This window comes from Pangasianodon hypophthalmus, chromosome 28 (genome assembly GCF_027358585.1).
Source record: "Pangasianodon hypophthalmus isolate fPanHyp1 chromosome 28, fPanHyp1.pri, whole genome shotgun sequence".
Lineage (NCBI taxonomy): Eukaryota > Metazoa > Chordata > Actinopteri > Siluriformes > Pangasiidae > Pangasianodon > Pangasianodon hypophthalmus.
The window spans coordinates 14,017,053-14,089,141 of NC_069737.1; the positions used below are offsets into that span (position 1 = coordinate 14,017,053).

General features: G+C 38.9%; 3 protein-coding genes across 8 annotated transcripts in view; all 3 read right to left on the reverse strand.

Moving 5' to 3' along the window:
* Nucleotides 1–5,460: 5,460 nt before the first annotated feature.
* gria2a (glutamate receptor, ionotropic, AMPA 2a) lies at nucleotides 5,461–40,540 on the reverse strand. 5 transcript variants are annotated; one of them, XM_026947628.3, is made up of 16 exons: nucleotides 40,171–40,540; nucleotides 39,774–39,914; nucleotides 24,951–25,190; nucleotides 21,578–21,774; nucleotides 21,082–21,135; nucleotides 20,348–20,506; nucleotides 20,041–20,208; nucleotides 19,387–19,491; nucleotides 17,776–17,883; nucleotides 17,488–17,694; nucleotides 16,803–17,170; nucleotides 15,848–16,046; nucleotides 14,420–14,667; nucleotides 11,003–11,117; nucleotides 8,532–8,666; nucleotides 5,461–5,864 (listed from the first exon to the last, which is right to left on the reverse strand). In XM_026947628.3, exons 1-16 carry the CDS (start codon nucleotides 40,247–40,249, stop codon nucleotides 5,700–5,702), a joined length of 2,688 nt encoding a protein of 895 aa, XP_026803429.1. In that variant the 5' UTR covers nucleotides 40,250–40,540; the 3' UTR covers nucleotides 5,461–5,699. The 5 variants fall into 5 exon arrangements, with proteins under 5 accessions (XP_026803429.1, XP_053087015.1, XP_026803428.1 ...); XM_053231040.1 differs by lacking the exon at nucleotides 11,003–11,117 and adding an exon at nucleotides 12,223–12,337 and having other exon boundaries at nucleotides 8,451–8,666; nucleotides 40,171–40,539; XM_026947627.3 differs by lacking the exon at nucleotides 11,003–11,117 and adding an exon at nucleotides 12,223–12,337 and having other exon boundaries at nucleotides 40,171–40,538.
* Nucleotides 40,541–45,504: 4,964 nt separating this feature from the next.
* Nucleotides 45,505–67,564, reverse strand: glrba (glycine receptor, beta a). Of its 2 annotated transcripts, none has more exons than XM_026947597.3 (11): nucleotides 67,248–67,564; nucleotides 63,904–64,041; nucleotides 60,079–60,185; nucleotides 59,345–59,412; nucleotides 58,493–58,719; nucleotides 57,380–57,462; nucleotides 55,218–55,358; nucleotides 49,834–49,986; nucleotides 49,407–49,555; nucleotides 48,010–48,171; nucleotides 45,505–47,147 (listed from the first exon to the last, which is right to left on the reverse strand). In XM_026947597.3, exons 1-11 carry the CDS (start codon nucleotides 67,250–67,252, stop codon nucleotides 46,851–46,853), a joined length of 1,530 nt encoding a protein of 509 aa, XP_026803398.1. In that variant the 5' UTR covers nucleotides 67,253–67,564; the 3' UTR covers nucleotides 45,505–46,850. The 2 variants fall into 2 exon arrangements, with proteins under 2 accessions (XP_026803398.1, XP_026803399.1); XM_026947598.3 differs by having other exon boundaries at nucleotides 63,904–64,035; nucleotides 67,248–67,563.
* A 3,844-nt stretch (nucleotides 67,565–71,408) lies between these two features.
* Nucleotides 71,409–72,089, reverse strand: part of wdr19 (WD repeat domain 19) — a 20,300-nt gene continuing 19,619 nt past the window's right edge. The window contains exon 36 of the mRNA XM_026947716.3: nucleotides 71,409–72,089. This exon is cut by the window's right edge and continues 2,917 nt beyond it. The gene's annotated coding sequence lies outside the window, so the exon portion shown is untranslated.

A 72,089-nucleotide genomic window follows, 5' to 3' on the forward strand; every position in this document is an offset into this window, starting at 1 on the left:
TGTTTTACCATGAAATGTCTGAAAATCGCTCAAAGTGCTTCAAGTTAAAAAGACTAATCCAGTTCCGTGAGGATAACACAGATGTAATGAGTGGAAAAGAGCAAGAGTTTGTTTTATAAAATGTGAGAATGTGTGTGGCTCTGATTTAGCTGTTTGTATCTCAGCTACTGCTCTGTGGCAGTGATTACTGGGAGACGAGCCAATATTCAAACGCAGCTGCTTATATAAAACTAGCTAAATTAAGAGTCAAGGATAGAGGTGTACCTGTGAAGCATTTATCTCTGTTCCCATGAATGAAAGAATATAAATAAACCCTAAAGTGTTCATAGATAAAGGCGTGGCCTCTCTGGATGTCAGTCCTAAAGGATGAAGGTGTGGCCTGTTCCTGCCAGTTCCAGTGAAGGAAGGAGGAGTGGCCTCCGTGCCTGTCAGTCACAATGACGGAGGTGTATCCTCTGTGTCTGTCACTCCCATTGAACAAGACATGGCATCACTGCCCTTCACTCCTAATGAAGGGGGCGTGGCCTTTGCGCCTGTCAGACCCAGTGAAGGAGGTGTATTAGCCATTCGTGCTATGTCCTTGTCTCATTTAGGGTCAATGAAAAAGATAAGAGGTGTGGCCTCTGTCCCTGTTGGTCACAATGGGGAAGGTGTGTCCTATGCATCAGTCAGTTCCAGTGAAGGAGGCGTGGCCCCAGTGTCAGTCCATTCCAATGAAGGAGGTATGGCCCCTGTGTCAGTCAGTTCCAGTGAAGGAGGCGTGGCCTCTGTGTCTGTCAGACCTAGTGAAGGAGGCGTGGCCTCTGTGTTTTCAGTTCCAGTGAAGGAGAAGTGGACTCTGTGCGTCAGTCCCAGTGAAGGAGGCGTGGCCCCTGTGTCAGTCAATCCCAGTGAAGGAGGTGTGGCCATTGTGCTAGTCAATCCCACTGAAGGAGGTGTGGCCTATGTCAGTCATATTGAAGACGATGTGTTCATATGTATGTGAGTGTTTAAATGCCTTCAGCTGGCAGTTTCTCTCTCTCTCTCTCTCTCTCTCTCTCTCTGTCTCTCTCGCTCTCTGACCACCCCTCCCCAACCCCATCATTATTTCCATGGAGAAGAAAGACAACAACGACCGGCGGTTTCTTAGCCTCTGTTTATTCCAAAAGTCCAAAAAATAAAGCAGTCGGTTCACATTCCATTTAGAAAAATCTACTCCGCTTTCCTCTTCACTGAGACGCTTCGAATTAAAATCTACTGATGATCCAAGTCCATGTGTGTGTATATTTGTGTGTATATTTGTGGATTGCCATCTAAGAAGTTCTTTACAATCACCATTTCTCCAACTCAACTTGAACATCTGTTCATATTGTGTGTGTGTGTATGTGTGTGTTCATACAATTAGAGATCGGAGTTTTACACATGGATGGTCTCTGCTTTTATATACAATACAATATACATAGAAAACTAATGGATTGCAGTTACACAGCATGGCATAGAAAAAGGGTGCTCAGCATAGAGGTTCGATATCAATATTCATACATTTTCTGTGGTGATATTCTGTCATATTTCTCAGGATTCTCATTTTTCTACAGAAGTTCTACTTGTCTAAATTCATTTGCGTTATCACCACCGTCATCATCATCATCATCATCATCATCATTGCTTTAAAAAAAAAAAAAGAAAACAGATTAAACTAAAGGTTATCATGCGTTTCACAGTTAGGACTGCATATAGTAGTGCACATAATCGAATGTATAATATGCTTAAAAGAAAGAATTTAAATGAGATCTATAAAAGAGAAATAGCATGTTTTATTTAAGTCCTTTCGCTTTACCACGCAAACACTGTATAAATCTGCCAGGAATATTTTGGCACAAAACACTATTTGGCATTTAGAAATAGCTCATGGGAGTTTTACTTAGTCAAACTTCCTCCAAAGGCAGAAAGGATTGTGAATAGTTACAGCAGGGAACGAATGGAAATGGAGAAGAGGCAGGGTTTATTGCTCCATGAGTTTAAAAAAAAATGGCAGGAGTCAGTTCTTGATGCATTTTATTAACGTTTTAGCTAGCTAGAATTAGACCGTTAAGTCTTTTTTTCAGTTTAAACAGAAAAACAATGGAAAATATCAACATTTAGCTCAGATATGTTGATCAATTACAATGAAAATACTCTAAACAGCTGTAATTAAAATTGGACCACAAACTAAATTCAACAGTAAAGGAATATTTGCCTTTAATTACCTTATAAAGTTTTTTGTTCATTCATATTTATCTCTGATGATGGAAAAAGCTGAAGATATTCCAAGTGCACCACTAAACACTGAAAATCTGAAGATCAAGCCATTCTCCTGTCTACTGACTTATTTTTGCTGAATTTCTAATGACTTGGTGCCGTGACCCCGGATGGCACACTAACACGTCGCTGGTGTGTTACGTAATTATTTACGAACCGTACAACAAATGTTGGCTAGGTTCATTTCCTGGTACGATAGGAGAGATCCTGTTATTCTGTTACCTCACCGTGATAGCTTTTAGCTTCTAATACTGTTTACTCGCACACAAATGTTTACTAAAAGCTAGCAAGCTGTTACTACATGGACATTAGCTAGCTATATATCTAGCTGGCTGACATTTATCGACCTAACTGACTTCTTATTTAAATTAGAGTTAGTCAGCTAGCTAGGTAAGAATTGCCTCAGCTTGCTACTTTGCCTTAACATCAGGCCAACATATGTTTCATATGTTTGCTGCAGTTTTCTGCTAAATTTAAAAAAAAAAAAACTTTAATAACTCCAGCTAGCACCTCAAGGTAAGTGTATGTAACTATATGTCGTAGACTGGTTTATATTTCCTTCCAGGTACGCATATTAATTTTGGTTGTAATATGGAATTATAAATTAGTGACTAGTTTTTAGACTGCTTCAACAAAGTATATAAAATGTTTATTGATATCTTGATAATGAGTAACGCTATGTCGATAGTAGCAGCACCATGTTTTTGTAAAGTGGCCTAATTAGACTTTTGAAACGAAAAATTACGCATGTAATCAAAAAACATACATATACACATTTAGAATTATGAGTGTGAAATTTTGTATTATTCATAATTAAAACTCTTTTGGAGAAATTAAAGCGTTCATACTAGGTGCTTTGCCGTTAATGCTATGCTAGTACACCAGTCCACTAAAACGCCACGTTGCTGCCTTTCTGTAACATACACCTCCATGTTTAACAGACTTTTCTTTAGTCAAGAAACATCAAGATGGTGTAATGTTCAATTTTTTTTTTTAGTATTATTAAAAGTGTTCAGTTTTCTGACTCCCGCTTATTAAAAAAATACTCAAGGTGCTATAAATCCTTCCTGCTTGCAATTCAGTTTGGTTATCCCACATTAACCAGTCATAATCCCTAAGAAGAGGTTTGGAAGTTTAAAGCTCCTACGATCTTAAAAATTCTACCAGAGTATTATAATTAGGCTTACGATATTAATACGATGATATGCCATTCCAATTCATGTTATCACTGACCCTGCAAAAGAGAAAGTTTTGCATGTCAGGCTTTTTTTTATTATTTTTTTATATATATAATGTTGATGACAGAACTATAAAACTACACTTGCCTTGTCCAACAGAACAATCTCAAAAAAAACCAAAAACATTAACAAACTTTTTTTAAAGACAAATTAACATCACATTTCAACAACTCAAATTTTTTTTCCGAAGAAAATGCAACTAAAATGTTTTTTTCCCCAGTCAGCCATTGTAACATCAAAAGGACAAAAGTATAGATATTTACATAGTCAATATATATTTTCAATATATAATTCGTATGACAAACGATTCTGCTCAAACACTGCACCTACGTTAAATGAACTTGTTTGGCTTTGAAACATTTGAAACAATTTTGTAACATTATTTTACAATATGGATGCAGGCTCTTCGCCATTATTTCTTTTTTTTTTTCTTGAAAAATATAAAAAAAAAAATTTTTTTTTTTGATATTTCATATTAGAACCAAACAAAAGAAAGCCACGTTGGATGCAGATGATTCAAGTGTGCTTGTGTTTCTTGGAATCCGAGAAGCGAAAAACGTGTTCGTTGTGAAAAATGTCAATAGAAATTGAGTAAGAGAGAGCGTGAGCACAAATTATTGTGTCCTGATCATGTGTGTAGGACATCGTGCATGTGTAAACCAAACTTCTCATTTTGCATCTGTACATTTTTCTATGATGTGTATGTACAAGTGTCGTGTGTGTGTTTGTGTGTGTGTGTTTCTGTTTGTAAGTGCTTGTGATATAAATGTAGAAACGTATCGATAGGATGTGTATGCATGTAAGTAAATATATGTATATACCATATTTTCCAGACAAAAATCAATATATACATTGCTTCACTGTTGAATTGTTGAACGTAGAAGCCATTTTTATTCTACATAATGTTTGTGCTGACTCTAAAACACCTACTGCTATAGCATAGTTTAGTTTTTGTCTCGTTAGTGTAGCTGTAATTCTGTTTCCTGATCTTAATCCCTCTGTCAGGCTTGTCAGGCTCCTATAATTCATAATTTCTAGCTCATTTCTAACTGCACGTCCGAACACCACGTGATAGTTTACCAAAAGAAGAAGCACCAAATTACCGTAACTACTAAACTAGCACAGCTACCGTAAACACCCTAACAAATGGATAACTTCTGATATATGCTTTATACATCACATTTTTAATGCAAACTAGCTTAAGGATTTCAAGAAATAAACTATGTCTGAGTAGCTGAGGAATCTAGATAAATATCTAGATATTTAGATAAATTTTTGTCAGGTTGGCCACCGTGATGAGTCATTTATCAACTGGCCAGGCATCAAGGCGTACAGGTCTATAAGAGTTATCTCATTGGCCAGTGTTAATTTTGCAGAATAGCATTTCTTGTCTTTTACAGACAATGCTGGAAAGTAAGAGGAAAACAACTTGCATGAAAAAAATTCAAAACATTAGCTAACAGGGTTTTTTTTCCTAATCAGTTCTGTTCGATTCCAGAAATGTCTTTGTTGGAAATTAGCGCATTTGATTCAAAGAGTCGATTCCACTCAATTTTTCAGGCTGCACATCTTTACCAGTGGACTTTTGGTTCATGTGGAATTGATCCAGTGCTAATATTCCAGATACATAACCTATTGTCTTGAGCTCATTTGAACAAGGATGATGAACAACTGACAGTTTAGTTAGCAATGAATTTTGGAAAGCTAATTAACTGGATAATGAAGGTGATACCTGTACCTGAGTGTTTACTGTCAACTAGCTTGAAGATGCTTAAACATTGTTCACGCTCTTTTATTATTTTAAGTCACATTTTGATACACATTTTGCCAAAATTGATGTTGAACTTGTCGTTACATTGGCTGTGTTTGAACTTTAATAACCAAATGCATTGCTCAGTGTGGAATCGAACTGCACTGAATCAGAGAATCGACTCTTTTTGTCTAGGTTTTGTAACTCTTGTTTATAATCATAATAAAGGGTTGATTAGATGGGGCTAATGTGAAAACAGATGGTAAAATGATATCAAATAGTCCAGAAAATATGGTATATGTAAATATGTAGCCTATCTGTGTAATTTGAAGTAATTAGTTGCAAGTCAAGTGAATGTTAATGAATGCTTTGAGGAAAAGTATGTCTGAACATGTGTGTGTGTCTGTGTGTGTATGTGTTGGTGTGTAAGGCACTCAGGACAGCTCGCTCACGTTAAGAGGCATTGCCATGCCTGGTCTCATGTAGGGCACAGCGTGCACGGCTTTAGAGAAATCCGGAGTCAGCACTCTCCCATTCTCCCCAATACTGCCAGTTATAGACAGCCTGGCCTTAGTGCGCATGGCCTCGGTGAACGTCATCTAAACACACACACACACACACACACACACACACACATGTACATGCAAGCAAACAGGGATACGCATGTGCAAAAAGGAATATGCATGCTCAGAATTTAAAAAAAAAAAAAAAACGCACATGCATGACCAAGCACAAAAAAGGGGCGGGATTCAATTAAAAGATCAAAGCAAGGTCAAAAAAAGGGACAAGGAAGCACATTAAAGATGCATGGCACAGAACACACACACACACAAAGAAAGAGAGAGAGAAAAGAAACACAACAGCAGCCGTCAGTTTCATATTGTTCATCCTGTGTGAGATATTGCAGTATAGAGATGTGTGTGTACCAGATGGGGTGGAGAATGATTGACAGCTAATGGGTTTGTCTCGAGGCGCGATGGCACATCTAGATATTTATATCTCTATGCCAAGCCAAGGTGGCAGTCTAACACTAACTAACAGTAAGGACTGATACAATATACACTATTGGTTTCACCTTCTCCCTAATCATCTTCCCTTTCATTCAGCGTCTCATAATTATTATCCTTTCATCCATCCACAAATCTATTCTTATTTTCCATCTTATTACAGCTACAGAGTCACTTACTATCACCCTGTTCCTTATCAGCCATCCATCCAGCCATTCATTCATCCATCCATCCATTCATTCATTCATTCATTCATTCACTTACAATCATATATCATATATATCATATATCCATCATTCACCCATCCAACCAATAATTCACTCTCAAATCCATCCATCTTTCTATCCATTCATTCATTCATTCACTTTAAGATTCATTCATACATCCATGCATATAATCATATCTGCCCACTCATCCATTCACTCTCAAATCCATCCATCTATACATCCATCCAATCATATCCACCCATTCATTATCCATCCATTGTATCCATTATAAATATATAAACAGACATACTATACACAAACCTACATCAGTCTTTATCATCATATCCATCAATCCTTGCACCCTACCATTCTGAAATCTATCCAGTCATCCATCAATATAATCATTTCCACCCATGTGTCATCCACCTATTCATCTGTCCAACCATCCATTCTCCATCCTTCTATCCACTAATCAAACCATATATCAATTCATCCATCCATCTGTTCACTTTCAAATCCACCCATCCTTCCGTATATTCACTCTCAACTCCATCTATCCATCCATTTCATTCAACCATTCTGAAATCCATCCATCCATATATCCACTAATCTACCCACACATACCTCCAACCACTAATACATCTATCCATACATATCTACATGCATACATAAAATACAATTATATCCATCCATCCACTCATCTATTTATTCATATATCCATTCACATTAAAATGAATCCGTCTATGCACTCCTTTTCAAATCCAGAAATTCTTCCATCTATTCACATTCAACCCCATCTATCTATTAATTCATACAATCATATCCATCTGCTCATCTGTCCATCACCTCTGAATTCCATCCATCCAACCATCACCCATTATGCACTGTGCGCATTAGTGGTGGAACAGTATTAACAGTGTAATGGTACACTATATGGCCAAACGTATGTGGACACTCCTCCTAATTATTGAATTCAGGTGTTTCAGCCACACCCATTGCTAACAGATGCATAAAATCAAGCATGTAGTCATGCAGTCTCCATAGACAAACATTGGCAGTAGTGACTTTAAAAGTGTTACTGTCATAGAATGCCACAGGTCAGTTTATGAAATTTCTGCCCTGCTAGATCTGCTCTGGTCAACTATAAGTGCTGTTATAATCTAGGAGAAACAGCGTCTCTGCTGCAAAGTGGAAGGCCACGTGAACTCTCAGAGATCGGGGCCACCAAGTGCTGAAGCACGTTGGAATGGAAAGTCCACCAAGCTCATATAGGTGTGATAGTCAGGTGTCCATATACTTTTGGCCATATAGTGTATACTGTGAGAGGAAAGCTGAAAATCTGTTATCAGTTGGCTATACTGCCATTATACCTTCTGTCATTTCTTTAAAACAATAGCCTACTTTTTTTTAAAGAACAATACAAGGCAGACTCAGCCCATTTTAAAAACCAATCAAATATTTTATTACTTGCACGGCCACTGTTTATTAAAGTCTTTGAAAATGGGCCTATTAGCCACTGGCTTGCTAGCTAACATTATCTAGCTAGACAGCAGCATGGATAGCTTTATCTTTGTTACGTAGACAAACTGGAGCAGGAGGTGTCCATTTCAAAAATGGCTGATTGAACAAAAGTGTAGTTATCATGTTTATTTTGTTTTTTTTTTACTGCTAATGTGCATTTTTACATGGCTAAGACTCTAGGAGGTGCTCACAGTGATATAAGGAAAGAATTATTGCCAATTATTTTAGCATCCAGACACTTTTTCATACTGTTCCACCCATAGTATTTATATGACCTCACAAGATATCAGAACTATGTACAAACTGTATATATTGTCACGAATGAACAGCAATGAACGATGCGGCAACAATGAAGCGACGAGCAAACACGAACAAACGATGAAAGTAAAAAAATAAAGAAAATCTCTGCCGTTCCTACCCACTAGATCTTAACACTCTCCAGCCCATACACGTTGTACCCTTCCTTATAAGTGGCAAAATTCTGAGAATTCTGCGAGGAAGTGGGGGGATTTAGGGCTTGAGTCTTGGCAACCTTCATGCGCTTGGCCTCGGCACGCGACTTGTAGCAGAACTCCACCAGCGCCACCAGCATGGCCAGGCCGAGGCCGCCCACCAGGATGTAGAAGACCCCCGCCACGTTGCTCAAGCTCAGAGCGCTTGTCTTCTCCTGCATTGGAGGGTGCAAAGGGCAGAGGTCAGGGACGTGGAAGAGAAAAGGCTGTAGCATAGCAACATAGCATTGCATAATAGTACGGTGTATGCTAACTTTAGTCATTAAGATAATAAAATAGATTACAGAAGGTCTTGAGTAGAGATTAAAGGCTTTGAAGGGGTGTCTGGTCATATGTGTACGTGTGATTTGATAGTGTGTGTTTGTCTGTGAGTGTGTGTTGAAACATGTATTTTTGAGCACAACATAAAAAAGGACCCACGCAAGCAGTGTCGGTCCTAACCTTCTCAAGGGCCCTAAACAAAATAGGGTTCTTTACTTCCTAAAGATGTTCCACCCTTTTAGCTAGTCATAAACATGGAAGAAAACATTATCTACCATAAACCTCCACTCAAAGTCTAGTTAGCAAGCTATCTTTCACGGATACTTTAGCTGACTAGCTATTTTTAACAAGCTAATTACTACACCAACTAAACAGTAAACATTTATAGGGGTTTTATATTTGTTACAATGGTTTATGAGGGAGTCAAAAATGTTTGTCATCTTTTTCTGAGGTAAAGTTTTCTGTTGCCACTTGGATGCTAATATGTCTGTGTTATGCTAGCTCTGTATCTTCATGATACAAAACAATGAATATATATATTTTTTAATGTTTGATGTGACCAATCACAATTTTGGTTGTGTGTCTCAGAAAATGATTAGACCATATAAAACATTTCTGTATAATAAACTCCCCTTGTCTTATTCTGAGGTAAAATATTATATCTACCATATTCCTGCACTCACAGCTTAGTTTGCAAGTTAGCTATCACTAGTAATTTAGCTGACTAAACAAGCTAATACTAAATAGCGCTATTGTTAGCTAACAAGCTATTACTAAAATGACTAAGCAGCAAAACTTTACAGGGGTTTTATCTTTTATAACTGCATGTCATGGAAATGAAAATATTTCCTCTTTTTATCTCATTCTGAGGTAAAGAACTTCATCATATTCCTGCATTCATAGCTTAGTTAGCAAGTCAGCTATCACTGATCATTTAGCTGACTAAACAAGCTAATACTAAACAGCGCTATTATTAGCTAACAAGCTATTACTAAAATGACTAAGCAACAAAACTTTGGAGGGGTTTTATATGTTTTATATTTGCTTGTGAGGAATATTTACTCCTCTCATCTGATCTCAAACTGAGGTAAAGTTTTCTAGTGCTACATGGACGCTAATGTGTCTATGTTTTGCTAGCTCTGTATCTGTATGATGCAAAAATAATAATAAGCTTAGCTAAATGCTAAAAATTACATCATTATCAGTGGGGTCAGTACAGTTTGCTAACTCTATATCTATATCACGCAAAAAAAAAAAAAAAAAAAAAGTAATAATTTTTTTATTTGATATAGCCGAGATATCACAAATTTGCGCTTAAAACAAACTTAGCAAAATGCTAAATTTGTGCAAATCAAAATTTTCTATCAACAACAGTGGCCCGTATACAACTTGTGTAGTTTGTGTATAGGAAGGACCAACACTGAATGCAAGTACACAACAGGAAAAAACATAGAAAAGTGTGTGGTGAATACGTGTGTGTGTGTGTGTGTGTGTGTGTGCGAGAAAGACAGACAGGGACACTGTACACGGTAAATATACAAACAACATTTAGAGGTCCGAGGCAAGTATGCAATGCACAGAGAGGAAAGAAAGAAAGAAAAAACAGAAAGAAAAGAAAGACAAAGTGACGACACAGCACTTATAAATACAAAGGAGCAACACAGGGACACTCTGAAGCTTTACAGGTGTGTGTGAATGTGTGTGTGTGTGTGTGTGAATGTGTGTGTTTGTGTGTGGTACTATTATATAAAAGAAATTTTGTGAACATTAAATCACAGGCTACCTCTGTGTGTGTGTGTGTGTGTGTGTGTGTGTGTGTAATAATATTATATGACAGAAATTATGTGTACATTCAATTACAAGCTGTGTGTGTGTGTGTGTTGCATGCATTACTTTGTAATAAAACATGAAATCACATTTTTGTATTTATATTTTATTAAACAAGTCTCTGATTCATGCGTTGGTTAATCTGTACTGGGGACTAGTTCTGACACATTCTGTCACACACGCACACATACATTCCATCATCACTGGGGGAATGGTTTTAAACTACTCTCAAATACACACACACACACACACACACAGGAACAGGGTCTGGGCACATATTCAACTCACAATTACGCATTTGCACATTACTCTGTAGTGGGGCTAGGGGTGGTACACACACACTTGCACACTTGCACGCACGCACACACACACACGCCCACACACACTCCCTGCAGCGACTGACCTTACTTCCCGAGTCCTTGGCTCCACATTCCCCTTTATCGTACCACCATTTGTTTTTCATCTTGTCTAAGACGCCTTGCTCACTGAGTTTCAATACTGCAAGGTTTACTGGTGTTCTTCGCGTATAAGGGGAATAACATAAATAACATTACCAATGTTATTTTATGTTATTGTCATGAACATCAGAGCTCGCTAACAGCCCTGCGCGTAGCCAGCGATCGGCCGTCCGCGCTCCATTTGGCAGTCGGCGAGCGCGGTGTCGCCGTGCCAGATGTGCACGGACCCATCGCTGCGAGAAACCACCACCATCTGAACCCAAAACCCTCGTTCAGAAATGACACACATACACGCTTTACAATAAGAATAGCTAAATGTAAGTAAATACTACTAAATTTTCTGTTGTTTACTCTTAGATCCAAAAGTCTAAGTCCACTCCAAGAAATGCTAAAACTCAGTTATTGTTAAGAAGAACATTCTGTATTAATGGTATTTGAACATCACCTTCGGTAACTGTGGCAAGTTTACACCCACAATCAAAATTCCTGAAGCAAAAAGTTATTCATTTTTACTGTGCCATGTGTTTCTTCTAATCTTGTCTCCACCTCTGTCCTATCACTGGTTTGTTGCCCTATTGTGTTCACCTATTGTGTGTTACTTATACAGTCTATGTATTTTGCTGTTTCTTTATCATGCATATTTGTATCCAAGGCTCCTTTTGTTGTTTTGTTTCAACGTTCTGATTTTTCAACTCTTGCCTGTTTCGACCTTGATTATGATTATCCCTGATTGACGTTTCCCACCTATGACCACACCTATTATTGGATTCACCCTAATCAATCAGTATACACACCTGCAAAACATATATTTATAATCTTTTTATTTGTGTAAATAACCTTTTTTTTGCCAAACTATTGTTTAATTGTTGTTATCTTAATGATTCAGCCCTGACATTGCGCTTTATTGCTTTCAGTCAATAATTCAGTCAACTTTTTTTAATAGTTAGAAATAATGTAGAAATGCATTTTGTCAGAATACAACTTTTAAAATAAAGATTTCAGTAGTAGATTCAGACTTTTGAACCTATTATATGTGACATGTATATAATACATTGCTACTTATGAAATACTAATTACGGGTTTTGGGGAAATGGTGCTGCCTCCTCATTTTGCATGTTTACATTCTTGTTCTTTTTTACCCAGTGATCCCGAGCACGGCTCTGACCTTTGACTCCCCGCCTCCGCTGCCGCACTCTCCTTTGTCGTACCACCATTTGTTTTTCAATTTATCCAGAAGCCCCTGCTCGTTCAGTTTTAGCACCGCAAGGTTTACCGCGTTTCTTAAACAAATGATAAAACAAATTCGTCAGACAGCATGGTAGGGGGCGGGGCTGCAATGGGCCACGCCCCCCCAACAAGTCGCATAGAATGCAATTGGGTCACACAATCCATCCATCAATGAATCAGTCAATCATTCAGTCAATCCATCAATCAATCAATCAAAAATCATCATGTTAGCTTAGAGCAACCCGTTTAAAGTCAGGTTATAAGGTGGCCGAGCTTTTTTATAGTTTTTTTTTTTTTTTTTTTTAATACAAAGTCCAGGGCAGGAGGCTAAAATAGAGGAGGCTAAGCAATAGCGTCAATCACAAAATACGTCCGTTCATTCTGTATGCACGGGCTTGGACGTAAAAATGGGGGACATTTTAACTGGAAAAGCAGACAAATTAGGTTAGAGGTATCAGGGAGATTTGCATGCGTAGTTCAAACAGTGCATCATCACTTTGCATTCGCAGTCACATTACTGAGTGGCCTCTCAAAGTAGTGCTCATAACCGTTCAGAAATTGGTGCACCAAATCGCATGCATCGAACATTTACTGATTGGAAGTGGAACATCAGGGTTGTCATGACACAATCAGGTTGCAGGAAACACTCATTCAGTCAGTGTGGACAAACAAAAAGCTCAGCGAGGCAAATTTCACTGGCAAACGTACAACAATGGTTCAAACTCAGATATTGGATGATACATATTCAATCGCATTGATTCCTTTGTCATTTGCAAACATGAACTTTGGTTACAGACATGGCAATAGCAGAGAGAATATCAATATGGCGGCTGAATGATAAATTATTCGGAGCCGTTTGCCATCATTTGCCTCGTTGAAAGCCAGGTGAGTATTAGCACAACAGGTAAAACATGACTTCCTATCTGTCTTAACTGTTCTGTGGCATTCGACTTCATCTAGACTTACTTTTTTAATTTACCATATTTTCCAGACTATAAGATGCACTGTACTACAAGACGCACCCCCCCAAATCCTGTCCGTGTAGGAAACCTTCGCCACTGTGACCTCTGGCTTGTTCATTAGGGATGTAAACCGGCAAAACTACAAAGCTGCTTTGTGACAATGCCTACTGCTGCAGCAGCTCGTGAGTGTAGATTCTAGTGGAGTAGGATGACAATAATAACAACATAACCTCAAACAAAATTAAGTCAAAAAGGTTATCAATCTTGACTTATGCTGTAGGCTACTATCAAGTGAATTTTTAGAGTAACCTTGGAATAGACAGTTGAGAGTTGCCTTGTTGAAAGAAGACAAGCTAGCATGCTCATCGAGCGAGCATGGGGCAGCGTGATACCTGCCCCAATATCAATAATAACTCTCCGGCACTAAATGGGGGCGTGAGCGCTCTGCTTCATGTTTGCCCAACAACTAGAAAGGCAAGCAAATCAATGAAACATTGGCTTATATCTGTCACATAGCAACATTTTTTTAAGTCGGTAACTCAAAAGAGATCATTAATATTTCAGTAATCCGAACACAGGAACTGAATGTCTGAGACTATGACGCTGTGCTAAAAAAAAGTGTCTTATAATCTGGAAATTATTAGACCACGTTTATCTAACCACGTTGCTAATTCTAGTGACAAAATGCAAAAATTTTACTTGCTAAACCTAAATTTGACATGCCTGTAAAACTGGAGCTTCAGGATCCTGCTTGTTGCCATGGTTACATCCTGGTCTCCCTGGTTGCTAAGAAAGATCTCTGTAACTTCACATACTTGCATTGCATAGAGTTGCCTAGGTTTCCATCTCCTAAGCTGTTTCCTTGGTAACCCTTAATCCTGCATTACATCACCCTGACATGGAGTTGCCTAGGTTACTAACTCCTAAGCTGTTTCCTTGGCAACCATTAATCCTGCACTCTCTGTCTGTCACTCATCTAGTGGTTACCTAGGGTACTACCTCCTAAAGCGTTACTTATGTCTTCCTCTAACTTCCTCCCTGTAATACGCTGTTCCTGGTTGCCTAGGTTACCGTCCCTACGTTTGGCCTAGGTTACCTCCTGGGTCCGACCTACATCAGGGTAGGTGGGATACTATAACAACATGGGCCATATTGTTATACTACTCCACCCACCTTAAAGCAGATCCTTTGGGCGTGGCGATGCCGTAGCCCTTGGAGTCGAGATTGCCTCCGACCTTCATGGTGTCACACGGCTTGCGCTGCTCGATGTACTCATTCATGGTGGACTCCAGTAGGTAGGCGTATTTGCCCTTGGACTTGCGCACACGAAGCACGCCTTCCACCGTGTTCTTCACAAAGACAGAAGGCTCGGCGCTTTTCATGTACTGCCACATCTTTTCAAACAGGGCAATCTTTGATCTCTGAAGAGCACCAGGACAGAACAGGAAGAGTGTTTTCGTTAGAAGAAGAGAGGAAAAAACAGGATCCAGGCTGTATACACAGAATAACACCTGCACAACCCAATTTATCGGTCTTTGGCATAACACAGTATCTACATAAAATGTTTTTTTTTTTTTATATCAATAAAATTATTTTTAAAAATTATCACATAATTGCCTTAAACATGAAAAAATTAGTTAGCTATTAGTAGTATCTGCTTTGTATTTGATTTGTTGCCTGAATTAGTTTGTTATTGAACAGGCTTGCTAGCTTTACCTCAAGAGTTGTTCTTGAAGTATGTTAGCTAAACATAGCTAGCTATATAATAGCTCTGTGAAATAAAGTATTAATTATGACCATCTAGCATTACACAGAGCAGCTATCATTACAGTAGCTAAACATAAATAAGTAGCTAGTTATCAGCTTCATAAAATAAATAAGGAATTAATTATAGCTAGCTAGCATTACACGGGGGGCTGTCATTAGTGTAGCTAAACAATAATAAACAATAAAGTAGCTAGCAATGGCAACATAAATTAAGGTATTAAATTTAACCAGCTAGGTGGTTAGCGTTACGCTGAGTAGTTGTCACTGGAAAAGCTATAAAAATATATAGCTGCACAGTTATCTAACTACGCAGTTACTATCAATAGTTAAACATTATCTATAAACTAATACTCCAGATTGACATCAATTATCTTTTTTAACCATCAAAAAACTGGGTAAATGCTAATACTGGCATGCTAGCTTTACAGCAAGGGTTGTCCTTGAAGTATCTTAGCTAATCACAGCTAGCTAACTAATACTGTAGCTTCATAAAATAAGGTATTAATTATAGCTAGCTAGCATTACACAGGGGCTAGGTGATATGTTGAATAAAATAATGCATTAAGTAGCCTATAGCTAGTTGGGTAGATTCATACTGAGTAGTCACTGGAAAAGCTAAAAATACTGTAAATAGCTAGCTATGTAGTTAGCTACCTATCACTGCAGTAGTTACACATTACCATTATCTAACCTCAGTAGCAAGTGGGATTAACAGTGTAACATGGATATGGTTCTCAAAGGTCCTTTTTATTTGTTAAAAAAAGTCATCAGAGGAAACCACCTAGATCACCTGACCTATACAGCATAATATTATGCTCCGCCTCTTTGTCTCACCTTGAAGAACTCTTTGGTTGAACCAGCATCGAGGGTTCCGTAGGCAATTTCGGTCTGTTTGGCGAGATCCTCGGCGCTCTCGATGGGGGACACCATCCTCTCAACGGTGAGGAAAGCAGCCAGGTTGGCCGTGTAAGATGAGATGATGATGAGGGTGAAGAACCACCACACACCACCAACTATACGCCCAGATAGTGACCTACACGCAGCAAAAAACCATCACACACACATCCTGGCATCACACTGACTGCAGATACACAAAACCACTGGGGAAAACCAACTGGCATGTATTTAGATAGCAAGCTAGCTATTAAGTACATAGGTAAATACTCGTTTCTGATTGGCTGGCAGTTGTCTGTTCTTTTCTTCTATCTAAACTTGTATCTACGCTTTGCTCCTGAGGTTATAAACTTAATTATAACAACAATCGTATTTACTAGAATGTTAGCGAATTCAAATAACAAGATTATTTGCTATTTTTATATACTTCAGTTAGCAATAAGCTAAGCAGAAAAAAAATTAAATAGAAGAAAAGAAAGATAGTTGATGATGACATAATATTACAATTTATCATCTTAAGTTTATAGAAGGAAATGGGGAATATGCAGCCGAAACACGGTACCACTCCAAGAGGGTAGGAACCAGCAACCTTCTGCGCCTTGCGGTCCACCAGCGGGTGGAAATATATTCACGCAAGAAACCTCCGATCAAGGTCTTAAACCCCAAACCATCAATCGAATGTTTCTACTCCTGCATTAGCTCCCACTTTGGACCCTGCTTTTGTTTTAGATAAGCGAGATTGAAGGAAGATCGAAAGCAGGAGCAGCAGGAGTGCGAACACATAAGCACCACGGCTACACCAGGGTGAACCACCAACACACAAGGCTGCGTCAAAACCAAAACCACACCTCGTGCGCTAGCTAGCGCACTAGCTAGCATCGACACGCTCACCAACCTTGGCGAAATATCGCATCCCTGCTGCATAAAAGCGCCCAGTGAAAACCACAGACTATTAAAGATCCCAAATTCGTTATTGGACTCGCTGGGCCCGAGCTGGCCGTCCTCGAACTCCTCAGTGTGCCACTCGTACGGGCTAAAGCGGCTAACAAGGAAGAGTACAACGCTAACACCGATGTAGGCGAACACGATGCACATCCAGATCTCATAGGCCAGTGGGTCCAGGAAAGAGAAGACGCCCGGCTTGGATTTCTGCGGCTTCTTGATCATGATGGAGATGCCCAGGCTCATGAAGGGCTTGGAGAAGTCAATCACTTCTTCACGGACCAGCGTGATCGTCAGAGGCGCTACGGCTATGTCCGCTTTCTGACTCGAGACAAAGAAAGATGGCGGAACAGGTCAAAATGTCTTGAGTTTAAATGACACAATATGATTTTCACATTATAAATGCACATCAGATATGATTGCTAATGTAGGCTAATGTAGCTAACAATGAATGGAAGTCTACGCTTTCAGAAACAAAGGAATACAAACAATCTTTGGTACCGTTATTGTGTATTTTTACCTGAGGAAGCCCATGTAGCTAAGAGCTAATTAAAGGTACAAATGCAAGTCCTCCAGTTATTTAGCATGAATCACATATTTACTAAATTTTTGTACATGTTTACTTAAAAATATCTCACCCCATACACCAATTCGCCAACCATGCCGTTCCAGATCTTCGTATCTGCGTCTCTAGCGCCGTACTTCCCATCTCCCACGATCTTCAGCTGATACTTAAACCCACAATGCTTTGCAATCTCAGCCGCCAGGTCCACGCAGTATCCCTCATAGCGTTCATTATCGGTGAACAACTCTGCGTTCTTCTTTAACATCACATACGGTGCTTCCTACAAAGCAAAATCCATGGGAATAAGTACCGAACTCTCAAAGCTAAACGCTGCTTGTGTGAATATTCATGGTGGTCTTACCAAGATGGTCGTCACAATAACTGTCTTGTTCTCCATCCCAAAGGTGTCGTTGGGGAAAAGGTCGGATTTGGTGACCACCATTTTGTCCACCTCTTTCCAGTAGCCAATCTAGGGGGGAAAGCATACACTTGTGCACTAGAACGTGTATTCTCAGTAATGATATTCAAAAACAAAGCCGGTGTTTGGTCTATATTCTTTCTGGACAGTGTTTAATTTCACTGTAGTGGGGACATTTAGAACTGCAGGGCATGAATAAATGGTTTCTGAGCTCTGGATTTAAAAAAAAAAAACACTTAAAATAAAAGCCATGTCTTCCAGCCTTGGGCAAACTGTTCGAAGTTTGTCTCAGTTACTGTATTATTTTGTCCATTCTTTCATTCATTCATTCATTCATTCATTCATTATTTAGCCCATTTATCATTTTGTCTAAAACGCTTGTGGTGTGCTGTTATGGGAAATTTATCAACAATGAAGTATTTTCCAACCTGATTACTCTCCAAGCATGTCTTGAAGTGTTTTATCCCTCATATATCACAGAAATCTGCCAACAACTAAATTTTTTTTGCTTTATAAATGAACATATCATACTTTTTTATCCATTTATAGCTACGTTTAATGTTACGGAGTTAGTTAGTTCCCGTTATCACTTATGTTACAGCAGATATAAACATTCGTTCCATCACCAGCCTCTCCTGTAGTTAGTAAGCAGCTTGTCGTGTTACGAAGGAACTGTAAACGTAAACTCCTCCGTCCTGAAGACTTTCATGTGGGGGAAAACATCCTGATTGTAACAAAGCACCGACAGTGGAGACTCCTTACTCCTTAAATGTTAATTAAACGTCTCTTTACAAAACACGTCACTGTATCAACAAGTTTTCTTCGTTAAATAACAATATTTTTAATTTGTTTACTATTATTAGAATTAGATTATGTCCCTGTGTCCATCGTTACTGCAGAAGCGATAGCATATTAGAACGAGCGCATTAATTTATAGTGTCACGCAAGAATAACCCTAATTGTGCATGTCTGATTATTTACTAAAAGTAGCTAACTTAGTCGTGACGCATGCACTGTTTATAAAACATCTACCTGTATAAGGAGGATCAATTTCACTTAATTTCATACCATAACCTGCAGCAAAAAAAGGATATTTATTGGACCGTTGAGCTGAAGCGGCACCTCTCACCAAACACAGTCATGTAGGCTTCTTATTTTTGCCCAACACTTCCACCAGTGGCAGAAATAAAGTTTTTAATTAGTTCTGCAACTGAGTGTGACTATCTGTCCATGTGGCTGTGGAGCGAGAATATTTTTTCTTCCGTACTTTTTTAAAAGTGCTTATATCACAGTTTTGTGAGGCTGGCAGATTCGGGACCTGTTCATTTGGTCGTGTGGTCTTTTTTAGAGCATCTATTCTTGTCTTGACATCTTGTCTGGAGCGTATGATAAATAGTTGAATTAACATGGAATTAAGAGCGTAGCTGAATTCTCAGGTTTGACTGGTTTCCAAAAAAAGATTCTTCTAGAAGATTGATCTGCTTCTAGAATATTGATCTTACATGAACACTCTGAAAGTGTTTGTCTGGTGTATTTATCACGGACGTACTGTACCTTTACCGGCCCGCTGTTTTTCAGCTCCATGATGTTGACTGAGAAGTTCACTCTCTTGCCGTATTGGTCGAACTGGATGTTTCCTGTCAGTCCGTCCACTCTCACCTAAACACACAAAAAAACCTCACGCTGATATTAAAGGTGTCTAAAAAAGACGTCTTTGCATTTTAATGGGACGTTAATGTTAATGATGTTAATGGGATGTCTGGATTGTGGCCAAAGTGAAATATTTTAAGACGTCCTTTTAAGGACGTAGAAAAGATTAATGTTTCGGGTCACAAAGCATCAAATTGGAATGATATTTTTAGTTATATATTTTAACCACGTCAACTTAAAGGGCCAGTTTGTGATTTTTATAGAACAGCAACAAGCCTTTACCTTTTCCCTACAACTAAATTCACCACCTTAGTTTTAAGTGTGTATGCCTTGTGAACAGCTCATTTCGGGCTCATTTCTGGGCCGGAAACTAGCCATATCCACTGCACAGAAACATTGAAACCCTTTTTTTAACAAAACCAACCTTGAAATGATAAGATTGTTACAGGTCTAGAAGGAAAAAAAAAATTACAAACTGCACCTTTAAAACAGATATATAACAATAACAACATACATAGACATTAACTGTCAGTCAGTGATTATGATTATGATCTAAACCTGCTTAAGAGCACGTTCTATCTCCACCCCCTGAGCCCATGGTACTGCCGGATTGGCCAGGCAGTCCCCATTGTTGCCACGGCGACTGATGTCGATCCTTTGCTTGTGCAGGAAGCGGAAGGCTTCGGTCATCACCTGAACCGCATCGTACGTCAAAGCAGAGGTGTACTGCAGACAGATCACACACACACACGTTTGTCAAAACATCTGGATTTCTAACATCTGTAAATATAATGCCATTCACAGGTTGAGGTTAAAAAGGAACAGCTGCTCTGAAACCTGAAAACACACACACACACAGACTCACTCGGATCTTGCTGTCCGCCCCTGGGTACTCTTTCTCCTCCAGAGCCTCCCAGCGCTGGTCAAACTTAGCGACGAGAGGGTCGTCGAAATCTACGATCTGAAAGCCAGACACGTTTGCGCCTCCATACTGAATCTTTGATAGGTCTCCATCCAAAAAGCCCTGGACACACACAAACACAAAAACACACACAAAGCAAAAGTGAAAAAGGAAATGTACTTTTTTTTTTTTTGTCTCGTAGCTAACAGGTAAGGCAAACTTACAGGTAAGGCTACCAGTTTAGCGTCATGCATGTCTAAATCATCACACACTCGCCCCGAAAACACACAAAATGGATGCATGGCTGCATTTTTCTCCCAAATTGGGTCACCTGCCAATTCCCACCCACCAGCCAGCTTTCCCTTAACATACGACAGCTTCCAAAAGAAGAGGCTGACACGTGCTTCTGCAGAGGCACGTGAAGCCAGCCAACCACATCTTTTTTTTTTTTTCTAACTGCTGCTCATGCTCAGCGCAACACACTCCGAGAAAAGCGCTATCCGCCCTCTTCCACATACATGACCTTAACTTTAAAATGAAAGGGTTTCCTTATTACAACCAGCCAAATGTCCTTCAAGCTCAAAACTGTCAGATATTCCTAGGCTTGGTTTCCACAATGATATAAAAACATGCCCACACACACACACACACACACACACACATCCTTTAGGATATAATGCCAGAGAAGGCAGACTCACAAAATTAGCGATGATGTAATGATATCCTTTGACATGACGACCAATCGTGATGACCTGGAGAAAAAAAAAACAAACAAGCGAAATATAATATTCACAGAAGGGGAAAAAAGTGGGATATGATATACTACTGTAAATAAGCTACTGCTATAAATAAATATGATACAAGTCAAATCTTGACAGCGTAATCTATTTTCAAAAATGCGCATGGTGATTTGCAAAGTTCCGCCTACAGAGCAAGGAAAGTCGCTCGTGTCCTGAGACTGGTGGGTGCGTCGCGTAGGTGTGCCGGTTCTGATGTTAGAAATGTTCTACAGACAAAATGAAAGCTTTGCCAAGTCAGTGCCAAGGGAAACCCGAAATTAAAGGGAGGATGTGAGAAGAGTATTTTTAGAAAGCTACTTTTACTGCATGCATCACGCATCATGCTCCAGTTAAACACACCAACTTTAATACCTTTTTTTTGGGCCACATTGTAAAAACAAGCGCTGGTTCTCACCTGCTCCATGATGTCTTTGACCTTGTCCTGCTCGCAGTCCAGGATCACTCTCCTCTCTTTTTTATTCTCCAGGTCCTGGAAGAGCGAGCGATAGGCCTCGTCTTTTCTCTCGTCCTTCAGGTTGCCCACGTTTATAGCCGTCACCTGCCATTTCTTCTCAGCCGCTGTGTCCAGGACGGCCTGCAGAGTGGACAAGCCTGCAGAAGGAAAGACAAAAATCTATAACGATATAACAATATTTTCTTAAAAAAAAAAAAATTAACCGTAATGATTGACAGATACGTCTGTATGAGTGAGGGCAGGGCTTTGGGTAAACGCTACATCACACACCAAAACATCACCACACAAGGTTAGCAAGAAGAAGAAGAAGAACTCGCTGTTCGCTATAAACAGCACAAAGCATTATGGGTATTCTGTACCAACTAGAGCACTGTAGTGCATTTCACAAGTGCATGGGATGTTCTTCACATCACTTTTCGGCTGTGATTTCAGACATGAGCCTTGCTAACAATTTTGAGAACATTTAGCAAAACGTTTTCTGAATGTTAGGCTTTTAGGAACGTTTGGCTGCAAAGCGAACATTTCCATTTTTTCTTTCACCTAAACACTTAATTTTCACGTCCTACATTTCAAAAGGAAAATCAGTACTACTTTCTCCTCAGTACATTTCTTTATAATGATATAACATCTTTAGCATCTCACTAGCAACAGACGGCTTCATGGAGTCGATCTAAATCTAAATTCCTAACAAATGTAACTATTAACGTACATGACAGCAAGAATGATGCTTAAGACCCTTCACTGTAATCTATCTGCTGCTGTGTACACTTTGTATCTATTAGCGTTCAGCTAGTTTGCGTGGTCGGAGTTATCAACATGCTAGCTATCATCTGAGAGATTAGCTTTGAATAAAGCTAGGCTTAGCTAATGTTTTCCAACGTTGCTGAAAGAGGCAATAATTTAGCATCAGGAACTAAAATCAGAAATCTGAAATTGGGACTCTTTCTTGCAATTTTACGTTCATTCTTACTCTTTTCATCTTTTCCGTATGTTTTTTGACTCTATCTAACTGACGTGAACGCTATCTGACGCTGAGGCAACGATCGTCGCTTGGCTTTAGTCTTAATTACAGAAGCCGTTGTTTGACTACTTTGTTTAAAGCCATCTCAATTAGGCCTCGTCGTTGCTCAAACGTAGCCCCGAGCCCGACTCAATCAAAAGCACTGAGGTTCTAAATTACCAGCAATGAGCTTCTGCCTTCAGGAAACTGGCGCTGTGAAATACAGAGCCGAGCTAGAAAACCCCCCGGAGGATTCTCTCTCGCTCGCTCTCCATTTTTCATTTGTCATTTTCTCCTCTTGATCTCGCTCCGTCGTTCTCCCGCATCCGCTCCTTTGCCCACTCGATTACACCTCCTTCCAGTTTCTTGCTCCACCCCCCCCTCCATCCTCCCTCCATCCCCAACCTCCTGCACACTTTCTCTCTCTTTCTGTCTCTTTTTCAGATAAAAGACCACGGATGATTACACATCTAGGTCTCTCAGGGAAAGATTTATTCCTCCGAGTGGAAGCACACATTCAGCACCCTGGCCTTTAGCGTCATTTGCATCGTAGCATCGCTGTAGCTGTGTTCGTTATCAGAATGTTGTGAGTTCAAATCCCGAGAGGGCGCTTAAGCAAGATGATTTAACAGCTTAACTGCTCAGCTTTAGGCCTGTACATTCTGATATCTCAGGAAAAAAAACACTCTGTGTGCTTTTATAAAAAAATAATCAATAATTAGTGTTTTGTGGCCAGTTTGTGAGCAAACCTATACATCACGATACATATCGTGTGTCATAGAAATGCCTTCGAGAAACATAATATTGCAGATCTAGAAATGCTTCAAATGACAAACTGCACCTTTAAATTTTCTCGAAGGCTGCTACCGGTTTTCTAATAAAAGCTCTTCTATTAAACACCAGCATTCAGGATACGTTTATAGCGTTCCCTGCTTGTAATTTAGGTCACTCGCTAATTACCGGCTTGAGTCAGGTGCGCTTTAGTGTGTGAGCTGAGGAATAGATTAAACTGGAAGAGCAGGAAGGCAGTGAATGTATGACACATCCTTGTGCTTAGTGTAATATAAGACGTTACATAAGGATACTGCAGCATTTTGAATATGAATACTCATGCAATGGCTTGAGGGTTGACATTTGATTCTGTACGCTGACATACATCCTTTTAGAATGGGAACGTAGGCTAGGACACAACAGCCAATAGGATTCAAGATACACCCCAACCCCCAGCAAAATCAGGTGTATTCCACAAAATTATACGTAACTATATACAAATAAAGCATACAGTGCATCTATATTTAATATATAAAAATTGTTTAATTTTTGGTATTAGAGGAATAACACACTTCGGGATGTGATGTAACAGTAACGTAAACTCTGGTCCTTGTCGATCCTGATTCCGAAATGATTAATAAACTACTTAGTGATAATCAATCATGGATGTCACAGTATATTTTATTCAGCTCCTTTTCCGTTTCCTCGGTTTATATAGCGCAATGAAAAGCGCACACATACATGTTCGAATCATTCGTTCGAATCGTTCTTCATAACGTTAACGAGTTAATTTTACGTGAAGTGCATTAGCTAGCTATATTAGTTACCTCAGTAACATTGCGTCAGAATCCCTAGTTGTCGATAACCAATAGCGGCTGATCATCAAGAACGACATACTTTCACTCCGTAGACATTTTTTTCTTGCATAGCCATAAACTTCTTGCGCTGAGTTTTATGTTTATGTTTATTTGTGTTTAAGAAGTTTTACCAGATTGTTTGTTAGAAGATGCTGTAGTATCTGATATCAGATGATTAGAATAACGATACATTACACATATATTAGATAACAGGCTTAGCTCATTATATTTTACGTTGGAATGAATCACTAATGCTAACAGACCCTGTAATGACTGTTTTACACACTCACTCCTAATTACACAGCGTAATGACACAGAACATTATTACATTAGTAACACATTCAGCATTAGTCATCCATTACAGCAACGCTGTGACCTCAAGGACGATCATGCAGCTCTGATTGGCCCAGCTTGGCACTTCTCCATGGCAACAATAAATGTGATTGAGTAAGGATGACATGTAAAGATAAAGTGTGTGTATGTGTGTGTGTGTGTGAGAGAGAGAGAGAGAGAGAGAATGAAAGACAGAGATTAAGTGGTATCACTTTCTGTACAATATAAGCACTTCTAACCGCAGGAAGTGTCTCTGAGGAGTGAGGAATGAAGTGCTACAAATGAATAGGACAAGCAATTTGATACATTAATGCATATGTGTGTGTGTGTGTGTGTGTGTGTGTGTATGTACCTCTATCACTGTCATACAGATATGCAAACTTCTCCCACTTGTAATACTCCACCAGGCTGATCAGAGGGCCTCGGATGTCAGGCCTCATCTGCAGCACGAACTGGTTGAGGCCATCGGCGGGGAAACTCGGCGTGATGAAGGACACGTGCAGCGTCTCGCAGAAGGACGTGATGGTGTTCACGGACTTCTTATCATAGAAGCCGAAGATGGCGTAGACGCCCCGGGAAAACTGCGAACAAACTGATGAAGAAAAAAAAAATGGGGTTAACATTTACAGGTTTGCATTTTTTGCACTGGCTGCCAAAACATGTTTAGCTAGCTAAAGTTAGCAATCTAATGTTGGTTAATTAGTTAAAAGAGTGACAAAGAATAAATGAACTTGGTTTCATTTGATTGATCATTTAAATACACTAACATTTATAGAGGAACTCAAAGTAGCTAGTGGCTGCCGCCATTTTAAATTTCAGAGTAAAAGCACTAGGAAGAATTTAATGTGAAAATTATATAATCTCTTATGTAATGAGGAACGAGCCACTAAATGAAACCTATACCTGAAAGCCAAGAGCTATTTTTTTTTATTATTATTCATAGTTAGCTTTTTGTTCTGTTCAATAAATTGTAATCATTTATTTAGCTTTCTATGCTTTTGAAAATACTGATACTGATACTTTAAAAAAAAAGATTCATTAGAAGCACTAATTAATTAAACTATAAAGTACACTTTATTATTGGTCTGGTTATTTTATGTCATTATTGTATAACAATAAATTATGACATAAAATATAAAAATCATTTTGGGCCCAAATTTTCTTTCATGATGGTTTAGAAAGTCCTCTCTATAGGCTTCAGTTATTTTTTTATGAATCGCACCATTGACTGAGCCTGAGATCGGTATCTGTGTATTGAGCTTCAATCTACCCACTGAATCTCCAGTCTAGAAAATCTCCTGCTAGAAAACATGCGTCTAATTTTAGAGCACCACTGATTCGGCTCCAGGCGTCTGATCTGGGCTCGGTAGCTCTCAGTACACCAGTTCGGTGTGTGGGTTCAGCTGGATGAGCTGATCCCGGCTCTGTGCGAGCAGCTGCATGTATCGACTGGATTCATTAGGTTTTAAATAGTCCGGCCGTGTGGGCTAAACACAGGAGCCCTGAGCAGGCAAAAGCTCAATCGTCACCATTACAGAGAAAACGCTGACAGAAACACAGCAAGCTCTAATGCACAACAAGTTTCGGTAGATCTGAAATCATATAGGGAGAGATTAGTGTCAAAATCACGGACAATTAGAGTGTTTCACAAGAATAGCACAAAAATCTGCTTAAATCTTAAACATAGTTAAATAAAAACGTCTCACATATATATATATATATATATATATATATATATATAGGTATATATATATAGGTATATATATATATATATATATATGTGTGTGTGTGTGTGTGTGTGTTTGTGTATCTAGCTAACAAATGTTAATGATCTAACATCCTTAACGACCTAAACGGCACTAAAAAAAAAAACATTATGGGCAGAACACCCAAACCGTAATTAAAGTCAGAACGCTGGTGTTAGTTAATCTACCCTCCAAATCTTTGTTCACTATGGACATATCCGGAGGTAAGTTATGCATACATAGCGAGGTTAATATCAAAATTATCAAAATTGCATGCATTGTTAGTCAGACCTCAGACATAACTACAGAAACGCTGTATTTTATCATTAAGCATGATAAAATAGCCTACATCCCACCCATTCATGACCTTGATTTAGTACCTTGTCACTTCATTAAGTTACGTGCACTGTGTAACTGTGTGGAGTAAAAAAAAAAAACAAAGAGAAATAATATCATATGCTGGATCAAATGCTATTTTTAAGTGGTTAAATAATGAAAGTGGAAGCTAGTTATGTTGGATGTTGTTTACGTATTCTTGAAAACTTTTATGTCACAGTGTATTACATTTGACAGCTAAGAAAAAAACACTGTGTCCTTCTTCAGGATGCAATTTTTACGCTAATGTTTTTTGGGGGCTTAAAGGCAAGCACTTATTTTTAAAAATGGTGGTCTATACGCTCTGAAAATTCTCATCTCATACACTTCTACTCTAGAAAAAAAATCTAGTACTACACACTTGCGTAACCTGAATGTGGAGCTCAGAAAAGCAACTTAAGTGTGTGCGGAACCTGACTCTGAATACACATAACTTTCCCCACATAAGTTTTGGACTTTAAGTCACTGATTCTGAATACAGCCCTTAAAGAGGATGTTATCCTAATGCTTATGCAATGTGACATGTTCAACTAAGGCTTTAATTTGGTTTTACAACATTGCCATAAATGCCATAAATGATAAAAAAGTAGCATCTCCACCATATAAAAAAATGATCTTACTGGAAGCTTTATATATCAATACATTAAATATTAAACCATCTTGAATTTCAGACCTCTGGAATGTTATACATGGTGTATGAAGATTTGTATTTATTGTTCTTCCTCTCTCTATTTCTCTCTCTCTCTTTCGCTCTGTATGCAGAAAAAAAGTTTAAACCCAAGAGACAGTTAGACTGGTTACTAATCAATTTCTCCTTCTTATAATTTCATTAGCATGCAAGTCCAGCGTGCTGCTCGTCGCTACATCTGCATAATCAACACACGACCGCTGGCACTCTGACACGGCCTGCGCTGCTTCTTCAGACCCCAATTACACCCTGCAGTGGCTCAACAACAGCATATGAGGAGGCTCATCTGTGAAAATGGCTTTAGACTGGAATTATCATCAATTTGATCTAATCTGTGATAGATGGATTCAGCCTTGAAATTCTTCAAAACCTTTTAATGCCCATGAACAGATTCTTATTGAAAGTATCCGAGGCTGGCCTTCATCTGTAGCCAGAAAGCCACCCTTACATAACTTAATAAACTAAATATAAGCTATGAAATCCTGAGATTGAGACTGTTGCTTAAAAGTAATAACATTTCTGAAACACAATATGAGGTATTTTCCATCAGCCTGTACTAGTATGCGTAAAACTGTTCACTGTTTTCTGCTTCCTGGTTTCTAGTTCTCCTAGATCTCCTTTCCACCAATTGGGAACCAGCAAGACTTTTTAGGAAGCTACATATCCACTCGTTTAAGAGCTTTACAGCCTCAGGAGCACTTTGCTTGCACAGCTGATGATGGTCCTTTGTCCAAAACATGTTTCTCTGAAAACTTTGTGTACTACACTTAATTTTTACTATAGAAACGAATTTTGGGGTTTCACACCAATGGGGGTGAATACTTATGCTGTTACAACTTTTTTCTTTGTACATAATTTTGCAAACTATATTGATTTCCCCCTGATTTTTGTGTCCATTCTTGGCATAAAATCTCAATTAAATCCATTTCAGTTGCAGGTCGTAACACTACAAAATGTGGTAAAGCTCAGGAGGGGGTGATTACTTTTATTATATATATATATATATATATATATATATATATATATACATGTAGCTGCATAAATATAATGCAAAACAAAGAAGAACTTTGTGTGCTCCTTGTGTATCAGATCTTTCCACGTTTTGCCTGAATACCTAACTTACAATTATGATAATGATGACAATGTCTGCTGGTGCTTCGAGTCCTGCTGTGGACTCTGTGCATAAAAAAAAATTCTGAATAGACTCAGCATGAACATCCTGTTAGCCCTGGATCCCTGTTGTTACAAAAAGATGCACTGACCCATAAATATAAAGTGACGGGCAGATTTGCACATGATTCTGGGACAGCATGCTAATGGCTGAAATGATAATGACTCTTCATTCTTAGTCCCATTCATTCACTGCATGTCTTGACATGATAACGATAAATATAAACAAATGATAAATATAAATAAAAATTAGACTTATTTTAATTAATTTATTTAGGATTTAGGAACATTTTATTAGTTTTAAAACAATCATATGATTATTACTTTTATTTTTTGATATATTTACTAATTGGTGGATAATTTTGCTTCTTTTGTAGAAATAAATCCTTGAAATAAGCAAAATTATTCATCGTGTTTAAGAATAAGCTCAACAATAATATAATCACTTCAAAATACAAAATATTAGATCGAATCATCTATTTTATTATCTACATTAATCTTGTTAAGATTCCTTTTTACAGTCTGGAAAGACAATACATGAACAAGTGCTTTTTTTTTTTTTTTTTTAATTTAATGCCCTAAATTTAACAAAAAGCTAAAATGTAGTGTTATCCAAATATAGCTCACCAATAATATTGAATAATGTTTAATTAATTGAGAAAGCCAAAAATATTGTGATTGCAACTTAAATATGATTAATCATTCATTTAAAAGGTCACAGTAAGATAATGTTACAAAATGTACCATGAAAAAGCTAGCTAGATAAATAATTTGAGAAAATGTCCCACAACAGAGCTAGCTAGCTGGATAATATTACAAAATGTCCCACGCTAAAGCTAGCTAGTTTGATAACAGCTACATAATGGTAGAAAATGTCCCAGAATTAAGCTAGCTAGATAGACAATGTTAGACAATGTCCCACAACACGTATAGCTAGCAAGATATAGTTAGAAAATGCCTTAAAACAGCTAGCTAGCTAAATAATTTGAGAAAATATTCTACAACACAGCTGAGTAGATAATGTTACAAAATGTCTAGATGGTAAGATAATGTGATAAAAAGTTCCACAACATGGCTAGCTACCTGGGTAATGTTACAAACTGTCCCACAATAAAGTTAGGCTGATAATAGCTAGACAATGTTAGAAAATGTCCCACAGCAAAGTTAGCTAGTTTGATTGTTATGAAATGTATCTAGCTAGCTTTGTTGTGGTAATGTTAGAAAATGTCCCACAAGAAATCTATCTAGTAGTTTGATAATGTTTGAGAATTTCCCAGAATTAAGCTAGCTAAGTATATAATATTAGGAAATGTCCCACAAAACAGATAGCAAGCTAGATAATGTTAGGAAATGTCTTCACAAACATTGATAATAGGTAGATAATGTTAGAAAATGTCTCATGACAAAGATAGCTAGTTAGCTAATGTTAGAAAATGTCACATAGCAAAACTAGCTAGTTTAATAATGTTATAAAATGTCCCACAACAACATTAGCTGGCTAGATAATGTTGTTGTAAAACATTCCACAACAAAGCCAGATAGCTAGCTAGCTAAATCATGTTATAAAGTGTCCCACAACATAGCTATAGCTAGATAAATAATCCTACAAAATGTACCAGCAAAGCTCGCCATAGATACAGTATTTACAAGAGGAATTAAATCAATAGCAGACGAGATGAGAGAATTTGTGTGCCAATCATTGAGCACATCATAAGCACGTCTCACAGTCCAATCACATCAGTGTGACTGACATGCTTCAGACGTGACCGAAATGCTACTCCACACTGCATTCCTCGACGATGAAGACTGTGACGAAGATGATGACACTCCTCTGTGACCACACCACACTGCGGAAATCCTAAGCAGCAAGAATTTCTGTCGCACGAGACGTTGTACGATCTGTCATAAACGATTTAGGTGAAAGTATGTTGATTTTAACCCAGATCGGCAGGCTGAATCCTCCTGAGAGGCATAAACACTTCAAGCTAAACATATCAAACCATCCATCTCATACACACACACACACACACACCTCCTTCCCAAACCGCCTGCACTGAACATACGTCACTGAAAGTCTCCTCGCCAACACCATGACTCAAACTAGCACTTTATTTCACAACCGCTTCTAAAGACTGTTTTTTTAATTTATTTGCTCACACGTTCATATGTTCAAGACTCTCTGCCATCTGATTCATTCTGAATATGCTCTTCTCACTTAATATTATGGTTTTAAGAATTTTTTTTTAATTCTCCACAAGCTCAATTAGAAGAGTATGTGACCTGCATGATTTTAAAGATAATACTAACTAATATGAACTTTTTCTCCCCGGTTATCTAGCTAGCTGTGTTGTCTAGCTGTATCCTGCTAGCTAATTTTGTTAAAACATTTTGTAACATTATCAAACTAGCTAGCTTTTCTGTAAAATGTTGCATTAGCTAGCTATCTTAGCTAGCAATCTATCTTTTTTGTGTGACATTTTCTAGCTAGCTACATTTGCTGTGAAATATTTTCTAATATTATAATCTAGCTAGCTTTTAGGTGGGACATTTTCTAATATTATACAGCTAGCTATATTTATTGTGGAACATTTTCTAACATTATATCGCTAGCTAGCTTTGCTCTTTGCTCTAACATAAGAGATCACACTCAGCTAGTTTAGAGTCTGATCCAGTGGCCGATTCAGACTCGTTAATAGATTCTACTGAAGCCATTTGAGTTGAGCATGGCGTTAAAACCTCCCAGGTGCTGCTATAGACATCATCAATCCATCATCATGCTAGGATTTTATCATCATTACGCAATAAGGAGTATGTCAGTTAATCTGCCGGTTCCGCTGAGCCAGTAGCTCATCCACACGAGTGTATTTTAAGAACTGGTACTGGTACTGATATTGGTACGTCCTGTAATATTATACACAAAATTACTCTTTTACATATTTATTGTGCAGTTTTATTTACTTTCAACGTTAACAGTGGAGCTTAAAAAAGCACCGAAGCTGGAAATGTAATTTGTAGCCTGTTTATGGCTGTTAATGGTTGCACCGTTTGGCATGTTCTTTGCTGCACAAATAAAACAGCCTAAAAATAGCAATATCCTGAAACAGTTTTTTTGCTTTAACTATGGAAAAGTCGTGCAACCCTTACCCAGCATTAGTATGGCACTATAAATCTATTAATCTTTGCTCAAAAAGCAATGAAAAAACATATTATTTTGTGGGTTGCACCATAATTCTGGCGACTCAATTATCTGGTCTGTCTTTACGTGTCTATAAAGATGGGCATGACTATAAAAATTTTAAATTGGCTTGACTTGATAGCCTGGTACCACAAATCCTGAATATAGATATTTGGAGACACTCTCAGGTGAATTACTAAATATGTGTGTGTGTGTGTGGTGTGTGTGTGGGATTACAAAAAAAGACCTACTTAAGTGCCATTGTTCTCTTTCTCATTATACAGTATAAAGTGGATTTGCAAAGTCCTTGTAGATCTGAGAAGTACTTCACACTATCTTCGTAAAACACAGAGAGAGATGAAGAGGGAGAGAGAATGTCAGGAAAGTAGAAAGACAGACTGAGACACACACACACACACACACAAACACACACACGGTGACAACAGTTTATATTGTGTTTGCTCAGTGGCTGGACCAGGGGAGTAGTAAATTTAGCCGCCCTAATTAGGTGATATTGCAGAGAGAGACAGATAATGTACGACTACAGGTGTGTGCGCGTGTGTGTGTGTGTGTGTGTGTGTGTGTGTGTGTGCAGTCTCTGAGCTCTCTGCCCATCTGCAGCAATTTGTACGCAGTGCACATGGAGCCAGAGTACAAAGCAGAAAGCCTTTGAAGCTCCTTTGAATCTCCTACTGACCGCACCAGCCAGCATCACTCTGGGGATGGGCAAGATTTTTGATATATATATATATATATATAAATATATTAAAAAAAAACATTTTTAAAATAATTTGCATTTGATGACTGTAGAAAAAATACTTATTTGTATGCTTTTGTGTTATGTCAGCATGCGATTTTGGTGCAATGTAAAGCAGTGCCTTTGAAACAGTTATAACCAGCGCAGCAGCTTCCACATGCCACACGGATTCGTTTGAAAAGAAATGGAGGCGTAGCCATGTGTTGACTGACTCATTTCTATCCAGCATGCTCCAAAACAAAAAAAAACTGTTGTCCCACAATTTTTAATATCATTAATTTTTAATAACTGTTATTAATACTGTTTTAATATCGCAAAGCTTTGATTTTGTAGCTATGTTAAGCTTTGCATCAGCATGTAATAAAAAATATAACAGCAGGGTTAACACCCATGGTACACGAACACTATAGAAACCAAAGAGCTTTTTAATACTAGCATTATCACCTGAAGTGTCAAAATACTAAAATTCTATACAAATTTTATTTTGAATTATTTGGTTGGACTAATGTGCAATTCATTTTGTGGTATATTAGTTTACATTTTCTGCAGTTACGTTCTGCATTATGTATCACTATACAGTACAGCTTGGTGTTATGGTGCGTTCAAGTGGATGTTTTTGACAAGGGAAGCAGAACATACCAGACGCTCGCTGTGAGTTTTGATTCTGAGAACGATCAATCATAAAAAAAAAAAATCATCCATGTGTATTTATGTACTCATTGCTTTAGGGTTGTGCTGCTTCTATTGGTGCTATGCGTGACACAGTGGGTCCGGTTATCACAAATATAATCAAGTAAGTCATTGGAACAGTGTTATCCAACCAGCCAGTCATGTATCAGCAGCAGCGCAATGCACAAAAAATCATACAGATAGAGGTCAAGAGCTTCAGGTCATATTCACATCAAACATCAGAATGTGAATCTCAGTGACTTTGACCTGGTCGTTTGTGCCGAATAACCACTCTTTACAAACGTGGTGAGCAGAAAAGCATCTCAGAACATACAACACGTCGAATCTTGAGGCATATGGCCTACAGCAGCAGAAGATGACATCATATCTGCATGATTTTATGGACTGTGCTGCTATCTGATTGGATAATTGCATGAATGAGCAGGTCTAATATTACGATAATTTATTACGATAAATTATCTCAGCAAGATCGTGGATATCAGTAATTATTTCTACCATATTGATCAAATTGCAGGCCAACAAGTAGTGTTTGGAGTGGAAGCTTGTTCTTTAATCTTTAAATCTTGTTCATTTTCTATTCTTCTTATTATTATTTCAATGTTCACTTATTTTTTGTAATATTTCTTTAATAAAATTGTTGCTTTAACTTCTTGGGATCTGATATTTTTGCCCTCTTTCGGCAGTGCAACATATTGTATGTACAAAAAATAATTAGACAAATAAGGTTTGTTGAGTTCTGGGACAAAAATAGACAAATGCCATGAACCAGAGGGATAGAATGAGGAAGATGTCGAAAAATAGGAAACTGTTCATCGCTCAAAAACCTGCTCCGCCGTGTGTGAGACGTCTGTGAGATTACTGCCTGGAGAACCGGTCTTTACTAATGTGAAATCAGTAAGTCACAGAAGAAAACACTGAGGGCATAAAGCCCAAAAAAAGGCAGAGTAACAAGCAGGTACTCAGAACCTGACTCCATTTTAGGCTGACGGAGCATCAAATACGAAAGTGGTGATATCTACAGGTCACAGACTTCTGGCACTCATCCACTGCAAAGGATTTTCAACTAAGCCCTGAACACGACAATTTAAGATTATGTTAATTTCTCCAGTTATATATGGTTCACTGAATTCCTGAGACTATATGTAAAAGGTCTACATAATTCATCCGCTATAGAGGAAATACCTTGTAATTAAAGCTAACACTGCACGCTTAAATGAAGTGGAAAAAACTATATCGCACACTTACTTTCCACTTACCGCGAATGTCGTCCATCAACCGAGATATGTTTGGTGTTTGCTTCGTAAATCTTGATAAGTCTACTAGCCTACTACGCGTCCGATTTCAGGGTTAAGTTATAAGATAGTACAGGAAGTCAATATTCTCTAATTACTAAGTTAATACTATGGGAAATGAAACAGCACCTCCTGACCAATCAGATTCAAGAATTCAACAGCACTATGGTATAAATATTTTAGATTTATATTGACCTCTGGAGTGTGTATTGAAAGAGAAATTCAAATGTGTATGTGTGTGTATGTGTGTGTGTTTGGTTTTCACGCCACATTTGAGAGGAATGCCCTTTATGAATCCAACGCGCGTTGTTTCTTTTCACTCTCTCCCCTCATCAGCACATGACACACCACACACCACCCACTAAATGAACTCATTCTCTTGACCTGAACCTCATTTCTCCTGCAATCTTTCCATTTTTCTCCCTCCCTCTCTCTCTCTCTCTTGCTCTTTTTCACCTCTCTCACTCACTCACTCCGTCTCTCAAGGTGATTGCTGATTGTTGGGACTGGGAGGCTGTCTGTAAAAGAATAAGTGCACACTCGCTCGTTTCTCATCCTGTCTTTGGCAATAAATCCTCCGCATGGATCGGTGTGAATATTTATTCGATGGGACACACTCTCACACACACACACACACATAGATTGTGAGACGTGTACTGCAGCATGTATGGCACACTGTATGAATAAGCGTATAGCAGAACACCAAACATCACATGTGCCAAGGTTATATTTTCATATCGTGATCAATACCCATGATACATTATCAAGCAAAGTGAGTTTTATTTGTATACCGTTTAACAATAGACATCAACTTTGTTGATTTAGATTCCTAATGAGCAAGCCAAGAAAACCTCCCTGAGACAACATGAGGAAAAAACACTGGCTCAAAATGGAACCCATCCTCTTCCATGTTTCTTTCACCCAATCTGTAGCTCAATTGCGCAAGTTTGAGGTTCGAAAATGGCATAATTCCAAGTTCTGAGGTAAGATGAACGCAGCACGAGAGTACTATGTGTGTTTAAAGGATGTTCAGTGTGAGTAGATTGTGAATAAGAGGTCCTGGGGTGAGCATAAGACAGTTTTTATGGTTACAGCAGCAGTTCTTTGGTACAAACCGACTTTTGGAATGTTCTGGAAGTACTTATGCATTTAGTTCTTCGGATTTCTCTAAATAAGGCACTTATTAATAAGTGCACCATATGAAACTGACTTTATCTCAGAAGCAGAAATCCCCAAAACGCTACCAAGCTCTTTTAATGCTGGTATCGGAAGTGTGGATGTGCGGCAGATATCAAATACAAGAAATCCAAGAAACCGACTTTACCTCGGAAATATTAAGTTTCAGTTTCCGGCAAGTCTGTTATTTTGAGAAACGGAGACATGGAGACATTTTGTTATGTTTGTTATGTTAGTAAATCAACTGAGTGTTACCACGTTTGCATGTGTTACTGTTATGCAAGTAAATCTTCAATAAGTCGTGTCAATGGGAAGCAACATGAAACATGAGGTCGTGCCTGTGTGTAGTTCGTCTTATCGGAAGATCTATGATTCATGCTCTGTAGCAGAATAAAATATAAGGTGCTTCGGTATAATGAACAGCAGCAAAGTGAAAGAGCAGCAGGTGCTTTTAACAGTGTGTGTGTGCACAGAATAGCGTCTCTGACAGGCGGCATAAATATTACGGTAATGGATAACAGGAGGAACAGATGTTGGACACTGAACTGCCACGATGCTTTAATGTCATACAGTGCGTAACGTGATATGAATACGAAGCAGTGTTCCTATAGCGACAAACGACAGGCAAATAATTCGAATTCATTTAATTCCTCTTGTTTCTTAATTCATGAATGACCAAAATTAAGAAAAAAAATTCGCCTTGCACATTAATGTTCACCTTTAAATCGGGATCTTCAGCAGCATCCATGATATGTTATAATGAAACTTTGGTCTGCTGTCACTTTCCTACATTACCCACAATGCCATTTGACCACTTGCTCATAGCAGTACCAGTGGGCTTTACCTACCTAAAGAGAGTGATGCAGCGGCGCTTTAATGCTTTAGTCCATCCATCTCTCTCATCTCCTTATATATATATATATATAGCTCATATTCATGTCAACAAATATTCATTTGAATATGTACTCTATAGCTATTGTAAGCACTAATGCATGTGTGTGTGTGTGTGTGTGTGTCATTCACATTAATTAGAACTAGCAGTCGAGGCAGTACGAGGACATGGTGCAGAGGATCTCGCATGCCAGAGCTGCAGTCCTTCGCTGCAAACCTACATGACTCATGCTCGTTCATAAACGCTGGACGTATGTATGTAGACATGTTTCTATATCAAAGGTGCAATTTTTTAAACCTGTTCCTAGACCTGTAATAATCAGCGCTGTTGAATTCTCGCTCCTGATTGGTCAGAAGGTGTCGATTCATCTGCTACAACAGCAGCTGGAACAGTAGTTCCGGCCGTGATTCAAATCACAGGATTATATTAATGCACTCGTTCTAATATGTGATCTATACGTTTCTATGGTAACAACTTAACTTACACAGGGACTTGTTCAGTGGACGCACCACCTTTTCTTAAAAAAGTGTGTATTTGTTGAATTGTTGAAATTTATTTAGCATTTATGGAAGGAGTCTCCAGTATCAGTGCTTTACACGACGAGCTCCATTTTTTTGTCTTACTAGCTTCAATGGACAGAAAAAGACAAGCTGGTGAGGAAACAACGATGTTTATACCTGCTGTAAGGTAAGTGATAACAGGAACTAACTTGTTTCATGGACGTCACCCAACATTAAATGTAACTATAAATGGATAAACATACAAAGCGTTATGCTTTAATAAATAAAAAATTTGGATCGTTTGGCAAATTTCTCTGGTATAAGAGGAATAAATCATTTTGAGACATGGCTGGATTGGAAATGAATCAACTTTCAGGTGACTTGGAGTTAGGCTGTGTCACATTACCTCATCGCTTGTAATTTTCCTAAAACAGCATGCCCCCAAGTGTTTTATTAGTTACCTAAGATACACTGACACATAGGCTACTTTATGAATAATTACCAATTGCAAAATTCACATATGGGTTTGAAAAAATTATTACAACTCACATCCATAACAAAGAATATCCAGGATGCTCCAGAAATCCCATAATGCACTGCAGTAGGTTATACCCCAGGGCACCATTTTAGACAGGGTTTCTTGATCTTATGTGTTAAATATTAATGAGTAGGTTACGTCAATATTAAATCACGTGGCATGAGTTATCGGTTTCTATTGGCTGCTCATCACCCAACACCCGCCCCTGAAGTTTAATGGGTCTCTAAAGACCACGGTTAAAATGGAGGAGCTCACAAAATAGGCAGTGTAGAGTGACATGTCAGGAAATCCGCTTAAAAGGGACTCTGTCTTGCCACAACGCTTTTGTAAATGCGTGCTGTCGAAAAACGAAGAGGATAAGAATCAGGAAGTGAAAAGAAAAGACAAAAAGAGTGGTTAAAATGATTACAGATTAACTACAAATGCTAACCTCGAGCCAAAATGTAACATAACAGGAGCTCGGCTTCATGTTTAGTCAGTAATAAGAAGCTGATGCTATGGAATTAATTGGAGCGCTAGGATAATAATTTTGCTTTTTTGATCGAATTTGTTAGCAAAGATCCTAATTTTGAGCCTATGCAGTATTTAAGTAGTTGTATAAGCATCAGATCTATGCAGATGACAGAAATCTGACACCTTTTTTGCACAAACAGGTATTGTACGTGGCTAGTTAGCGCTTACCATAAACAAGCCTAAGTGTAGCTTAAATATTATAATATGCTAAACAGTATTACTGTTACTACCACCTCAATTAACTAAAAGCTACCAGTTTTGGTGTATTTCCTTTAAAATGCTTTTTGACTGATTTCCAATTATGGAATAAAACCTCAGGATAACATCATGACACTTGGCATTGTTTATCGATCTCATAGTAAAAACGTTTGTAAATGCTTTTGTACGCCAAAATGAATTACAGCTCCGACAAGATTTGCAACGTTTAATCGGCATAATGCTGATTTTCGTAGTACTCATAAATTCCTGAGTGTGTTTATGGCACAGCTGGTTTAAATTTACGCCCACAGAACTCCATAAAAGGCAAAGAGAGCTGAAAATGGCAACTAAACGGTGAAAGAGAGTCTCCTAAGAGCAGTGTGCGCTAACTCTTCCAATAGCACAGCTCAGCCAACGCAGCGTGTCATCTATAATAGACATGCACTCAAACTCTTCTTCCTTTCATAGGGTGCCATTACTATTGTCCTAACTGAATAGCTAGTCTAATCTGTACTAGTATAATTTATGGATGTGGTATGGATTTCTTTTCTGAAGGTTGTTAATATGAAACAACCGAGCGAGTCTCTTTATGCGTACATTTAAACCGAATTCGGGAGCGAAACGTAGGATACAAACGATTTTTCTGAACTAACTGGATTTTCACGAGTATCACATTTTTGTGCGAATGCTTTACGAATAAATTTATTCATATCCAGCCCACTGAAAAATGTTGCAATCTTCCGCTCAGGTTTTTTTCATATTCATACACTTTGGTCCTGTCTATACTGTGCAAAAACAGGGCTGCGGTCTCATCCAGTGTTACCATGGAAACCAAATCTGACTTGCTCACGCGGCAATTATCACACAAGGCCAAAAAAAAAAAAAAAAAAAAAAACAGCCCCATCCCGAACAGCCCCCTACTCTCTCCATAAGTGCTCTACATGGGTATCGCCCAGAATGTGCGCAGGCATTTGGGAGGCAGCTGAGGTTTAGCCCACGCCTCTCCAACACCTCCACATGGCCCAATATGTTCCTCCAGTAGGCACGGAGGCGGCTGTGTGAATAAACACGGGGTTAATTGATAAGGCGGCTCGGTAGCGCGCTCTACAGGCGCGTTCCTGCATCACATCCTGCAAAACTGGTGTTAATCATCCTGAGGAAGCTGGACAACCTGCAAAATGCCATGCACAGGATAGTCATGCTTGTGAAAATGGCTTTCCAGGGATTTCAGGACTTTTTTTTTTTTTTTGCACAACCCACTGACCAGGTGACTTAGGGAAAAAACTGGATTGTAAAAAAAAAAAATTAATGAATTTAAAAGCGCGCACAGTCGATTCATGCAGTCTGACGTGCGCCTGCTCAGTGCGTAAAATCTGCGCGTAAATCTCCAGGACATGTAAATACGCCTGCTGTCCAAATCTGCACCAGAATAACACAACAGCTCAGGATGAAAGCTGGAGACTTACAGCAGTTGGTGATGGCGAAGCTGTTGGCCACCTCCAGGTTATCGATGTGCGGGGTGAGGCGGAACTCGGCCGTGCCGAACTGCACCATCCCGACCCGAAACGCGCTGTACTCCTGATCCGCACCGCGCGGAAACAAGCCGCCTGAGGGCATCGACACACAGGGACACACACGGACACACAGGCACACACAGGCACACACACGGACACAAGAAACCCATGCGCTGTTACCCCGAATTATTACATACAGTGAAACACCAGAAATCAATAGCATTAAAAAAATAAAACGGGAAAAAAGCAAAATAAGCCCAGTGTCAGGACCGCTGCCGGTCTCAGTGGTGCACAGCTGGGTTTAAATCCTAACCCCTTCAGAAAGAGGTTTATTTATTATTCTGCTCACCGATTTGGACGCTCGGCGATCCACCGAGTGCGAGTCCCCATAACGCGGGTACAAACAGGAAACCCGACAAATTCATCATCCTCTTCTGTTTTTATCCCCCTTTCCCGTCGTGCACGTTCACAAAATTGCGTTCGAGCGACCGCCTCGATTCATGATTTAAATTAAAAAAAAAATTAGGAAGAGAAAAAAAAACGACTAGTAAATAAGCAGGGGAAAAAAGAGAGGACGAGTCTCCTGTAGAGAGGACAGCGCGGTGGGGGGAAGACGGGGGGCTTCTTCTGTCTCTCCAGCTCCTTTGCGGCTCCGCGCGTCCACGAGCAGGGCTTCAGCCGCCACGGACGCGGGAAGAATGATGATGGAGACGGAAAGAGCCGAACGCACCCGAAGCTGATAAAAAAAAAAAAAAAAGAGCCGAGCGGGTCCGAAACTGGAAATGCACGAGGAGTTCCGAAGACGGAGAGAGAGAGAGAGGGAGAGAGAGAGGGAGAGAGAGAGAGAGAGAGAGAGAGGTCCAAATCCGGAAATTGACGAGTCTTTCCGAAGCCGCGACATCCCGAATACGGAAATTGACGAGCCGTTCCGAATCCGAAGGATCCCGAATACGGAAATTGACGAGTGAATCCGAAGCCGGAAAGAGCCGAACGCACCCGAAGCTGATAAAAGAGCCGAGCGGATCCGAAACTGAAAATTCGACGAGACGGAAAAAGCCGAATGAATCCGAAGGCATAAAGTGCATAAAGAGATTTGAATCTTGATTGGTGCATTCTGATTTTTTTTAGTTTTATCCCATGTCTGTACTTGCTGGTTTGATTGATTGTCCATAAAGTCAATCTTCTGCATGTTGTAATGTGTGAATGGAGTTTATATTTCTATAATTATTTGTATTTTTAAGCATATTATACAATATATAATATTCTGTTGTCCAATGATTATTTAAAGATTATTTTAATGAAACAAATTATTGACTCAGGGGAGAAAAAATTATGTCAGCTGTTATCAGGCCCCAATGTCAGCAGGAGCTTGCGGCCAATCAGGAGAAAGAGACAGTAAACAAACTATAGCCAGAGGGTGAGAGAGTCTGATATATTCCTATAAATATAAGAAGAAAATGGATTCAGGAATGATTTTAAGCATTCATTTGTTCTGTAGATTGGTGTGAGCTTATGAGTGTATTTATCCTCATGTAATTTGTATACAGTTGTGAAGTTGTTAACTTGAGAACATGAGGTGTTTGAGTTTCTTCGCATTTTTCTATTTCAAACCTGGTTATATCAGACGATAGCGAGTGATTTGTGTCCTTATATTTCTTGCTATGTGTAATAGTTACACATGTTAGGGAGGCTGGAAAACAAAACACATATTACATAGAGAAAATACACAGAGAACACAGATCAGGAAATAAAAATACACACACTGGAAGCGACCAGATGTGATAGTCTTGTTTTCTGCACTGGAGTTCAGCTAGCTGGCTAGAGTTCATGGGCTAGTTCACGTCCACCTGCCTTGTGGATGCGCAAAGCCATCTTAGATGAAGATTCAATACTGCAGAATATTTAGGAATACTACTTAGTGCACTTATGCGGATTGGAACACGGCCCTGAATTCTCTCTGAATGCCATCGCAGTGGTGAGATTAACCCATAACAAAGCACAACACACATTACCCAATGTTATGAATCCCCAAGCCTTTTTCTACCAGAGAGGATAAAAATTCCCAAATTTAATTTCAATTCATCTTGGTCACATGCATTAATAAAAGCAATACAATGGCAATTATTAAGTAGTTGATTATCTTATAGTTGTATATAGTGCAGACAGAAAGGCATAGAATCAGGAACAAGCAGAATAAGAACAGATATACAGGAGGTCATGTCGAAGGTAGGATTAAGGGATCCAAGGACTTCATTTCAAAGCAGGATTAAACAGAACTGACAAATCTGATCAAAGTGAAGGAAAAAAAAAAAAAAAGTGTTTCCCAGTGAAGAAGTCAGAGATCGAGGGACTGGATTTCTGGTTTGATGATAAGAATGGCATTAAGGGATTCACAGAAGTAAAGAAAAAAAACCCAGAACACTACTGTTTTGAAGAACTTCTGATTAGAAATCCAGTTCTCAGCTTGAGAAGGTGTTTGCACAAAGGCTTTTAATCCAACAGCTTTAATGGAATAAAAAAAAATCACATTCCCTCATTTTCCCTCTTACTCCAGATGTAACTGCTAAGCTAAGACATGTTTGTGGTCTTTAGATTTTCACTGGAGCTATAAGGCTAATGTCGGATATTTTTTAGGAAAGGATATTTCCTAAAAATATTAAAAAATATCTGCCTCAAACCACATCCACTTCTTCAGTTTTACCGTTAGCTCAGTTTGGTTTAGCAGCCTGACACTGAAACTATTCATTAAATTGAATTGAAAAAGAGAAGATTTTTCCCTTCTTTTTCTCAGCACTTGCATGGGATACATGGCCACAGTGGTGTGCGCGCATTTCTAATGGATTTCTAATAATCCCCCTTTCTCTTTCCCAGCCTTTATATCTTACAATAGAAATGAGTGTGTACATCACACACACACACACACACACACACTGTCTGCACTTACACTTTGCCTTTGTTTGCAGAAATTTGTTAGATTTAATTCTGATTATTTGTAAAACAAGATCTTGGTGGAGTATTTTTAATCAACTTAATTTGGCCAGTGTAGTTCTTATATTATACAAGAGAGGGTGCCAGAGGACTGGAAAGGCAAAAGAAAGGATGAACAGAGAGAAAAACAATGCGAAAGGCAGAATGAAAGGGGAAAAAAGAAAGAATGTGGGAGATTAATAGGAAATTAGGAAATACAGTAGGAACGAGAGAAAAAGGGAACCAAGCAGTGAATAATTTCGGATACACAGAGGGAAAAAAGGGGAGAGAGAGAAAAAAGGCATTCCACTGATGCATTTCAAAGATAAAAATCTCAAACTTTATGCTAAAAATTTTAGATAAATTTGTATATACAGTATAAACAGATGTTTAAGGGCACAGGAAAGGGGTTTCTGAGGGTCTGCAGCACCCCCTAGTGGAACACAATGTAGTCCCAATACATTAAATAAGCTGTAATATATTACTGAAATATTTTAGGGATCAAGCTTTCTTGATATTTAGAACCTGATTTTTAAAATGATGTTAAATATTTGTGAGTGATACGAGGACATGAGAGTGACAGAGTGACACAGCCCAAGTAAGAAATGTACATATCAGGCATTAATTGTTATTATTTACCCATTAAATTTGACCAGCTGCTGAAAGTGTAAATGTAGACCTCTTTTATTAAAGCCATAAACCACTAAAGCAATGGACAATAGGGAACGTATGTAAGTTAAGTCTAGGAGCAGCCTCGAGTGTGTGTACAGACCGTAAAAAAAAAAAAAAAAAAAAGGATGATGCTGATTGTGTATGTGTCAGCAGATGTTGTGTTGATGTTTCGTTTGGTGTTAGAGGAGGCATGTTGGTTATGAGCGTAGGGAAAGAACTGATTCTCACGTCGGATTAAAGGTGCAGTCTGTGATTTTTAAATAACATATCTTGTCCTGTAATATTCATTTAATTTCAATAATATCTAAGAGATTCACAACATCCATCCATCCATCCATCCGTTTCTGTACCGCTTATCCTACAGAGGGTCGCAGGAGCCTGGAGCCTATCCCAGGGGACTCGGGGCGCAAGGCAGGGGGGACACCCTGGATGGCGTGCCAACACATCTCACATACACTCACACACCCTTTCACTCACTGTGGACAATTTAGAGATGCCAGTCAGCCTCCAGTGCATGTCTTTGGACTGGAGGAGGAAACCGGAGTACCTGGAGGAAACCCCTGAAGCACAGGGATGCTACTTCCTTTTGTTTCCGGATCCCTGAAGTGGTTTATTTTCCAATTACTGGAGTTTTCCAGTTTGCTTGTTTTCCTGCCAAGTATTAATCACAAAGCCATCATCTTGTGACCGTGAACTCACTTGATCAGGCCCCTGCTGCATCATGCTCATTGTTTTCTTCTCAATGAGTCGAGGAACACGATGTGTTCTGAACCCTCTCTGATACACAGCCTGCACTAGCGCCAAAGGGAACTGCTCTGGCAGTCCGGAATGAAAGGAAGTAGAACAGGAGGTTATGTATATGTACTACACCTGGGTCACTCGGATTGATGAAGATGGGCAGAGGTGAGGTCACGGTCACGACTTTGCTATTAGTGCTCGGCAAGGAAACTCCACTAGTTCCAAAGGAAAACGTTACATACAGTTACATACCTAACTTTCCATTTCTGCATGTTTTCCATGTTTTCCAGCCTGGAAATTAAGCTTCACCCATAACCAAAACAGATCTGCTGTTTCCATTGCAATTGCAGTTCTCTTTACAAGCAGCAGACGGAGCTAAACAAAAAAAAAAACTGCTCATACAGACAAAATTCAATTCTACACAATCTATACAGTATGGATTAGTGGATTGATATGAATCCATAATGATGTCAATGATACACGCTGATCAACCCTTCCTCATGACTACAAAACTAATTTCTCTCATGACTCTAATGTGTATTTGAAACACAACATTCAATAACATTAAATGTAGCCATAAATGGCTAAAAAGTGACGTGTCGATCTTTAAGACATAAAAATCCTGAAGTGTTTTATTCCTCGCTGTGGCATAAGAGGAATAAAACACTTCAGGATGTGTTGTTATTGGAAAATAACCAACGACAGGGTGGTGCGGTGTGCCTCAAGTTGACTATTTTCCTATAACAGCACTCCTTGTAAAACAACCATACAAGTACACTTTGTTCTACTCTTACTGAATATACACAAATGAGATAAACGGCATAAATTATTTTCCAGGTGCATTTTGGATCGTCTTTACATTAACACCTCTTTCCTCTTTATGAAAAATAAATCAAAGCCTTGACATTTTGGGATAATTGGACATAAGTGAGTATAGTGAACTGTTTCGCACATTTCAGCGGCTCTCTCAATATCGCTGACATTTAAAGTTGTAATGGAGTGCGTCCATGATGGAAAAACCCGGATTGTCGCTGTGTGTTGAAAAGTTCAGCTTAATTATGGACAAATGAGTTCATCTGCTGCACTGATTTTAGGATAACGGATCCTAATAATAATAATAATAATAATAATAATAAGAGAATCTGGTTTTGTGGTGTTTGATTAAGGGAACTATAATCAGTAGGCTGCGTTGCTGGCCTCACAGCTCCAGGGTCCCTGGTATTAAGAAAGAAAAAGAAATATAATTGAAATGTCTTGAATAACTTTAATAACACACCGTGAAAGAAGAGCTCGAAAAGGTCCTGGGTGATGAACGAAGCTCTTTATTATAACAGCATCTCCATTTTATACACACTCGTACAAAACACGCGGTCTTGTGGGAACATGCAGAACATAACCAGCTCAGCAGAGAAAACCTCGAGTTAATAATAAGCCACAGAAATGCCCAGTCTGCATTTTAGTATATGGGGTAACATTGTTTCGAATAAATTTGGGTCAGTACACACACACACACACACACACACACACACACACACAGATGTAAAATGGTCTCGATGCAGAGAAGCTGGTTAGAAACAAGTCTGGGCTTTCCACTCAGAATAGTTTAACTTTGCAAAGTCATGCACTCAAAAAGAGGCTGTAATAAGTAAAAAAAATCATATATGTTTTCATTTCTCAATCATTTATACCACAGTGACCAATATGATAACAGGATACACTTTTCTGGACGTATTTTTGTTCTATATCACCATAATATGACCAACCATGTGTAGCTGACTGGATGTTAAATTGTGTTAAAAAAATTTCTTCATGTACTTTGATAAATCCTTTTATATAATAAATAATAAATAATAAATAAATAACTTATGATTTGTACTATTTCATAACAGTTACGGTTTCTGATTTGTTAGCAATCCTCAGCAGCACTAAATATCCATTTTGGTCATTTTTTTTTTTTTTTTATTAAATTGAGGGTGCCAATAATTTTGGACCTCACAATACAATGCTCTGGGATAACAACATGAAGATGAAGATATGAAGATAATGTTTTTTTCCCCCTGAATAAAAACGAGAGATGAGCTCCTCGACATATGAATCTGGAACGATTCGCGCACGTGTTTTGGACTCTCTGATATGAACTGACACTACCTGGAAGCCCCGCCCCCTCCCTCCATCTCACACTCCTGACTGGGCGCTGTCTCTTTCTGTCAAGGTAAATGGAGAATGTCATTAATGTGAACTCTGATTTATCAGTGTACGCTCGACTATGCATTACTGGAGAATCACCTAAAAATCCACCATCCATTTCGCAACCGCCACTGCCAGCAAGCAGCTCCCGACTGCACACATTTTTCTGTTTTTTTGGAGCTATTAAACTGTTTATTGTGTTTTTATTAAACAAACAAATCAATATCACACAAGCCTAATTTGGATGTCATATATTTTCCACATCAACAATCCCTATAAACCTCACAGAGAATGAGTCTTCGGCTTCGTTATCAAGTTGAAATGGCAAATATTGGGAGTCTCAAATACTTGGTGCATGCCGGAAACCCTGTCCAGGCAGTCATGCATGCTCAAAATCACACACACACACACACGCACACACACACACACACACACACACACACACGCATATATACTCTGAGGTGCTCACAGGTAAATGGACCAGTAGATGACGTTGAAAAAGAGGAAGGAGAAAGGGAAGAGGGCGCGAGCGTACAGGTCGACGCGCTTGGCGGCGGACGGAATGACGGGTTTTGGGGGCGGCGGCTTCTTAGCGTTCTTGTTCTGTGATTTGAGCAGCGCGTTCGTGGACTCGATGGGCTTCCCATAGCAGTCGAAGTTGGAGAGCTCGAAGTCACGCGGCAGAGAGCCAACGATACTGAAGTCGTTAGAGCGCAGGTCCGATTTGGAGGTGCACACTTTCTTACAACGGGTTTCAACCACCTGGAGGTGCAGACACACAACACACAACCAACACACAAACAACACACGAGTGAGAGAGGATGGTGATTCACAGTCGTTCCACAGCTTTAAATGTAGCTATAAATGGTTAAAACTATGACGTTCTTTAATAAATACAGATTATTTCCTTTAATAAATTCAGATTATTTCAGATTATTTCCATTTCCTTATAAAACTACACAAATTGTACCAGAGACTACTCTTTTTTTTAAAGAAAAAGGATCGTCACACCAAGTATTGACTTTGTTTCTGACATTGTTCACTGCTCTTTATATTATTTTTTATGTAGAAACATTTAATTTCATTATTTCTGAAGGCATCTTTGCTCTACAGCACTTCTCTGCATGTGCCTATGACTTCTGCACGGTACTGTAGATGGTTAATAATGTAGAATCTAAAAAGCTAGAAAAGCCAAGATTGGAGTAGGTTTCCAAGATCACAGCCAAAAAAGTGTTGGCTGCTGTGCTGCTTCTCGGTCGGCTGATTGTAATTTCCATCAAACTGCGACTTGACAGGGTTTGCTACAATGTTCCAGGGGAAATCTCAGCAGTATGAGACTGCAATCTAACACAAGCACACACACACACACACACACACACACACAAAACCTTTGGGTGCTGGACTGCCTTACTGTCATGCCCCACGTCTTAACATGACTTAACTAAGTAGGTTCATTTCCTCAGAACGAACCAGAAAATATCCAAATCTGAGGTGGATTATGTGGTTATGAACTGGAGAGATGTAGCTGAGGTTGAAGAACTGTCAGAGCCAGAATGCTCTCGGTTTAGGCCACGCCCACTACAGATTGAAACTATGACTGCCTGGTGTGTGTAACGCCGCTCACCTGCAGTGTGTTAACATGAATCGGGGTTCCTCCGGTGCCGTTGATGGAGTTGGCCTTGGACGTCGTCTTCCCTTCCTTCTCTTTCTCTTTTTCTTTCTCCTTCTCCTTCTGCGCCATCCTCGCCTTCTCCGCCTCTATCTGCTTAGGACTGTTCAGCATCACCTGAATGTCATTCACACCAACGGCAGTCCGGTAAAGACACGTGAACACACAGCCAATCTGAACAGAGTGTTTACGAGCAGGAGAAGTTATCCTCGGTGCTGAACAAATACAGTCAGAGTAACTCGTAACTCCCCCTGAAGCCACCACTAGAGCTTTACTGTGGAACTGAAGTGATGTGCACTTCAATTGGTTCTGACAAGCCTGGCTGTAAAAGAGCATTCAAAATGCTTGGCTAAAATCCCGGCTCATATTTTGCACTCTGTACTCACACTCTAAAACTGTTCAGAGGCTTAAAAGATTTCACTACAATATTTAGTTTCAAACTTGTCTAGAAATAACTGAAAGATTCTATGTGATATCAAATATTATAGGATATGAATCTATTGTTCTTAGGACGCTAAATCCTGATCAACCTTGTTATTAGAATTGAAGATGTTTTCAATCAGCTCACACGTCCTGGTAGGAAAAAAAAAGTATGGCTTTCCCGACATCCTGTGCAAGATAGCGAATTTGTCGGCGAATTCGTATTTTTTATGTTTTTATGTAATTTTAGCGAAAACACAATGTAAATCTGGCTATACTGAGATGTTATGTTCCAATCTGCTTAGCTTGTTTTAAAGAAATTTCATACACACAGTATATATAGAGTATAAAAGTCTATATATAGTATTATTCTGATAATATTTCCTTCCTTACATGTAGAATTCATTCTTTTATTCATGTTTAAATGTCCTTGCGGTCTCATGACGTCATCCTACTTGCCATTATGAGTTAGACGGATTTAATGGCGATTACTCAGAGCCTAAAAAAGTGCCACAAGGAATTAGAAGAGTGTATACATGAGACATGAGACATGAAAGCCTGGATGAATAGAAACGTCCTTGTCTTAAAAGAAATGCTTATGTCGGGTATTGAGAGTTTGATGGCTCTGAAACCAAAAGTTAGAGATAAGAACCCTGGTGTATCACTAGATGCTGCTGTATCATTTGATTTCACTGTAAGTACCATTTTCTCTATTCTGAAGTTCTTAACTCAGCTTCTTATTCTTTATGTGAGGAAGTGGATGCTGTGCTGAAATCACACGTCACATGGTCTGTTGCGGTGCTGTCCATGGTGCAACAAAGGTAGTGTTGAAGTTAAGTCATTTACACACACACACACACACAAATCAGACTCTCTCACACACAATAACAAACACTCAGAAAGCACATTTTCACACAAACACACACACACACCTGAACCACAGCATACTCCACCAGAGAGGCAAAGCCGAAGAGCAGGCAGGCGATCATCCAGATATCAATGGCCTTCACGTAGGAGACTTTCGGCAGTTCGGAAGCAAGAGACGTGCATTCAGAGGTGAGCGACAGGACAGACAGAATACCTGCAGAGAGAGAGAGAGAGAGAGAGAGAGAGAGAGAGAGAGAGAGATAGAGAGAGAGGTAAAACACTCGTCCTCGCCACGGTACTGTCATAGCGATATCCATAACTCAACACTAATTTTGAATTCAAGGGCACTTTAAAGATGAAATAAGTGAAATAATGAAAAAAATGAAAAAAATGAAATAAATTACTGCACAGTTCATCTTACAATGTAAAATCATTTGTTTCTTTTTTAACCATCAGCACACCTCCTGTTTTTACTTTTATTGGCAGACTGACCTAAAGGAACGCGGGCTGCGCTGGCGTCGGGGTTAATCCAGAAAGACAGCCATGACAGGACCACGATGAGGAGCGTGGGAGCGTAGACACCCATCATGTAGAAGCCGACCTGCCTCCTGAGAGTGAATATCACCTCCACACACGTGTAATAACCTACAGTCAGAGAGAGGAATGCTTCAATACACTTATTCATTTACATTTATTTGTATCCACCTATAATCGAGACACGGAGCTGTTAAACAGCTTTTATAATGTGTAAAGGTACGTTCAGTAACGCCTCCTTCACTAGGACAAACAGACGCCAAGGCCCCGCCTCCTTCACTAAGACAAACACACACTCAGGCCACACCCCCTTTGCTAAGACAAACGGACAATGAGGCCATGCCTCCTTTACTAGAACATTTAGACTCCGAGGCCACACCTACTTCACTAAGACAAACAGACACAGAGGCCACGCCTCTTTCTCAAAAAACAGAGACTGAAGCAACGCTCTCCTTCATTAAGACAAACAGACACCAAGGCCACTCCTCCTTCACTAAGACAACTAGACACCAAGGCCACGCCTCCTTCACTAAGACAAACACACACTCAGGCCACACCTCCTTCACTAAGACAACTAGACACCAAGGCCACGCCTCCTTCACTAAGACAACCAGACTCTAAGGCCACGCCTCCTTCGCTAAGACAAACAGACACCAAGACCACGCCTCCTTTGCTATTAGAACAAAGATATCAAGGGCATGCTATCTTCATTAAATACAAACAGACACTCAGGCCACACCCCCTTTACTAAGACAATCAGACACCAATGCCACGTTCCTCTTCCTTAAATTAAGAGTCCCATAGGCCACGCCTCTATATTAATAACACTAGCAATAAAACAGCTCTTATATCCATTTAGTTGCTTCTTCTAAACGGTTTCCGGGTAAACGATGCTCTGAATCACTGAAGCCGTATAATAAATACTGACACCCAGTGACCTGATTCAACTCTGTGAATCTTTACACCATGAACACACAGACCATTTGTGAAGAAACCGCATCATCTACAAACAGCTAAAGCAATAAGAAACACCCTGGAGCCATCTACAGAAGCGAGGAACGATAAAGACGCTGTAACTGGAGCTCTGCGGCACCAATTCCTCTGATTCCTGGACAGAACCCTGATTTCAGCTCGATTTCTAAAAACACAAGCTTTTTAAGAAATCCTTCTTTTACTTCAGCTTTGCAATAAATTGATCTGATTATTATTTGATCCTGAACTCAGATTCAGAGTCTGCTCGAGGAGGCCAACGTTATGTATGTGAATAATTTAACAGCAATTTTCCAGGAAATTTATTCTATCGAATCATCTGACAGCTTGACCTTTGGATTAAAACATTTTTATTTTATAGCAGAGACACAAACGGTTACTGTATTTAATATTAGCTTTTTTTATATTATTACTGCATACAGTTTAGCGCTGAAAATCTCCAGTGCAGCAGTTTTATATAAGGAATAAATAAGGAATCAATGTGTTATGCTTTACGGTTATGGTTTATTGTACGCTGTATATTATATTTCCACTTGGGGAGCACATTTACACCATGTTCACTCACCCTCAGCTGGTGTAAAGAACACTGCGATTCATACTACACTAAGATTAAAGTCTCCAAATCTCATCTGGAAATAGATCCGACATACGACACATGGCTTACTGCTTCACACCATAACGAACATCTGGATATGTTCCATGTTCGCTAACACTATACCATATACACTGCCACTTTCTTATGTTTCATGTAAGAAATTTTCCTAGAACAACACCTCCCAATGTGTTTGATTCCTTTTATACCACATTGTAAGTCTGTGTAAGTCTGATTTTGTTGATATAGAAGCATTCACGAGAGAATCCTGATGTATTTAAGGCTATATCCTTATTTCCACTTGAGTATCATTAAAGTCTGTAGTTCACTGAGTTCAGTCGTGTTAATGAGGGTAATCTGACACTGACAGGTAGGAGCTAATGACACGCACTAAATTGAAATTTAAAGATGGATTAAAGAGGAGGGAAAAATGTATGGTGTAGTTTTTCCACTGATTTTACGTTTGGAGAGAAAGAGAGAGAGAGAGAGAGAGACAGAAAGACAGACAGAGAGAGAGAGAGAGAGAGAGAGAGAGAGAGAGAGACAGATAGAGAGGCAGACAGACAGAGACACAGAGAGATAGAGAGAGAGAGGCAGACAGAGAGAGATAGAGAGGCAGACAGACAGACAGAGAGAGAGAGAGAGAGAGAGAGAGAGAGAAACAGACAGGTTAGATTTATGATGCTTGATGATTCTCTTATGTAAGAAGGTAACTAGAACATTATGTAACAGTAATGTCTCATGGGAAAATGATACTCTACTAAACTACAGTATGTACAAAGAGAATTTGTCATTGAAATTCATGTGTGTGTGTGTATATACATGTGTATGCATACTTCTGTGTACAAATGTGTGTGTATAATCTATCTATCTATCTATCTATCTATGTATATATATATATGTGTGTGTGTGTGTGTGTGTGTGTGTGTGTGTGTATACGTCACACTTTTTTACTATGATATGAAATCTAATTTCTTTGGAAAATGTGATTTTGTGTGTGTGTGTATGTGTAGGTGTGTGTGAGGTTGTGTGGGTATAACATGCTAATACATACTAATTTCGTCATGTTTTGCTCATTAGCTCAGTTTCTGTTCAGTAGATCAGTGTGCTTATTTTAGCAGAAAGAAACACACACACACGCGCGTAAACACACACAAATACACACATACACATGTGCACACACATGGTGAGCATATGGCATCCTGCTGTAGGTAGTGGATTTAATCTCTCTCCTTTTGACCCAGAGTGATGTTTATGGCAAAGAGGTCAAATAGGTACATAAAAACATACACAAACACACAAACACACACACAGCGGATGTATTTATATACACTACTAAAGCCTACTACTAAAGCATTAGTTATACACAGAGAGCTGCCGACGGTTTTTCGATCTTACACAGGTGCCACTCTGTGGTTTTATTTCTGTCCAGATCAGGAATGTGTTTTTCTCACCTTAGACCTGAGAAAATGCCAAAAACTCTAAAGTGTGTGTGTTTCACTGCTCGCTGAACATAAGTGCACTCTCTCTCTCAGGTGCAGCAGTTTCTCTGCTCGCTCTCCTTACTGCTCCACACCTGCAAATAACTTTGTGTGCACGTAATTCATGCTCTGCGTACTCCAACAACACCAACAACAATAATACCACCAACAACAATAACACCAATAACAACACTGCCACCAACATCAGAAACAATAACAACACCACCACTAACAACAATACCAACAACAATATCAAAAAGAGCAATAACACCAATAACAACACTGCCAACAACATCAAAACAATAACACCACCACCACTAACAACAACAACACCAACAACAATATCAAAAACAACAATAACAGCAATAACAACACTGCCAACAACATCAAAACAATAACACCACCACCACCAACAACAACAATACCAACAACAACAATATCAAAAACAACAAAAACACCAATAACAACACTGCCAACAACATCAAAAACAATAACACCACCACCACTAACAATACCAACAACAATATCAAAAAGAGCAATAACACCAATAACAACACTGCCACCAACATCAAAAACAATAACACCACCACCACTAACAACAACACCAACAACAATATCAAAAACAACAATAACACCAATAACAACACTGCCAACAACATCAAAAACAATAACACCACCACCACTAACAATACCAACAACAATATCAAAAACAACAATAACACCAATAACAACACTGCCACCAACATCAAAAACAATAACAACATCACCACCACCAACAACAATACCAACAGCACCACCAAAAATAACAACACCACAGCCAACACCGGCACCACCAACAACAACAACAACAATACCAACAATACCAACAACAACAATATCAAAAAAAGCGATAACACCAATAACAACACTGCCACCAACATCAAAAACAATAACAACACCACCACCAACAACAACAATACCAACAGCACCACCAAAAATAACAACACCACAGCCAACACCGGCACCACCATCAACAACAACACAACCAAAAATAACACCAACAACACAGACATCACCACCACTAACAACAACCACAACAATAATAATACCTAATGATGATGATGATGATAATAATGTGTGTATTCATATTGTCCAAAAACTACCATGTTTAATAATGTGTGTGTATATGAAATTCAGGGGAAAATATTTTTCAGAAATAGTCAGATAGTGGTAGCGGACTTGCAACTGTCAGACGTAAAGAGGTAAAAAGTCAGTCAATCACACACACACACACACACACACACACACACACACACACACACAATTAAAGAGCTTCAGTACATTTCATTACTCATAAAATGGAGTCTGTGAGTACACACAATTACAGAGGTGCAATATACAGCACGTAAACACATGTATACATAATGTGTTTGTTTTTTTCTCAGCTCTCTCTCTCTCTCTCTCTCTCACACACACACACACACACACACACACACACACAGAGCGTTTAAATATAGCACATAATGCACTTTATACATCATGGCCTACATACGTCCATAACTACGAGCACACGCTGCATGGAGTGACTAGCAAATGTAACACACACAATTCTAATTAATGATGAGATTATTATTCTTGAGTGATCGATTTTGTGTAGAATTTGTGTGTTTTTTTGTTTTTTTAAAGAAATGTCCATCAGGCATCAGATTAACATGCAAATTTCCATGTTTACACTTTAGATTGTATGGGGAAAACAGACCACAAGATGGCCGACCACGTCAGAGAGAAATTTACAGACGGAGAATTGAATTTTCTTTCTTTTGCCTTCTTTCTTGTTCATTTTTTCTATCAAATTTAATTATGCGTTATACAGACATTTCATAGAGAGAGTCTTTGAATAAATCAGACAGGGCATTTTTGGGTTGATTTCTGGTTAATTATGCAAGAATCATTGGAAAACCTAAATTACACCCTTTAATTAGAATAAAAATAATGAGTTTTCTGAGCCACGAAGAGACATGAAATCTATACACACTGTATTTGACTTTCTTTACAATTTACTTTGCGGGAATTCAATAAGGTTTGTGCGGAAAGTAGACTATATATACTGTGTGAGTGTGTGTGTGTGTGTTTGTGTATATGTGTCTGAAGAAGTTTTAAATGCTTTCAGTGGCATCGATTCAGACACAAATTAAGAGTGCATAGAAAAGGGAAGTCAGCATTTTGTTGAAGAGCTTGTGGCAGGGTGTGTTTTGTGTGTGTGTGTATGTGTGTGTGTGTGTGTGTGTGTGTGTGTATACCTGTTCCAGGGTAGAATTTGGTGCAGTTCCTGTAAGCGATGTCCTCTTGTTTGACATCAAACTGCGGCAGAGCGATCTCGTCCATCTGAACTGGGTCACCTGACTGCCACATGAACACCAAGTCCTTTGTGGTGTAGCCGTCTGCAAACAACACACACACGCACACACACACACACACACACACACACACACCTCCTTTACTTCTTTTAGTCCTTTACGCAGAGGCCATGCCTCCTTCACTGAGACTTACAGGCAAAGATTAAGAATCTTTCAGATTAAGAAGCACACTGAACATGCTTTCTTCATTATTAGAGGCCACACCTCCTTCATTATTACTGATGGGAACAGAGGCCACGCCTCCATCATTATTACTGATGGGAACAGAGGCCACGCCTCCATCGTTATTACTGATGGGAACAGAGGCCACGCCTCCATCGTTATTACTGATTGGAACAGAGGCCACGCCTCCATAGTTATTACTGATGGGAACAGAGGCCACGCCTCCATCATTATTACTGATGGGAACAGAGGCCACGCCTCCATCGTTATTACTGATGGGAACAGAGGCCACGCCTCCATAGTTATTACTGATGGGAACAGAGGCCAAGCCTCCATAGTTATTACTGATGGGAACAGAGGCCACACCTCCAACATTATTACTGATGGAACAGAGGCCACGCCTCCTTCATTATTACTGATGGGAACAGAGGCCACGCCTCCTTCATTGGGACTGACAGCCACAAAAATGTGTGTGTGATATCAAACTTTACAGATACAGAGAGACTCCTATTGATTCTCCCAACTTTTCCCGATACTGTTTTGCTGCATCGTAAATATTGAGCTGATCAAATCTATATATAACACACACACACACACACACACACACAAAATCCTGCAGCTCCACATACAGCCTGGCCTGCTATTTCACCTAACATGCTCAAATAATCTCCCTGTTACATACATATATTCAAATGTATGTGTGTGCGTGTGTGTGTGCGTGTGTGTGCGTGTGTGTGTATAAAAACCCTTCTGTACTCTGGACCTAACACATTTTTTCCCCTCCCACACAGATGACTGCAATGCTGACGCATTGTGCCTGGCCCCCTACGGATTCCACAACTCGCACTATACTATTTTTATTAACACACAGTAATGACTATCATTATACACTTGAGAGCAAAAGTTTGCACACCCTCGGGTTTCTGAAGGAAAATAAGGAAATTGTGATTCTATTTTATGATAGGAATGCTAAATATAAAAATGTGGGTGTAACATAACATCCTGCAACAAGACAAACAATTCAAAACACATGACTCAAGGAAAGATTCGCCATGTCTGTGTCATATTAGAGGGTCCAGATGTGATGGTATGACAGCAGTGTTAGAGCAGAAATGTGAGGATCCAAGAACTGGCCAGATAATATAAAAGAGGCAAAGGGTGTTGATAAAAGAGAATATTTTAGAGAATATTTCCACTATATTCAGAAAGAAAAATCTTAATTTTGTTTGTGAATCCTACTAAATGTCTCGATGTTAGTAGATGACTAGTGTGTACTATTTTTGTAGTTTCTCTGAATTTGGTTACAGGTGCTACATTGTAAATACGACAATATTAAGTCCAGCTCCGCCGTACGACACTTTCATGTTACATCGTGTTAAATTACAGTGACAGCAAAGGAAAAAAACACACTCTTCCTCTTCAGTCCGCATTTTCTATCCCATGATTTTTACACGTTTAAAGATAGAGGATTATGGAATCTGTATAGAGAAACTCAACTTAAGCATGTGCGAAACACGACTCTGAATACAAGTAACTTTCCTAGCGTAAACACTGGCATAACATTTTGGACTCTTGGAGCGATGCACCTATATTTTTCTTCTATATAATACAGCAATAAAAAAATCTGGACAGCATTTTGAGGCAAATTAAGTCTTGATGCTTGGACAGTGTCTACCGTCACCTGATTGGCTAAACACAGTGTGAGAGACGGACTTGTTTACGTAACGTTCAGCTTTTTTGTCCAGGTTGCAAGTGGGCATGTTCTGTTACACTTTTGATTTTGAAGTACGTACCGCGAAACATCTCGAGGAGGTCTAGAAGACCCTGGTGCACCATTTGATCTAGAAAGGGTGTGTTTGCAGTGTTTCAGTGTGTGTACTCACAGCTTTCTAGTTGCATCTTGCAAAGTTGTGTGTCCATGGGGAAAAGGGTGAGATCCAGAGGACATGATAGAGTCACTGACAACCTGCAGACACACACATGTATACTATATATATATGTATGTGTGTGTATATATATATATATATATATATATATATATATATATATATATATATATATATATATATATATATATATATACACACACATACATATATGACTTAATTTAGAACAGATAATATATTTGATGAAATACACAGTGTGTGTGTGTGTGTGTGTGAAAGAGAGGTTTTGAGCAGAAACACACAATGCAAGGTTCATTAGGCCTGGCTGCCTGAAGAGCTGCATTGGCGGATGAAGAAAAAAAGGCAGAGAGAGAGAGAGAGAGAGAAAGAGAGAGGGGGTGTCTGGCCTACGGCTATCACACACATGACGAGCACAAACCCAGAATTTTCTTCTTCTTCAGTTGCTACACTATTCAGCTTGCGCTATAGCGCAGAGCATAAAACCCCACACCGAGTGCAACGAAACAAGGCATGTTTCTCTCAAAACACCGTGAGAGCTGAGAGAGAGAGAGTTAACAGCGATGCTCGCTCAAGAATTCATTCAATGCGCTACAGCTTTATCGTGTGTTAATGTAAATACGTGACGATTGAGCTGGTAAGAAAAAGAAGCTTGTCTTGGGTTTAAGCAATTAGCGCATAATCGATAAACCCAAGCCTAGTGCACATTGATGCATAACCAATACGATCATGTGTGGGCTTTCAATTTATATTTAATCACATTACATAATGCAGTACATAAAATACTCGTGTTTAAGTAGTAATCACAGTAGAGCTCGTTTTGTTGTTAATTTACAAGCTGCTTTTTAAGGTGATAATAATCTTGATAATAAGGCGTCTGATTCATGAAACTTTTAAACACTAATTCTTTATTTACATATTTACAGGCATAAGAGACGCCTCAGTTTACCCTCATTATACATCTAATTTACATAAAACACACCCTAATTTATGCAGGTTCTGCAATCATGAGCCAATAAAAAGAAAGCCTACGGCAGACTGCAGACATCCGAGGGAAGAAGTGAATCACTAACAGTTAAAAGCCGGAGTTACCGCATGCTAATGAGCACGTCCCCGTTGCGGAAGATGAACAGCAGGATGTTCTCCTGGGTCACGTCGTGGAAGTTGGCGTTCTTCTCGTTGGCGAAGAACAGATCAGGCTTCCACAGGCACTGGAACATTTTGGGGTCCACCGTCAGCGCGTCTGACTTGAAGTCTGTCGGCAGGCGCAACCTCGGGTCGTTCCAGCGCTGCCGCAGGAAAATGTTCACGCGGTAATCCTGGATAAACGAGACACGAATAAAGAGGAAGAGAAAGACGCATTAGATGGGTGGATGAATGGATGGGTAGATGGATGAATGAATAAAAAGTATGGTTGGAAAAATGAATGAATGAATGAATGAAGAGGTGGATGAATGAATAGATGGATGAATGGATAGGTAGATGGATGAATGAAAAAAAAGGGTGGTTGGAAAAACAAACAAATGAATGAATGAATAGATGGGTGGATGGATGGATAGATAAGTAAATGGACGAATAAATAAAGGGATGGATAAATTGATGGTTGGAAAAACAAACAAATAAATGAATGAATGATAGATAGATAATGAATGAATGAAAAGTTCAATGGATGGATGGAAGAAGAGATAGATGGATAGATAAATAGATAAATGAATGTATGCATGGATGGATAGATGAATGAATGAATAAATGATGGATGGATGGAATGATGGATGATGGATGGCTGGATAGATAAATGAATGGCTGGATGATTGAAAGAATGCATAGATGGATGGCTGGGTGAATGAATGGATGAATGGATGGATGGAATTATGGTTTGGATAAATGAATATACTTAATTTAAAAAAAAAGGTTAGTTTGATAGTTTGAAATGGTCATGTTTACCATCGTGGTCTCTTGAATCGAGCCAAAGCTGTTGATGAAAATGTTCACCTTATCCTCCACTGGAATGCCTGCACACACACACACACAAAGACACACACACACACACTTTACAATTATAGAATTTATACAAATACACACCACCATCATGTGTGAATGAAGCCTTACTTTGGGTTAGGTGTAATTGCACGTGTGTGAGTGTGTGTGTGTGTGTGTAATAGAAATTGATTGCAGAAAACCACCAGCAGATTGAATATTACAGCTCGAACTTGTCCTCACATATAGCTGACCTTTATAAAGAATGTTCTTGTGAAGGCATGAGTGTGAGAGTGAAAACGAGGACCGCTGCTCTTCGACGCTCCTGTACGACTCTGTGATTCTACCGGCTGTTTTGTGACACTCGAGAGCTTCCAATTATCCTGCGCAGTGTGAGCTTGGCTCTGTCCTAAACCCAAATTACAGCTCTAATGAGCTCATCCATAACTGTTCTGTGGACTTGTCAGATCTGCGTATTCACAGATCTGCGTATACCTGGATTTACTTTCGACCCCCTCGGTATTTTCTGGGAATTTAAATATTATTGCTCTGATCTCACACTGAGACGTTAGAGCATATGAATTGATCATTATAATAAAACATTCTGATTACGCCTTATGGTCTCTGTGTAGAATTAAAGATAATGAGTTGCTGTTCTAGTCTAAATACAAAGCAGGTATTATGTTGATGAATGGCGGTACCTTTGAAGTTGGGCCGGATTCGGGAGTCATAAGTCACTAGCAGACGGTTGAGGATGTTGCTGGTTGAATTGGCAGGAACTCGATCGAGGTCCTCGGCTGACAATTGACTGTAATCAACAAACAAAATCACCCAGACAGTTACACTCTACACACGTACACCCCACGAACTTAATGAAAAAAAAAATTGACGCTATATGAAAATCTTTAGTAGAGTTCTCTATAAACAAAGCACAGCAATAGCATTGCTAATAAAGGTATTAGCTAGCTAGTTAACTAACAAAATTTCTTAGTAGCACCACTACTTTTTCAAACTAGCTTAAAAACTAGCCTTCCTTTTGTATTAGCTTACATAGTTCTTTAGCTAATTTTCTTCGTTAACTACTTTATCAATCAATTAGTGGAGTAGCAGCGATAAAATACACTATTTTGTTATATTAGTTGTATATTATATGTTGTTTTTTTAGGGTTTACATCATTTGCTTTTGTTTATGTTTCCATATGCTTGTGTTTCTGCTCTTATCCTGGCCCCGCCCCATCACGTCACTGGTTTGCTACCTGATTGTGTGCACCTGTTCTGTGTTTGGTCCTTGATTTGTTTGTCTATTTACACCCTGTTGTGTTATAATATCTTTATAGTCTTATTGTGTATTTTCATAACTTTAACTCCCAGCCTCGGTTACTTGTTTCCTCGTGTGTTTTCTCTCGTTAACTTCTGATCATGGATTACCCTTGCTTCATGTTTTGACCCCTGCCATGACAATGATTTCAGGATTCGTCCTAATAAAGGAAATACTATCTGTACACACTTACATCCTATATGTTACTTCAGTGTACATATTATATACTGTATATTTATTCCATCAAGTTATATAGCAATTCTTGCCTTTTGGTTGGAAACAAGATATGAGAAAGAGGTTACTGTCTACTAAATGTTGTGCAGCTCCTATTAGTTATAATCAGCTATTTGTTATAAGTAGAAGAGTGATTGAATTATGGTAGTTAAGTTACTTTTACAACATAGCTTGCAGCGTAGCTGGCAAGCTTTGTAATAATATTAAGTATTATTTTGTTCAACTACATTAAAAGGCTTGTCAGTGTTTAGAAAATGCAGAAAAACACACTGTGGCTTTCCACACACTGCACCTTCCTCATATCAAGAGGTTTTGTATTATCACATTGCCTTTCGGCAGAACACGTTCGCATTATCAGCCTCCCTTACCATTTGCCATTCTCAGCCTAATGTGGCTATTTGTCTCACTGCAGGAACCCTTCTGCTTTGCCTACAGAATATACCACTCCTTTTACAAAGATGATAAATTTCCACAACCATTTATTTCTTATTACATTCTGGTTACGCATCACTATATTATTATATGTCACAGTTTAAGCAGTTCGTTTTTTCATGTTTTGTTTTGAGTTACTGCCATAGTTTTGTTTATATAGCCAAGTGCTCTTTGTTTTCATTCAGTCCTTGTCACCGCCCCTGTGCTCCCATTGGTTGTTTGCTCTACTGTGTTCACCTGCTTTGTGTTTATCTCTAATTAGTGTGTATTTAAGCCCTGCTGTTTCACTGTCTCTTTGCGAAGTCTAGTCAATGTTTTCGTTCCTTTCTAAGCCTTTGCTTGCCATATTTCCTGCTTCCCACATTTTTAGTTACTTCCTGATTTTGAGCCTTGCCTGTCTTTTTCGTCTTCTATTATGGATTACTCTGGTTTGATGTTATTTTGAGCCATGCCATGGACTTTGACGATTCTTACCAAATTTATATATAAAAAACATGCTGATTTTACACACTTGCATCTGCTTCAACTCACCACACGTTAGATCATAACGGTTTTCATAATTTTTTTCTGCAGTCAGTAAATTTAATAAGACTATTAAATGGAAACCACAGCAGCAGTTGGGACGTTCACTAACCACTGTGCCTGCTGTTATACAACATATTGTATTTATACTGTATATTTACTTTCTATTTTTTCTATATTTTATTTAATTTATATTCTATTTTTCATCATGTATACAAAAATATTCTATTCTATTCTACTCAGTGTCTGGCATCAGTGTATTCCCTCCATACTTTCTGCATTGACCAGACTATCAGCTCAGTGACCTCAAGCCAACTAGTTTAGCAGTTGTGCTGTCCTCTCACCTCTCCTGTCTACGTTTGATTAATGAACCCCTGCTCTCTCTTCCTAAATAAATTACCATATTTTCTGGACTATAAGAGAGTAATTATCTGCTTTTAAATCTATCCATTCAAACCCCAGTTTAGACTTTTCCAACATTTTCTAGGTCTCCTTTTATCACACCATGACTTCCAATCCAGGATGTTTAATCACTTGCCCTTTAACAATATTATAGTCCAAGTTAATCCAGTATTCATCATTGGTATACATGTGCTGTTACTGAAAAAGAGTAACTCAGCTTCATGTCAAGGCACATCACACAACCCCATTGTTGATTATTTTCCTATAACAGCATGCCGCTAAGTGTTTTATTCCCTATATATTGTATGTGTTGGCTCTACATGGCACACAATAAAACCCCAGTTGCAAAATCACAAAAAAAATGATGCTGTAGTTGCAGTAGAAGCATTTTTGCTTCCCTAAAGAATCATTTTGTTGTTGCCACAAGCTCATTATACATAATAGTAACATTTTTCTGGGACTTTTGTTTATTTCTCTGACCAAAATGGTTGAAGACCCATTAATCCAAAGGTTCTTTAGTAAAACCAAATGGCATCACTAAAGAACCTTTTCTGGCATCTTTATTTTTAACAGTGGAGTGTGCTTTTATAGCATGTTAGTGTTGTATTAGGATAATAAATACACCCTCACTAAAAAAGAAAATCCATAGCAATGCTGAAACATGGTAATTCACTATATGTGTATCTTTGTTTGTTTAATAAATGCCACTCCGGTGATACTAATTTTCAGATAATGTCAAATTTTATCGTTATCAAACCTTCTGTGCTCATTATCAATAGCACTGCACCTCCAAAGTAATGCTGGAGTAGCAAAATGTCTGTAAAAACTCTATAAAATATTGCAAATAGGCTTACGCAAAAAAATTACAGTATCTCTCCAGGTAAACCAAACCCAAATAAGCTCGAATTTAGTCAGGTGATGTCCTAAATGAGGAAATGATGTACGATAACAGAAAAGAAGACAATTTAGTAGGTGTGAGGAAATGAATCAAGCGTGAGATCGATTTTTTTTTTAAAGAAAAAACATTAATTGGTTAATACATGGGGGTTATATATTATATGGCATGTTAGTAAGGGAAGCTTAAGTAAGCTATCAAGGAAACAATACTCAGAGAATAAGAAAACTTTAAAAATTGCGATCCATCTATATAAACTGCAAATCCTATTGCTTGTAGTTTGTAATGAAAATCCACTGATCCCGGATCTGAGAATAGAAAATAAATATAGAATCGCACAGCGCAGGAGGTCATCCTCTTTAACAGAGCAGTAATTCTCTGTGACTGACACAATTGCTCACTCCAGTCCTGATATATTAGTGCATGAACTTCTGAGCAAACACGACAGGCTTGTGTGTGTGGGTGTGTGTATTCTGTTTCACGGTTCCATACAGATAAGAAATGATGAAAAACATTTTCTGTCAAAACAAAAGCATGGGGAAAAATAATTGTTTGTCTATACATCAAGATGATGTCACCATGATGTCACATTATTCCGTTTTGCGAGTTAAGAAAAAAGAGCATCACTGAAAAAGACTGAAAATGGAATTACTGTTTTGTGTGTGTGTGTGTGTGTGTGAGAGAGAGAGAGAGTGATAGAGAGAAACACAGAGAGAGACTCACGAAGGACAGACGACTGTTTTTTTGCCTTTCTTGCCTTTCTTGGGTTTGCCTCCTTCTTTTGCAGCGCCCTCAGCGGAAAACTGAACCAGCAGCAGCAGTAAGAACAACGACCTCAGATCCATGACTGAACACCTGCATCTCACACACACACACACACACACACACACAGTGCACTGAATAGCCCAAACACCAATGTTCACCTGTTATCCTACAGACGTTTATTGATCTCAAGTCTGATAGCATCTTCACATCAACTCCACACCCCTGCTGAAATAACAGCGTTAAGTTATTCAACAGTGTTGAGTTAGCCCTCTGTAGTGATTAGACTAGGCTACTCATTAATCAAGAAGCTTGTCATGCTTTTAATTATTAGCCATAATTAGCTCACAGGGATACACACACACACACAGTCTGTATTGAGTGTTGAGAAGAAAGTGTCGAATTCATTCAACATTGCAAATGTTAATGCAGCAGGGTTAAGATTAAGGCTAGTGAACACCATAAGAGATCATTCAATTCATTAACACAATTAAAGGACAGTTCAATACTATAAACACCCGTTAAATGTGAACTAAATTCAACAGTGCAAGAGTTACTACAATAATAAATGTTAATTCATCAATGTAATAATAGAAGAGCTGACTCAACACTGCACAAGTAGTTAAAACCTGTAAGAGTTCACTGAATAGATGCAGTACTGACGGTGTTAATTCAACACCGGGGATTAATTTAGACCTATACAGATAATTCACTGCCGCAAAAGGTTGTTTAACTCTTTAACAATTAATATAATATTGTACAGTTTAATTCTATGCTATGATGTTAATTCATCATTGTAAGCGCAATGCAGGAGTAACAATGCAGGAGTAAACTTAACACTGCATGAGGTATTTAACCACATATGAGCTCATTCATCACTAATAATTAAAGTGATTCAACACTGTGGTCTTATTCAACACTGTGGTAGTTCAAATTGAACACAAAGTGTTAATTATAGCCTATAGGAGATAACTGAATGCTGCAAGAATATAATCAATGCTGTGGATTTTCATTCAATACCAGTGTAAGTGCTAATGAAAGAACTGAAAATGTATGAGTTAATTTAACACCAGGTGTTAACTCATTCAACAGTGAAACTAATAACTCAACACTATACACATAATAAACCCTGTAGTAGTAACAGTGTATTTAGCACTGTAGAAGTTAACTCCATGCTGTACATGTTAGTTTAATACTGAATTAATTTAACACCAAGGTGTTGATTCAACACTGTGTGTTAGTTGAACACTGAATGCAAGAGATAATTTAACACTGCAGGTGCAAAACTCAACACTGCGGATGCTAATTCAAAAACGGAAGAGTTTAACTCCATACTGGAATTGCTAATAAACCCCATGAGGGTTCAACACTGTCAGACTGTCAACACTGTAGGTGTTAATTTAATACTATCAAAGCTTATTCAACACTGTCACTGTTTTAACCCTGTAAGAGTTCAACACAGAATAACATAATTAACCCTCCAGTTCATTCCACAATGTTGGCACTAATGCAACACTGGCAGAGTTAATTCAACACTAGATATTAATTCATACATTCAAGAATGTATTCATTACTGTAAGGGTTAATTTAACTGTTATAACAGTTCATTTAACACCATAAGAGTTCATTCAACATAGAATAACATAATTAACCCTCCAGTTCATTCCACAATGTTGGCACTAATTCAACACTGGCAGGGTTAATTCATACATTCAAGAATTTATTCAATACTGTAAGGGTTAATTGAACTGTTATAAGACTTCATTTAACACTGTAAGGTGTAATTCAACAGAAGATGTTAATTCATACATTTAAGAATTTATTCAATACTGTAAGGGTTAATTGAACTGTTATAAGACTTCATTTAACACTGTAAGAGTGACAGAATACAGCACAGAATAATGCAATTAACCTTCCAGTTCATTCCACAATGTTGGCACTAATTCAACACTGGCAGAGTTAATTCAACACTAGATGTTAATTCATACATTCAATAATTTATTCAATACTCTAAGGGTTAATTTAACTGTTATAAGAGATCATTTAACACTGTAAGTGGTAATTCAACACTAGAATTAGATGTTAATTCATAATTGTAAGAATTTATTCTGTACTGTAAGGGTTACTTTAACTGTTATAAGAGTTCATTTAACACTGTAAGGAGTAATTCAACACTACATGTTAATTTATACATTTAAGAGTTTATTCCATGCTGTAAGGGTTAATTTAACCGTTATAAGACTTCATATAACACTGTAAGGGGTAAATGACAAAACTCTAAACGGTAATTCAACAGTAGACGTTAATTCATTACTGTAAGAATTTATTCAGTACTGTAAGAGTTAATTCATATTATTAATTGACTAGTATACTGTATATATTGTTAATGTTATACTGAATAAGTTGATTTTCAGTGTAGTTTAACTGAACACTGCAGACTGGTGTTCTAATGCAACACTCAAAGGCTAAATTCAACGCTAGATGCTAATTCAGATTCATGTAAAGGTAAGAATTTACTCAGTACAGTGTTAATTCTTCTGTGAATAAGTTATCTGAGAGAATTAGTTCATTCAACACTGTAAGAGTTTAAAATAGAAGCTATATGACACTCCAGGTGTTGATTAAATACTGGACTTTGTGCTGTGGAAACAGAGACTTGGCCAGGAGCCTATCACTTCTCAGAGATGGTCATTTAACACCAAGTTGAGTTCTGACAAAGTGTAAAAAACGTGTTTTTAAAACCAGCACCAGAAGTTTTAACGAGTCCAGTGCGTGTGTGTGTGAAGATATTCATGAAATGAGGTGTTTATTAGAATTAAAAGGTCACACTGTACACAGGAGGAGTGTAAAAACAGTATAAAGTAGCCATTAGCTTCAGCTCTGCAGTGTGAGGCTCTGAGGAGAGCTCGAGCCAGAGAGACACAGCGTGAACGTTCTCTGGCGCGTGCAGAGGTTGCGGGGGTTTTTTACAGAGCGCCAATCAAACTCACGCGCACAATCCATCCATTAAAAATTAAATAAATAAATAAATAAAACCCCGGATTGAGTTAAGTTTGACTTGGGGAAGTTGCAGTGTCATGCGCATTAAACACCCGCACTACTCTAACCGGGACTTGCCCTTGACAGTGCAACCGAAAAAGCCTCACAGGCTGCAAACCGCAGAGTACTAATTAATAGGTGGAAATAGGTCGCGTGCGCGCGTCAGGAATGCATACCAAACACTGGGAAATACACACACGGCTTACTGTTTATTAGTGTGCTGTGTAGTGTGGTGTATGCGGTTTGGGACGGAGCTCCGGTCTTACCTCATGAAGTCCCGGTCAAGAAATATATACTATATGTGTATATATAAATCCTTGCTCACTCACGCGCGCGCGTCCGGTTATAACACACTGTCGCTGTTATAGTCCATCTCTGCCCGGCTCAGTGTGTGTGTGTGTGTGTGTGTGTCTGAGAGCGAGAGAGTGAGAGAGAGAGAGATGCGCACACACACAGACACACACACACACGCACAGAGAGAGGAGACAGGAACGGGACATATGGGATTCCGCGTGCACAGCACACAGCAGTGCCGCGCGCGCACTTCGATGTACAACGTCCCGGCCGGCGCGAGCGAGCGCCATTTTTTTTCCCGCGAAAAAAAAAAAATTACTGAAGAAAAAAAAAAAAATGGAGCCGATGAACTCAAAGTAGCGACTGTAAGTGACAACACAAAATAAAGTACTGAATCACTGAGCACATTTAAAAGTTTTTCAGTAACAAATGATGGAGGTGTTGTCCTGAGAGAGTCCTCAGTCTCCTCAGGGAAGTGTATATGAGAGCACGTGGAGAGGGAAGTTTATGGTCTCTGTGAGGACAAAATGTTCCCATAATGAGAGGAATCTATTCGGAGACTTGTGAGGACACTCGGAACTGACTGTGAGGATGAAATGAATATTAAGCAATCAGCAAGATGCTCACAGGGTTGAGCACTAACCTACATTTGCGTCACCTTCATTGCACTTAGCAGCTCAAATACACAGGGAATTTGCATCTTCCACCAGTAGCAGGATTTCGTCCGCCTCCACCTCCTCTGTGGTCTTGTGGGAGTCAAGCAAGCAGTCTAGTCAAGTGGGTCTTAGCGCCATTCCCAGAAGTGATTCTAGGGACCTTGGGGACCTAGCATTGTACTTTACCCATCGGAGGTTTTGGGGGAGTTCTACACTTTGAGATTTGATATGTCCATGGAGTTAGCGTCAGCCTTCAGGCCTCAAAACTCGGGTTCCCCAGAAATATCCTGCCTTGCCTGTCCTGTAGCTATGCCTCTGGTCATTCCACAAAATGTGATTTCTTCAGGACCATGGTCCTGGAACACAGAATACAGCAGCATGGTACACAGGACTACATAAGGTGCAACTACACAATAGTGTGAGACGAGTGCAAAATATAGCCTCCAATAAATACACAGGGCAATGCGTGCTAACTAGACAGAACAACAGTACAGTATTGGATAGAAGAAACCAGCTCAAACAATTGTCTGTAAACTGCAGCAGAACGGAGGAAAAAGACTGGTAGTAAAACGTGTCCTAGCATAACAGCATTGTCTCTCAGGGGTAACAAAGTCCATGAGGTAATGTTGTAATTTTAAAGTCCAGGCCTGTAGTGATGGTTGTTCAAGGTTAGGTCTGGATTTGTCCAGGTGGATGCTGAGTAGTCCGACTGCCTCAGGGAAGAACATGTTGCAGAGTCTTGTGGTGGTGGCATGGATGGTCTGGTACTTTCCACCAGATGGCAGGAGGGTAAAGAGTCTGTGAGAGAGGTGGGATGGATCATCTACTATGCTGGTGGCCTTGTAGATGCAGTGCTTGTGGTAGGTCAGTGGTGGGTAGAAAGACCCAGGTGAGCTTCTCAATTGTTCTCACGATCCGTTGTAGCAGTTCCCATATCAGACGGCAGGCGGGTGAAGAGTCCGTGAGAGAGGTGGGAGGGGTCATCTAGAATGCTTGTGGTAGGTCAATGGTGGGTAGAAAGACCCAGATGAGCTTCTCAATTGTTTTCACAATCTGCCTCAGCAGTTCCCATATCAGACTGCAAAACAGCAAGACACTCTCTGTTGTCCTCCTGTAGAAGGTGATAAGGATGGAAGGGGACAGTTTGTTCTCCTCTTTCTCCACAGGACGTGAAGGCGCTGTTGGACTTTCTTGGCTAGGCAGGTGGTGTTAAGGTGCCAGGCAATGTCCTCTGTGATGTTCACTCCATGTTTTGACTCTCTCCACAGTTGCATCATTGATATGCTGTGAGGAGTGAGCACCACAGGTCCCCCTGAAGTCAACAATCATCTTTCATTTTATCAATATTGAGAGATAGATTGTTGTCTCTGCACCATTGCGAGCTGCTCCACCTCCTCCCTGTATGCTGACTCATCAGGCCCACTACTGTAATGCCATAAGCAAACTACATTGTTGTGACTTCCAGTACTCCACAGTTGCCTGCAGGCTAGCCTCTAGATCCAACTCCAGAAAATATGCTGTTTTACTCAGAAATATATCACACTGTAGAATAAAAACATATTCAAATTTTCATTTAACATTGTCTTAAGAAGACAATGGCATAAAGTTGAGGGATTGTGATGGGGTGTGACAATAAAATGTCTCCAAATTGCACTTTCAGACACCTTCACAACAGGATGTACCCATTTCTTAGCTGCTGACACTATACCATGAGCTTGACTACCTTGACTACCATGACTACATTAAATATGTATGCACAGTGAACAGAAAATAATCTACGCATTTTTTGTGAATTAGCTAGCTAGCATAGTCTCATAATTTAATTGGAACTGCCCTATGACTTCTGTGTATCACGGATTCCCCTTCTCAAAGCACTAATGAGCGCTGTTCTCATGTTTTTTTTTTTTTTGTTGTTGTTGTTTTTTGAGGTTATGTCATGTGCTATGTCTGGCCATATGCTTTTGTTCTGATTTTAGTCTTCAGCCCCTGTCCTGCCATTGGTATGTTTCTTGATTGTGTCCAGGTGTTCTGTTTAGTTTGCTTAGGTTGTCTTTATACATCTTGTTGTGTTGCGAAGTCTTGCCAATTGTATTTGTGCATTTCTAAGCCTTGTTTCATATTTCCATGTCTAGTATTTTGACCCTCACAGTTTTTCTCGTGTTTTGAAACATGGATTATCCTTGATATAATATAAACAGCCCAAAATTTCCTGTTCGTTATTGAGGTTAATCCCTATTGTATCTATAGCACTCACAAGAACTTTAACATTTTTCGGAAAAGCTGTTAACTCAAAACTCACTTAGAATAGAAGTATAAGGGCAGTCGTTAAATTTGATCAATAAACAATTTATCAATAAACACATATCTTTGTAAAACTATTTAATAAATCCTTCAAAATATGGTGGACTAATTCTGTAATGTTGGGTTTTGGTTGTAGCGTCCATGAAAATAGCCCACTAAAGAAAGTGAGCATGAGGGGGAGGAAATGATAGCTGGCACTTCAGTAGCAGTGTGTGTGTGAGGGAGGTAGAATAGTCCCTCTCATCCACTCCACACACACACACACACACACAGACACACATGAATGAATGAAGTGAGCACTGAGTGTATGGAGCTATACAGGTTTGACTGTACAAGAAATATGTATATTGATGTGTGTGTGTGTGTGTGTGTGTGTGTGTGGTAAAGAGCTAGAATGCAGTGGTGTGAATGTGTGAGCGTGTGGATTTGTGTAAGCGGAAAGGACATCAGAGCTCAGAGCATGGCTTTATGCCAGCCCACTGCAGAGGACGAACACACACACACACACACACACACACACACACACACACACAGTCTTTACTCGTTATTAACTTACTTCAACTACTTTCACTGCTACACTCTATATAATGAACCTAATGAATCTTCTTAGTGACTACTATAAAAACACACTCACACACTTCGCTACAACTATGTAGCTCAACAGACTTTCTTCCTTATATGTGAGTCATAGTACCTACCACACACACACACACACACACACACCATCTGTCAAAGAATAATCTGCACACAGCTCTCATTCTGCTCAGTCAAACCTGATACCTCTGGCTACAGAACTCTGCTTCCTGATTGGATGTCACTAATATGTCCAAATTAAAAGAAAGTGTTGATGATCACGGTAGAATCACATCTGTTTCAGAGTATTTAAAGTATTCGACCAGTAAAATTCGTTAATTTAAGAAAAATTTAAGTGCAAAATTATATATATTACACACGTATATATATATATATATATATATATATATATATATATATATATATATATATATATATATATATATATATATACACACACACACACACACACACACACACACACACACACACATTATTTGCTCCAAAATCATCATCTCACCCAAACCCAGACAATTCTCATCCTCCTGTAGGTTTAGCTTTCACGTTACACACATGTCAAGAAAGAAAGAAAGAAAGAAAGAAAGGGAGGCATAGAACACAGACCTTGTTTATCTTGTGTGTAAAGGTTTTTTTTTGTAGGCAAACAAAAAAAGAAAGTTTCAGTAACACAGAACTTCTTCGTACTCATACGCATATGCAGATAAATGCCAATCAACCGTAAATTACCAAGTACCTTCATGACACAGTTGATTTACATTTAGCGACGCCCACAAAACTCCATAAAAGGCAAAGCTCACAGAGAGCTGAACACCACTACACACTGAAAGAGTCGCAGTAATTCATCAACAATTACATGATCTGAAGCTGATCAATTGAAGTTCACATTACTGAGCACTCAGGAACTCAAATAAATGATTTACAAATACATGTCTTCATATCCTGTTTATAAATAAGGCTCAGTATGTCTACATTTTTTGTGTAAACTTAAAAAAAAATTGTCTTCCAACATAGACAAAAACTGGAAAATCTGAGAACCATATTTCCACATTGATAAACTACTCAAGAAGGGTAATTACACATTTTTAATCTTTGCTATATGAAAAAGTAAAATGTAAAAAATGTAAAAATTTCTCAAAAAAAAAAAAAATCCCAATTTTTTTATCCCTAACAAAACAACCCATAGAAGTCCAAGGCTGAAAAATATGAACCTGTACAGACGACACACTTTCAATCTGAGAACGTATTTCTCACACAGGTACAAGA

What these genes read in the sequence shown, in the direction of transcription:
- gria2a (XM_053231040.1), bottom strand. Translation starts at nt 40,249, where the DNA reads ATGATGAATTTGTCGGGTTTCCTGTTTGTACCCGCGTTATGGGGACTC. An exon ending in AAAACAGCGGGCCGGTAAAG is followed by an intron (nt 17,884 to 19,386) that starts GTACAGTACGTC and finishes TTTCCCCCCTAG; the next exon opens with ATTGGCTACTGGAAAGAGGT. An exon ending in CAACCAAAGAGTTCTTCAAG is followed by an intron (nt 14,668 to 15,847) that starts GTGAGACAAAGA and finishes GGTGCTCTTCAG; the next exon opens with AGATCAAAGATTGCCCTGTT.
- glrba (XM_026947597.3), bottom strand. An exon ending in CGCAGCCCGCGTTCCTTTAG is followed by an intron (nt 49,556 to 49,833) that starts GTCAGTCTGCCA and finishes CTCTCTCTGCAG; the next exon opens with GTATTCTGTCTGTCCTGTCG. An exon ending in TGGAGTATGCTGTGGTTCAG is followed by an intron (nt 48,172 to 49,406) that starts GTGTGTGTGTGT and finishes AATGACATTCAG; the next exon opens with GTGATGCTGAACAGTCCTAA.